Here is a 72089-nt window from a genome sequence, read left to right on the forward strand (position 1 = left end):
CGGCTGAGGAGCCAGCTTTCCAGGGAATGCCGAAGGCCTATCTGCTCACACAGGCTTGTGCTTCTCAGGTTGTCAGAAAGACACTGGACTTAACCTTCGCTGTTGTCTTGACCTTTTAAAGCCTAGTTCCAAGCACTGCTCCTCCCCACCTGAAATGAGGGATCTGATCAAGCTTCTGAAGCTTGAGAACCTCCCTTGGTGCCTGAGCTCTGTCCCTCACCCCAGCCTGGGGATAAGTGAGGAAGCTGCAGAGCTCATCTATGTTCAAAGGCATCCAGGATGGGGGACTTGGCTCAGAAGACAGTTTTTAAGGTTGAATATTTGGTTTTTTCTCCTTCTTGTTGTCATTAATAGTTTGTCACACACAGTTATGTGTGCAGGACTGGATGTGTCTTTTTAGTAGTTGTAATTTTTCAAAGACAACTAGTGATAGGACAAGGGGCGATAGTTTTAAGCTAAAACATGTTTATATTGGACATTAAAAGAAAACCTTTTACTCAAAGGGTTGTGACGCCCTGCCACAGGCTGTCCAGAGAATTTGTGGATGCCCCATCCCTGGAAATCTTCAAGGCCAGGTTGGGTGGGACTCTGAACAACCTGGTTAGTGTAAACTGTTCTTGCCCATGGAAGGGGGGTGAAACTTTACGATTTTTAAGGTCTCTTCTACAATTCTATGGACACCTGGAGCTCCAGGAAAGACTCTAAAAATGACCATTCAGTTTTGATTGTTTGTTCTTAATTTTCCATCCCTGGAGAGATCTGAAATAATAAATATTTGCTCTTAGTCAATCAAGGTAGACAAACGGAAGGAAGATACACCTCACAGTAACCAACAACATTAAACATTTTTAAATAGCTTGCCTTGTGCTATTTTTTAAATATCTACATTATATATCTCAATTTAGCTTGCAACTTGTTTGATGTGTCCCTTCTGATTGTTCAAGTGCTCAGACACTGAGTGATGCTGGAAGCCAAACGAACAGGAGCCATATCCTGTACACTGTCCTTGGAGAAATAGAAAGAGAACAGAAAAGTTCATCATTGAAAACAGTCCCTTACGGATTTAGGTGACCCTGCAAAATTATGCCATTCATAAATCTATTAAACTTCATTTTCAAACCTGTTGGTATAAACAACAAAAATCAGGTCTTGCTGTGCGCCTTTACAGCATGCAAGGAAATATCTCATTGTTTAGGCAGCAAGATGGATGAAGTCTAAATTCAGAATAACTACAGAGATAAATTAGCTAAAGTATATGGCACTGAACACAATTATAAAATGCAAGGAGGTTTTGTGTAATTTCTGTTTCTAAACAGTGTGGTCTGACTCTTTCCATTATTGCCAGCTCAAATATCAACAGAGTATGAACAGGTTTCTAAATTCCAGCAAAGACTTACAACTAAAGCCCCTGGTTGTGCCTTCTGAAGCATGTCTAAAACTGTAGTCAGGTAAAATTTCCTACTGATCCATGAAATGCTAAAGTATAACAGTACCATTTGGCTGCAAACACCTGTTTCAATTAATTCTCTTACATGTTTCATGCCTTGAAAGCTTTTGTCTTTCTCTTTAAGTCTCTCTGTCAAGGACCACAGATGTTTTGTTTTTGCTGAAGCCCTACTATGCTTTCAGTAACAAGAGGTGAATGAAATAAATTTACAAAACATACTGTTCATGGGCATTCATCATTTACAATGTATGTAGGCATAGTTGTCAAGTAAGAGAAGCAATCCTAAAGGTCTTGGCAAGACAACAGCCAGCCTTGTGCTGTACTTGGTGGATATCTCATTCTATTACACACTCAGAGAAAAAAATATTCTCATAAGTGAGGGAACAGAGCTCCTTGCTCTCCTGCTGGCCTGGCAGGCAGTGCTGTACCTTCCAAACCATCTTGTGAATTTATGCTGAGATCTCTCTTTGCTTAACGTGGGGCATCACCTTTGGCAAGAGCCCCTCAGTGTAACACTGAGATGGACAATTATCTGACACCAGAAAATCATACACAATTTTCCACATTCTTTAGAAAACTGGAGGCACTGTATTGAGTGCTGTGTGACTCACAACATGTGTCATGGAAATAAGATACCTAGCTGAAATGCAATGCAGATGCAATGAAATTTTGTCTCAAATACTTTCAAAATCCTCAATTAGCAGTTATTTCCCACCTATGGCTCTTACACAATATGAAGGCGTCCAGGTTTTGCCAGTTAACCACCACCCTCCCTGCACCATTTGGTCTGTCACACATATCCTGTGATTCTTTAAGCAGCTCCTTGAATTTCCAAACAGAGAGAAGGACAATTTTATATCTTTAGAAGTGGACTAACAGGATCATTTGTCTCACTTTGAATTGTTTTTCAGGGGGACCATAGTGGTGCACTGAAGAACTGGATCTGCCTCCTTACGTTATCCACAGGATGTCTTTGGATTATCTTTCGAGTTGTTCTGTACCCAAACCTGATACACACCACAGACAGCCCAGAGGCCATTTATCCAGGAGAGCTTTTCCATAGAGCATCCTGATAATCCTTAAATTTATCATTTACAAAGCTGCAAAGAATTATCTCTGCCACTGTCACCTTCAGTCACAACACCCACAACCATTTCACCTCCCTCAGAATTTCAGCCCACAGCAGTTGCACATCCTGCCTTCCCCTTTACACTAATATAACTTCAAAATGCCTGTTCCTTTTGCTCCAGCAGGAAAATCTGGAAAGAAGTCTCCTGCACCTCATTTTATAAAAGCAGCATGAATAAAATCATCATTCAACAAAAATCACCTAAAAGTAACACCTATGTGAGAAGATATCTTTGTCTGATTTTGCCTGCTTGGTTTCAGTTTCAAGTAGAACAGTGATTTTCTTCGGTCTAGTCAAAGGCAATGTAGTTCCATTGGTTGTAAAAAATTTTATAATTCTGTGCTTAAACTGTTGTAGAAAAGAAATTTTTTTTCTCCATGACACTGTAAGAGAGAAGCGTCTGCACTTCAGCTTTTAAAAATGTTCCAACTGGAATAGATATTTTCCATTCACAATGAAAAGGCTAAGGGGGGAGATCTTAGTTAAGACTTTGATGTTTGTTTGTATGATTATTTGGATTTTCTTAATGCTGAGAGTTTTTGTGGGACACTTGAAACAAATATTTTATGACTGAATGTCATATTTAATTCCAATGATAGTTTTAAAGGGTTTCAAGTAACAAAATGATAGCTTTGCACAGTTTTGGGAATGTATATGATAAGTATTGCAAATTAATTTTTCAATAGCTCCACCTTGAAATTTCCCTTTTTGTTGTGGGGGAAAAAACCACACAAAACTGTCAAAATTTCTAAACCTGTTTCCAACATGTTAGCCACTATGCAAATACATGTTTTTTATGACAGGTTTTAGAGAGAAAGAACTTTTAGGAGGGGTCTTGCTCTAATGGCAGAATTTGAGGCACAAATGCTGAAAAATAATGAAAATTATTTCAAAATATCGACAAGATTATTTGAAACATGAAAAATAATATTTGAAAAAAATAGCAGGGACTAATCAAGTGTAGTAAACCCTGAGACACTGATATTTTCTTATCAAATTTTTAGACTTAAGACCTCTGTGCAGAAAACATTTCCTGAAACTGCTCAGTAACACATCAAGGTTTCAATTATTCTACTTCCTATCCTGCATCAATGTGCTGGAATTATAATATATATATATATATATTCTTATATTTTTAATTCAGCATGAGATGTTTTTTTAGAATTAGTCAAATTCAGCTCAAGTTCAAATATGAGAGAGCTTTGGCATTGTTTTTGCTACAAAAAGAAAGGCCAATGGCTCATAATATTTTGCTCCAAGTGGGCAGTGACAGGATGAATTGCTGAGTCCAAAACCCTCTTGGCTTTAGCATGATACTGGACTAAAGCTGAGTATTAGATTTCCTTGAGCATTATTAACTTTTCCTTCCCTGCTGAAATCTGAGGGTCTGGGAGAAGGTTTTTGCTTTGTTGCAATCCATAAATCTCTAGGAAAGTATTTTGCAGATACTAAAAGGTATTTTGTTTAAAACATGCTCAGACCCCAGTGAAGTGATATTGTTTGCCTAGAAAATATTAATTCTGGACCCAAAAATTTTTATAAAGAATTAGCTCTTTGTATTGTAAATGGGCAGAAGATGCTGCTTTATTGACTTCTAATATGACTGAAGAATTTAGCAAGATCAAGGAAATAAATCTTTTTTCCAGGTCCTGCAGCTGAAGAAGGAACTATCACAGTGCTACAGAAGCCACCACTAGTATCACAAGACCAATTATAATAATAGAATTTTTTAGGTTGGATACAACTTTTAAGGTCATCAAGTCCAAACATTGACCCAGCACTGCCAAGTCCACCACTAACCCATGTAAATAACTCTAGAGGTCAAGAGAGAGAAATAGAGAGAATAGAGGTAAATACACTTTGAGGATTCAGTTCAACTGATCTTAGCACTTTCCACCAAAATTATACACACCTGTGGAGTTCAAGGATGGCTTAGAGGTAGATTTCAGTTACTCACTTTAAACACCAGTCTTTATTTATTGCTTTTACACTTACTTTTCCACACATTTCTCCCTGACTCCAGCCAACCATGAAAGCAGCTAGCCTTGTAGAAACAGATATGTGGAACTTAATATAGGAAGAAACCAACAGGTATCCAAGCAAATAATTCTGCCTTTTGATGCATGTGCTTCTCTCTCCATTGTAATCTGGAGGTGGGTGGCTCTTATGGGTAGATGTATTCAAATTGACATCATTCCACTGTGTCTCCTTCACAGCCAGGACTTCATGTGAGGTGACAGTCCTGGTAGATATGGGGTGTGTAAGCTGGGGGAGCTGTGCCTCCTGAGTCCCACAGTCTCACACCAAATCTCACTTGGAGATGTCATCATCATGACAGTTCTGTGTGTGTTTTTCTCTTGTTGAACATTTTTGAAAGACATAACTTTTAAATGACAATTCAAATCTATGCAGATTGGTGAGGGAATAAAATCTGAGGTGTTTATCTATCTGGAAGGAAAAAACCAAAACAGGGCAGCATTTATCAGTTCTGATTTTCAAGCAGGATCTTTGTGGACACACATGCATGTGACTGCAGGCCTGATCAAAATAGCTAATTTCTAAAGAGATCATTCTTTTATTCAGTACTTTCCTGTGGATGGGTTTGATTGTTACATGGCTTATGTATCTAACTCCAAATTTTGGGGTTTGCTTTGCAAACCAGTTAAATCAAAATATAGATTCTGCAGCACTTTGAAATGCAGGCAGCAGCATTTTATTCTTCCTACATCTCAGACCCTAAAGAGTCCCCATGCTGCTCATCCTCAAAAGAGGATAGAGGTATTTCATTGTATTCTATGGAATGTCTCTTCTCTATTTTGAACTCACACAGCATTAATTCATATCTGGCCTCCAACAAGCTGCAACCTGACTAGAAAGAGTGAGATTAGCTTTCAGAAAACTTTCCAGGCTAAGGATAATATAGATATTTCATGTGTCACTCTCTTATCCTTATCACAGAGATCTATATAAATGACTTTCTAGCATTCCTCTACTTATCTGTTACACAGCATTACAGATCTGTAAGATTACACCTTCTGTGGGCTCTGAGATTCTCTCTTGAATCCAGATATTCAGCATTGTTTTCACCACACTTGGACTTTGTTCCACTTTTAGTAGCAGCATGAAGTCAGTCACATTTAAATCAGATGAATACCTGAATTTTTCATATTAATTAAAGTTCAATAGATTCCTTATAAAGAATAGATGAAAGGAGCAGCAGTGACACGGGAGTCATGTAGGCCGGATTTTCTGCAGATTAGCTAAAGCTGGTATGAACTTCCTCCCCAGCTTTCTTAAATATTTCCTGCTTTTTTGAAGAGATTGACAAATAAGGTTTTGCATAATAGCACAGAAGCAATTTCCTCATCATTTCCACAATGTAAAGATGAGAGAGAATTAAAAAAAAAAAAGAAGACTGACATGAAAAGAACCCCAGGGCTGCCTCTCCAACATGTAGTTTCTTGAAATACTGTTAAGTGCACAGGACCCTGATCACCCTTCAGTGTAATTCTTCCAGTCACACTGGGTTACAATGGTGATAAATTTAGCTTTGGCATGTTTAGAGATAGATTCCTGAAAAAAAGAACTAGAAGAGTCTCTTCAAACTGTGCATTTTTGGAAACTGATCAAATTGATTATTTATGAAAGAAAACTCCCACATTCCTGTAAGGTAATGGACTATATTATCATAGACTCACAGAATAACTGGGGTTGGAAGGGACCATTAAAGGCACACCTTCCACTATCCCAGGTTGCTCAAAGCCCTGTCCAGCCTGGCCTTGGACACTTCCAGGGATGGGGCAGCCACAGCTTCTCACAGACCTGTGCCTGTGTGTTATCACCCTCATTGTAAACAATTTCCTCCCTATGTCTAGTCTGAATCTACCTTCTTTTAGTTTAATGCCATTATCCCTTGTCCTTTCACTACAGACCATGCTAAAAGATTTGTCACCATCTCTCTTAGAAGGCCCCTTGAAGTGCTGAAAGGCTGCAACAAAATCTTATGTAATTCTCTTTTCTCCAGGCTGAGCAACCCCAGCTTTTTCAGCTTTTCCTCATGGGAGAGATGGTCTAGCCAGATTATTATTGTGTCCCTCCTCTGGTCCTGCACCAACCAAGCTACTCTTACCACAAATGTTGCAGATTCTTGTATTGCTTTTTTTTGCTGGTGAAGAACCTGTTGCTAAAACATGTCTCATTTGTTCTCAGTATCCTTGAGTATTCAGAAGAGACTTAGTTATGTATACAGAAATAAGTCAAAATGAGTGTTTAGAGTAGTTTAAAAGTGGAAATTGTGAAACCAATTTTAATTTAATTTAGAAAATAGGTAAATTAACAAATAGGTTAACAGGTATATGACAGATTTTTCAGGCCACCTTTTAATAAGTTCTATTTTAAACAAACCACTCATTATTTAAGGAAATTTTGCTTGTGGACATTACCACTCTTTTCTAATTAATATTTGTAAAACTACTGGTAGTATAGTAGCAATTCTATATTTTTCTGAGAGAGATCAGTAAGTTAACATTTTTTTCATTGGGTTTGTTTGGGTTTCCCCCTTGGTACAAAGTCTGTAAGCTATTAGTGTAAGGCTTGATTTGGCTTCATTTTGGATGACAGTCACTAAAGGGGTCAGCCCAAGACAGGCATACCCTAAAAGCCTTTGACTTGGAATTCACTTGTAGCCAGGGCAACAGCAAGAGTGCCCACTATGAAATTCCTAATATGAGTAGGGAAATTCCTTCTGACTTTCTCCTTTGAAAGGGGAGAGGTGGGATTTAGGATGTGATTCAGTTCTGAGCAGGAGAAAGGACGTGCTTCATTGTGTATCCTGTATTTCTGACACATATAGGAAAATATTTCCATATTCTAGGAGGAGCACCATTGCTCCCCTCACTCACAGAGGCTGTGAACAGTGAACTTGCTGTTTCCTCAGCCAGCACTCAGAGAACAGCAACTCCACTCTTATGCCCTTGAGTCACCTAGAAGCCTCCCAAGGCTCCTCTAGCTGCAAAGTTTCCTCAGTTATCCACAATGGCTCTGAAACACAGAGACCCACATTTGGGGTACCAGGGCACTGAACTTCTCCAGCTGCCTCACAGATCCATCAAGTCAAGCCATGGATTGGTGGTGTCCCTGAACGAGACAGGAGATGAAGCTCCTCCAACTGCAACATCTACAGCCATGTAGAGATTACTTCTTTAGTCTATACAGGCACCAGATACACATCCCAATGTGACATTAAAATGTAATCCTGACTATTAGCCAGGCAGCCAGTAGCACAGGGAAGTTTCTAAGTAGATTAACTGCTTTCTCCATCTCTGCAAGAGCCACCTGCACTCTGACTTTTCAAAAATAGCAAGGCTGAAGTTGATGCTACAGTGACTCTAAACTTGTATTCCTGCACAGAGATCAGTGAGATAACATCCATTAGACAGTGGATTTAGCATTTATTATCTCCCTTCCACTAAAGGGACTGCTCTTGAGGGAGTCAGCAGCACGGTCCAGCTGGTATAGCATTATGGGGAGCATGAAGAGGAGTTCTCAGCAGGGGGCTGATCCCATGGGCTATTGGCCCTCCCTGTCCCCAACAAAACAACCTTTCAGATCAAAGCTCTGTTTTGAGAGAGAGGCTTCTTGTTTCACACTGACTTAAGCGTCTAAAAATTTTAAGCCAGACTAAGCTGTGGTAAAGACTGAGGCTCACCTTTCATCCTCTTGGTGACAGAAATCTGAACATTCCAGACCAAGCCAATACAATGGTTTTGTACCATTTCCAAAGTTGTTTTCTATGTGGGACCCATGGACTGAAAGCATCCCTGAGCCATTCTGTCTTGCTGCAGTGTCCTGAAAGTGCAACACAAGGGTGTGCTGAGAAGCAAGAGATTTCTGGAAAGCTGGAAGGTAACCTTCAGCAGCAGCAAGCTTCCAGAACATGCTGGTCTGATCTAGAGCTGTAGGTAACCCACCTTGCCTGGGATTTGTCCCTGGTGTAAGAGTAATGTGTGTATACTCTTGGTCCTTGTGTCTGAGCATCTATAAACTTCCTAAAATGGAAGAGTTTGGCCTCCCAGTAATTTTGGGGAATGCACAGACACACAGGAGCACAGGACCACTGGAAAGACTTATGGAAATTTTGGGGATTCCTTTGAGGACTTCACATTACACTGCACCATAGCTCAGCTGCTTCCTGCATGCCTCACTCCTTCTCAGGGCAATCAAGACTTTGCGTGTTCAGCCAAAGGCAATAGAACATGGACCACTGGCAATTTCTGACCCTGCCTCCTGCAGGAAGGCCTCAAGAAGCAATCAGCAACCCCCTTCTAACTGAAGTTCTTTCAAAGATGGAGGTCCAGGTACTCCCAGACCTCATTCTACAACAGCAAAAGGCAAATGAGCCTTCAACTATTATTATATACTAAAATAATATTTACAAATACTGTAAATAAGCAGGAGTGTATGACATTTCAGAGGAATTTCATAAGAACTGTGCTGAGTTTGGCTAAGGTACAATTAGGTTTTTTTCACAGCAGCTAATATGGGAATATGATTTGGATTTGTGCTGGAAATGGTGTTGGTAATTCAGGGATGTTTTTGTTAATGCTAGGCAGGGCTTACACGGAGTCAAGGCCTTGGCTGTTTCTCCACCCACTCATCTTGTCACTTACATTGAAATCTGTCTACAGGGTTCTAAATGATGGGTAGTGAAAAACAAAGTTGAAAGTTGCTGGGAGGTATCTAACAGATACTGCAGGAGTCAGGTCAGGCCTCAATGTCTTCATTTTGGTCCAGGGGAAAAGAGCTAACAGAATACTAATGAAAGTTGCAGATGGTACTAGAATCAGTAAAGGTTATCAACCCCAGTGAAATAATGCAATAGGACCTGAATAGGTTAGGAATCTGGGCTTAAAGCAAAATTGTGTTTAGCCTAGAAAATTGCAAACTAATCCCACCAGAGAAAAAATAATTAATGTTGAGTAGCAAAGGGAGGAAGGCAAAAAGAGCCTGAAATGCAGAGTTATTGAAAGAGATCTGAGGTGAGAGAAAACTTTTAAGTTAGAGATAAATTTGCAGTGTGAAGCAGAAAGAAAAAAAATATTGTTGAGTTAAAGACTTAGGCAAAATTCATGAGTGTCATAAGACAAGATGAAACACTGGAGTTTTGTGCGTGGCAATATCTGGCAGAGCATCTCTAAATGAAAGCAACTCAGTACCAGAGGGCAAAGTACAAGGAGATAAAACTTTTTTTTTTTTCCTGCCCTTCTGGGATAATTGTTTTCTAAGGACACAATAAAAAAGTTGTTGAATAGGTCCTTTAAAAGAGAGCTTGAATAAGTGATGTGAAAGTGGGCACGTCCCTCCAGAAACAAATATTTTCCTCTTTTACTAATACTTCCATTGTAGCTGTCCAAAGAGAATAAGATGAATTTAGAAAGATCAGAATCAAGATCTAGTAGTCAGTGTAGCAGCCACATGTAGAGAAAACATTATCTTTAGCACTTCAGGCATTTGAAGGAAAGAGCAGGCAATTTTAGAGCTGTGCAGTAATAAACTTTGGTAAAATTGGAAAGAAAACTACATAGTACACCAAATCTTCCTCACTTGTCTCTTGTGCTATTTCCCACTGACTTGAGCTTTCCCATTAGATAAAACATGATTTATAGGAAAGTTTTGTTTAAAACTCATCCAGTGTCCTGAAGGGAATCCCTCCAAAGTTTTCATTCAGATAGGGAGTTATTAGTCACATCACATTAGTCTAATTAATATTAGTGATCACTGCATATGACAGAAGATCAGGCCAGGTTGATGACTTTATTACTTATAGCTCCACCTGTACAGCTTTGGAAAGAAAACAGTAGTAATGCATTCCAAGGAAATGTGTTCAGAGATTGATCCTTTTTCCTGTCCCTGACTTTCTTTGCCTCTATAGAAAAGATATTTAATATCTGTAAGACTTTTCTTACATGTTGACAACATGGACATAGTACTATACATTTACAAAAACTGCTGTCAATGTGTGAAATCTTCTGTATCCAAAAGAGATTTTATATAATGAAATATTATATACATACTGATGTTGCATTTTAAATTTATATATTATTTTGTTTAGTTGAACAACTTGTATTTGTTTCCAAATTATTTTAATTCTGAATTGATAGTTTTTTATTAAATATTTCGCAGTCCAGAAGACTTTCCCAGAAAATTAAAATTTTCAGATTGATCAAAATTTACACCTAATTTACGCACATTCTTTTTTCCCCCTCCGTCAAATCCAGGTTCTACCATTTCAGTGAGGGTTTCCTATTTTATGTACAACACTTAAGAATGATTACTGACTTTCATTTGTAAAGACAAATCTTAAAAAACAAAGTCTATCCTCAATGCTTAATAACTAATTGAATTATCTAATCTCAACAATTTAATTGAAACAAATACAGTGAAAACAAAAATCACTTGCAGCTTTTAAAACCAAAGCAGGTTGGGTTAAAACCCAAGTCCATGTGCTTCATTACTTATGTTAAATGCAGTGCAGAAATCCCTAATCTTGCACAGGTAACAAAAAAAATGAACTATAGGTCAGTAGCACCTGGAAATGTCTGTGCTGAAGGTCTTTGTTCTTTCTGTTTCATGGCAAATGGTCATTTAAAGTTGCATAAAAGGGGCAGGAATTTCTGATGGTACAGGCATGAGGCAAATTGGTCACTGGTTCTCACACTTGCCATCAGGAAAATCCCATTCTGCCTCTGCCTCGTCAGACAGCGAAAGGATCTGGGATGGGAGCTAGGCTGGAACCTTGTGAGGTTTGAAAATACAAGTTGTTCAGACAGGCAAACCCAAACTTGGGGTTTGGCACATATTTTGTCCCCCTGTGTGTCTCCCGAGCCCCGAGCAGGAGACCACAGGAGCACCTCTGGAAGAGAATTCCTGCAGGGAGCCCCACGCGTGAGCTCTGGCCCGGGAAGGTGCCTCTGGCACGGCAGCACAGCAGAGACACACTGCAGCCTGTGAAGTGACAGCTAGGGTGCACTGATACACAAGTGCCTGGCAACTGCTCTAATTTATTGCAGTAGCTGTTATGGCTCTCTGTGAAGCCTAAAATAATCTATGAGCATTTCACATTTTAATGGTATTCATGTTGAGGGCCTCTGTGTGACTGCAGCTATATGATAACATATGCCCCAATCGGATCTGCCCTTTGTGTATGAGATGACACAATTTGTGCACAGTTAGCCATGAGGGAGATGGAGATTATCCATTTCCAGCACAGGCAATGCTGGGTCTTCCAGCCTCTCTTATACACCAAAGAGACAAATATTTTCCTTTTTAAGAGCATTTACACCCTCAGAGCTCAACAGATGGAATGTTCTTGCCCTTCAAGGCAAAGCTTTGCTGTCAGAAGAGACACAGAGGACCAAGTAAGTAGCAGGCGCAGAAACTAGTTGAGTTTAATGGGATTTGGCTTATTATTATGTTTTCTTTTATTATAATTAACTTGTCTTTTCAATAACACCAAGGACCTCAAACAAGTGACAACATTAGGAATCTGTGAAGTTCCTAGCAAAGAAAAATGCTGTCCAAGAACATAACTGCTTATAGAAACTGAGTGCTTCAAAAAGTTAGGAGAAACTATAGTTAAGATCACTGTAGTGATTCATTCCTTCCTCCGAAACTGAGTCCAGTGCTACAGAATCACGTGTCCTTCATTGCACAACTTCTCTTTATCCATCCAACCTTTCTGACAGTGCAGCTCCATGTCTGAACCAATCCCTCTGACTGACTGCTCATGCCTTACTTCCAGGCAAGAAGTCCTACATAGCCAACCTATTCTCCTCTGCAAAAGCATCAGTTTTAGTTCTCTTTTCCCAGGAATTTTTTCCTCCTGTCTCCTTCTGCCCTGAATACACTTCCAGATTTGCTCTCCTAATATATTGTCTCCATTCCATCCTTGATCTTTTTTAGTTTCAGATTTTTTCTAAGAAGAGTTTAAGAGCTCATGGCCATATCTGTGGTGGTGAATGATATGGGTGTGAGTCATGAGACCAAGAGGCATTGCAAAAATCCATATCAGAATAATACAACAGTTTGGATTGGAGGTGACCTTAAAGATCATCCAATTCCAACCCCCTGCAGCAGTCAGAGATACTTTCCACCACAGCAGGTTGCTCAAAGCCCTGCCCAACCTGGCCTTGAACACTTTCAGGGATGGGCCACCCACAGTTTCTCTGGGCCTAAACCTTCTTTCTTGAAGTCCCCAAATTAGGGGACATCCAGTAATTCCAGTCATGCTGTACCATCACCTAAACCATATGCGATATAGCTTGTCCATCCTGTTGCTACCGTCTTCAGAAGAGCCCTCATTTATATAGTTTTATGGATGCACTTTTTTTGTTGTCCCTGACATAATTGTCACCCCATGGACAAATTTCAAGTCCCTGCTTGAATCTTGTCAGAAACACGATCTTTACAGACCTCCTGAAAGAAAATGCAGCTGTCATCTCAGGATGCTTTTGCCCTGACCTGGTTCTGCACTAAAACTAGGCTGATTTGACCAAAGATTTCCAGCAATCAAAGGAAGACCTAAAGCAGAGAAAAATTTAATCCTGGAAAGCAGTGTGATAAAAAGTCATAAGCAGCTGAAAACAGGGCTATATAAAAGGAAACATCATGAAGCTTTGACAAGCACTGTTTCTAGCCCTGCAAATAATACCTCTTTGACTGGTCTGATATTCCTTGATCCTCTTGTAAAGATTGCAAAAGATAAAGAAGATTTTACAGGCAGCTCAACAAATACCAAATCTTGTCTTTGTCTGCATACTTGCATATTTCTCACCTCTTAAGTTTTAAGCTCAAAAGCTAAAAGGTGTTCATTCAGGAGCTCTTCCTGAATTCCTCTTGGATTGCTCCCAGATCCTTTCAATAAGGTGCAGACACACAAGTCAGACGTGAGGGTCAGCGCTGCACACACGGGTGCCTTTCGGTGGAGCAGACACTCCTACATGTCAGGATTTGCTGAGCACATTTAGGGAAGCTGCCAAAGCATTTGGAGTGCTTTGGCAGCAGAAGAAACAGCTGGTCCCATCAAAGTGATCACATTCTTGGACATTAATTTAGCGGCTGAGAGGATGGAGTGATGCTTGCCAGGGAATAAGCTTCATAATCCTAAAGGGTTAGAGACCCCGAGATTACAGCCTAGTAAAGGTGTGGTTAAAGCAGGTTCAACTGCTTTGTTAGCAGGTTGGTTGAACCTTGGAGAAAAGTGTATTTGGGCAACATGTAGTGCCTGAACTGACAAGTTCTTTCAGTTGGAGGAGCTATAGATAGATTGGCATCAGAAGGCATCGGACTCTGAACACTGGGAGCTATTTTATGCAGTCTCAGTAAATAACAACAGGTCAGTGCTGGTGCAAGAATGAATTATTAATCAGTGTGTATTGTGGACATACACTTGAATGAGTCTGGAAGCTGTTCTTCTGGGGAGAACATGCTGGAGGTATATGGAGATACATATCAGAAGAAAAATTAAAATATGCATTTATGGTGACCTCTGTTAAAAAGTTTAGGGCCCATTTCTGTCTGATTAATTGTGGCACTTCCTAAAACAAGACAAGCAGTTCCTGTAAAGTTTTGGTGTTGACCACCTCAGTATGGCCCTAGCATATTCCTTTTCCTTTAGTTTTTTACCCATTCTGTAACAATGAAAAATATCCAAATAACTCCTGAGCCCTTTAATGAGTCCCTTTCTGCTCAGAGGCTGTAAAGAAGAAAATAAAGGAATCAGTTATGAACACCTGAACTTAATGTTGGTAATGAGAGTGTGGTTATCTCTTCTCCTTTTCCTATTTACACCACCGTGGAAAACATCCCCTTTCACCTTGGAGCCAAGGCTGTTATTGCAACATTATAAAATTGCTGAGCAATTTTCTTTCTCTGCTTAGCTATTATTTCCATTGAATCATCAGTTACCACCCATTGAATGAAACCAAACATCAAAGTAAACCCCAAACCACATTATAAATAAGTTGGCACCCTTATTTTCCACATTATTTCTTCTGTGAAAAGAGCAGGAATTTATACACTGCATCTGTCTGTCTTTCTTGTCTTAGGGCTCCACTTTCACACCACAAACTATTCTAAAGAAATGAACATTTTGAAGGCTAACACACAAGGATGGATTAATTTATCAAAGCATTAAACTCCACAGAGATTTATTTTTTAAATCAGCCGCCATTGATTGGAAGACAGCAGGATGTACCGAGGGGACAGAAACCCAGGTATGAAAAATGGATTCAACCCAAGGCAAGGCAACAGGGAAGGACTAAGATGTGTAACTGTCATTTATTAAATCACATAAACTGCAGAATCTTTTCTTCCTGAAGAAGAAATTTTGGTAAGCAAAACTATGTGCTAGAAAATCATGATCTTGTAATGGACATTGTAGCCAGCTTTTTTTTCAGCTGGGAAAAAAAAAATAAAATTGAGTGATAGTGATCCACAAAGCAATCAGAAGTTTAAAACCGTAGTTTCTACTTTACCAAATCATTTTTATGGGCTGGATTTGTCTGGGGAAGGGAGAAGTCTCCTTTTTTCTCTTTCCCCAGAATCAGTGATTAACATATATAGGTCACCACATCAGATGTAGAAATCCTCCAACAACACACTGCCTCTGAAATAATGCACTGCATTCAAAGACCCCACAGAACTGTACACAAAGTACTCCATTAACAGCAGGTGCTGTACAGAAAAGCTCTCTTTAAAAGAGCTTTTAATTACAGTATATCTTTGTTTAGAAGCCACCTTCAACTACCTTTTCCTTGCGAGCTGCAGAGGAAAGCAATTAAGTGTATGAGAAAATCACCCTCAATTTAAAGCTGCAGGAGAAAGCAAAGTGTAAAAGAGGACTATGCCTGTACACAAAGAAATACGGTACATGAAGTCAGTGGAGGCTGGGAATTACTTTGACTTAATTAATACATGTTGTAAATCTTAAGATGTGCAACTACCCCAAGCTGAAAGTCATAGCTGGCTGTATGGTCCATGTTTATTCCTCTAACAATGGGATTTACACAAAATTACATTTACCTCTCTCGGCAATATAATTCACACCTTTGCAAAATTCCCTTTACAGAGGTGAAGGGTTTCAGTGGAGCTGAGTGAGCAGGAAGGCACAGGGTTTATTTATTTAAGCGAGGCCACTTGTATGGATCTGACTACAAAGAAAAGCTTTACTAGAGGAGGAAAAGGATCTTTTTGGTCTCGTTTGGTATTTTTCATTTACAAGCCTTGTTTTTAATAATGGAGCTAATCTCATACTAAAACCTCTTCCTCAACCCTTTTCCCATCACAGTATAGCAGCGTCCTTTTAGCCACAGTGCAAAAAGGAGTTCAAAGGTTTGGTGAATTGTTTGGTTTTGGATGTTGGGTGTTTTTAAATAACTGAAATTTACAAAATGGTTTCTGTGTTTTTAGGAGCTAATCTTTGATGATCAAAACTTGTGGGGAAAAACAAAAAAACAAACAACAAAACAAAACAAGAAAACAAACCATCAATAACTCCACTGAAGTTAAAGGCAAAAATGTTCCTTACTAAAACAACACCAGAAAATTCTTCATTTGAAGGCATTTTGTAGAGGATACAAAGGTTAATTAGATACTTTCCATTGCATTATATAGCAGGAAACCTCTGTTAATTACTGCTTCTCTAACATGACTGATTCGTTAAAAACTCACTATGGAACCACAAATAAAAAAAAAATAATTATCTTTCCCATTCCAACGCAAACTATTCAGGTTCTAAGAACTGTGCCCTCTGGGTGCCTGTTTTTTCGCATAATACCTAATTTATTTCTACAGTCCAAAACTTATGACCCTTTATCAAAATTAGATATTAACAGAGATACTGATGGGTTAATTTTAACATACAGCATTACTAAAACCCTAAAATGAATGAAAATTCCACCAACTTCTAAACACTTCAGCATTTGTTCCTGTGTTTTCTCATGTCCTACAGTACAGGAGAAAAGATTGATATTAATGGCTTATTTTACCACTATTTTTATTTCAACTTAATATCATAAACGAGGTGTTTCTATAAATGTTTGAATTTATGAGCTTTTGTGAGTTTTCTCAACCAATTAGTCAAATTTCTGCCTTGAAGGCATCTCCTTGCTAAATCAATCTCTTTTTTTGGTTTTTGTTATTTAGTGCACTACTGTATTCCTTTAAAGGCGAAGTTCAATTATTTCTCTTTTGAAGGTCTGAGTGCCTTGCTTAAAATGCCAAGTGCATTAAAAACAGTCCTCCCTTGACTTTTGCAGGGATATAGAAGGATGATACATTACTTGGATTTAATGGAATTTTGAAATTGATCATGTGTGTGTGTACATGTGCATGAAGATACCAAAATAAGGATTAAATGCTGTCAAACCATCAAGAACACTTGTTTTTTTAGCCTTCTGACATTTTTATTTCTTAACAAGGAACAAAAAGTAGGAATGTTTTGTGGTTGAAACAAAGGGAGGTAGGACACACCGAACTTGGATGAAAACTTGTACTAACATAGTTTACAAACACAGAAATAAGTCTTTAAAGCCACACAAGTGTAAAGTAGATCAAATTATAGTGGAAAAAAGCTGCATATTTGCTCTTACTACTGGGGGAATCTACTCATGCCCCTCTTCTGAATTGCATTCACTGTCCTTATGTATTTTTATTTAAACTTTGAAGATAACTCTCTGTGTTTTTTCCTCTGTGCTGATACTGAATCCACAGGGGATGGCAAAAGTTTTTGCAGGCAACCCAAGTCTGCTATGGGATCTTGGTGAACTTTGCAAATAGATGGTTCTTGGCCATGACAGTTTATTCTTCATGTCTGGAATGGCAGGAGATTTCTGCCAGCAGTGGAAATGGCTTCAGGTCATCCCCTGTTGAAAGGCTCTGGAGGCTTTAAAAGAGAAGAAAAACAACTTTAAATTTGACTGTGGCACCTGTTTATCGTGGCTGGATGCCTTAGAAGGCTGCAGGGCAGACCCTACACCTTGAGCCCTGGTCATAGGAATCACTTCATGGGATCTACTTTGACTAGTAAAGGCTGCAGGGGGATGTTTCTGCTGGGTTCTTAAAAATAAGTTTAGGAGCCAATTGTCTATGGCAGGCATGTTCAGCATGCATGTATCTCTTCCAGTGCAAACTTTGAGTGAAAACTGAGATTAATTCAATTAAGTTTAAACACTTCAGCTTTTTTATTTTATGGTTACACACATAAGTAGAGCAATAACAGAATATAAATGTTGCATATTTACTGTGGCATGATCCAAGCAATTACTACTAAAGTATTAAGGAAAACCATAATTTTATTTTAATTTTATTTTATAATTAGGTGGGAATCATATTTTGGTGAATACATTTATATTTAGAGGTTGTATATTATGCTTATCTTTGTTTTGAGAGGACTGTTTTACTACAAGCCTGTCAATAACAATTAAATAGCTATTAAAATGGCATTTATTGATTTTGTATTTGTTTTTCTTGTTAGTTTTCATCAAATAGTTCACACTCCTATGCAGTCTGCTAGTAGTCAGGAGCACAGACTGTCAAAAAATGGTTTCAAACATCTGGTTAAAGCCAGCTTTTTATGTACTGGGGTTATTTGTCCTTTTCACACAAGTGTTGTGCTGGTTGCTCATTATGCCTCTGACTTCTCATACTTTTTGTTTTCAAAAATGATTTGAAAAAGTTTAGAAGGAAAACTTAAAAGCAGAGCAAAAACAATGCTGGCAACTTTTTTGAGTGCCAGAGTTTTAACTGCTTTCTGTTGAAATATTTTCCTGACTTTCCATTCAAATAAGAATTTTTGTGCAAGGTGTTACAGGGAGGGTTGCATCCCTGCAAAATGCAACATAGTAAACGTCTGTGTATGTTCTTCATATACCATACTATTAAAATCAATCTGTTCAGGTTACTTTCCATTCTGAGGAGAGCTGAGAAACACAACCATCAGTTTCCATCACGTGCCGCACCGCATCAATTAAAAATAAATTAAATTTCATGCAAAGAACCTAACTTAAAAATCTCAGCAAACAACAACAGAACCTTTTCACTAATGATTTTCAGTCATCAGAAGTGGAGAGAGACTCAGACAGCAGACAGCATGGTCCCAGCATGCTTTTTGCCTTTTTTTTTGTTTGCACAGTAGCTGTCAGTTGCAGCCCTGCAGGTAGTAGAACCCAGTGGGAAGAGGGGCGGGACAGAGCGATGCTGCCTGAACTGACAGCAAATTTAAATTACTGAGCTTTCTTTTGCTTTTTTTCTTTCTTTGAGTGCCCTTTCCTTTTTTTTCCTCTCTTTTTTTTTTTTTTTTTTGGTATTTTTCTACTCTGCGACAAACTGAAAAGATTCGAGCACACACTAATTTAACAACCCTGCTTCGTCGTCTTCTTTTTTTCCCCCTTCTGCTTCCAGGATAATTAAAAGAGAAACCTGTAAAGGCAACGTTCCTTCAAGCAAGTTGGTGCTGTAACGTGCTGGTAAGATGAATTTAATTTATTTTTTTTTTCCTTTCCTCATCTTTTCTTTTCCTTTTTTGGAGCTGAAAGCTTTTGTATATCTAACGCAGTCATAAGTGTGGTTCCCCTGCTGTGGAGGGTTAGGATGTAATGAAAAGGTGTAACGGCTTGATATGTGACCTTCTCCTATTACTTAAAATGGGTAATAACAGCTTTCGTGTCTGTCCTCATGATGCTTTTCTCTCTATGAATTGACTATTTGCTCAACAGAAGAGATGCTGTGATTGTCGCACTATGACAATGAGGACTTGATTGTTTTTTGGTTACTGTTCCATGCTCCTATCAGAACAGATACTTGAGTTGGGGGGTTTGTGTTTGCGATTTTTTTTTTCCCTCTGAACGTTGCCTGAAGCACTGATACGACAGGGGGGTGGAGATGGGGGTGGAGGAGATGGTCTTGGGTATCATCCTGCCTGTTCAGCTGTTTACTAGGTAGGGAAGAGCAGCACTGAAACTTTTCTTAAAAATAAATAAATATTTTTCCGCTTGCATCAAGTGGGGTCAGTGTATCCAGGATTTATTGTTGTCTGATGCTGGATAAAGTTCTTGCTGTCCCTTGCATTTTTCCTCTGGAGAAGGGGGGAAGGGGTATTCCACTCCATACCTTGTCATGCCATTGTAGTAGCTGCAAGAAGCTGACAAACTTTGAGAGGAAACACCAGGCGTTGCTTTTGTAAGGAATGAGTTTGAGGCTGTGGATCACCTCCTATGAATAACAGCCTGCCAGATACAATCAGATCTGTATTATCCATGTTACATTCCTGACTTGCAAGTCCCCTGATTTCCAAGGTCTCTTTTCTAGCCTTTTTCTGGTACTAGCACATTATAATTTTATTTTTTTAGCAAATGAGATGTGGTTTGCATTTGCTTTGTGTTTAAGGTCACAAAACTTATAAGATGATGTGTTTTTCTCAGGTTTTCTGAATGTAGTTCTGCCAAGTATTAAATGCTACAACATCTATTGAAATCAACAGGAAGGCTGAGCTTGTCCTGTATTTAAGAGGAAATTGCTGAGTACTGGCAGGACTGGATCTTATGATTGCTGAACTATCTCTGTTTTCTCAACTGCATTTAATTCTTGTTGCACTTTAGGCTGGATCCTGTAGCTTTTACTGTAGTATTCAGAATACTATTCTTACACTCAGTTGCTGTTTTGTGATAATGCTGATAAAAACTTTTTGGATATAGGATGGAGGTTTTAGGAGAAATTGAATAGAGTTAGAAAACCAGTGGAATTTAGTCCTCTATCTCCTTGAAAGCTCTTTTCCTTATTTTTTTTTTTTAATAGGTATCCTGAAACTAATAATCTGCATATTGATAAATAAGATTTTCCAGACTCAAAGGTCTGCTTTGTCAAATGCATAATGTGATGTCCTGAGGGAAGCTGTGCAAGGAGAGTGGAGAAGAGGAGCAGTGGGTTTGAATGCAAAGTCCTTTCCGTGTCAGTGGAAAGTGGGAGAGGATGTTCCAGTGCCATATGGAAAATCACATCCTTACACAGAAACTTTGTTAGGGCAGAGGGTTAAGGGCGCTGCACTTGCAGAAGTTCATCACTCCCTTTTGCAGTCTCAGTTTTAAGCACTGCAGTACTATTCTGAAGGTTTACTTTGCTTGTGCAGAAAATGCTGTTGGCTTGTGAAATGAGGTTGTTGGAGCTCCCACATCTTGCTTTTGCCCTGAAAACTTGCCTTCCCCCACACCAACACCAAGGTCTGCGAGGCCCAGAAAATTAGGCTTTGTCCCTTGTAATCCTAAACTCCCTTCCATTTATAACCAGAGAAGAAAAGGGTTGAATTCACTGTTCTTGTTATGGAAATAAGTTTTTATTCACCCAGTATCAACTGACAGTTAGAAGCGTATCTGATGTAATATGAATAAACTGTAGGCTGTTGTCAGTAAATTATGCATTTATAGTCTCACATTCTCCTAGAAACAGTGCTTTTACAAGGCTCAAGTGGCCTAATGGGGTGAAACAACTACCAATACTCTCATTTGAGCTTCCTAATCAGCCAAAGTCATGCGAAGTCCATGGTGGTTGGTTCCCAGTGTCCATGGTGGGCATCTCAGCCATGGGTGAGGCTGCAGGGAGGAGAGCCTGAGTTTAGCCATGGTTCTGTGGTCACAGAGGTGATGACAAAATTACTGTGATGAGGCAATATGAAAACACACTACAGCTGAGTTTAGATGCTGAGTTTTGTGGCAAGAATGGATTCCTAAATTCTCAAACTACAAAAAAGCTGATATCTGTACATTTAACTAAAAAAACAACCACCCTATCCCAACCCACCAGTCTACATCCTCTTTGAATGTAGTCTTTAAATAGAGGGGTTTTTTTTAATTAATCTGTGCACTTTAAATTGCTGTTGGCTTCTAGCAATACTGTCCTCTATTCAGTGTTTGGAAATTTCTAGTTGAATGCAACTGCTTTCATTGTAACAAAAAAAAGAAAACCAAGCCAAAAAACTTGCTTTAATTTCCTGTCAGTAACAGAGAAATAAGAAAACACTAGGCTAATAAAAATGATAATCTGAGTTTACAACTGTTAACAAGATTCCTGAATAGAAATGGTGCTATTATGCACAAAGAATTTCTATCATCACTGAAGGGATGTAGTATAAAATTATGAGGCTTATTATTAGGGTCCTGTCAACCAATCAGAAATCAACCCATAATCTTACTTGTGAAATACTATAAGTTTTAGCATCTTCCCTCCCCTCCTACTAATAAAATATTAGAGAAATTTTATAATTAGAAACTTTGATGACATAAATGTGAATTTCCTTTACAGAAAAAAGCTGGCACAATTCTGTATTTCTTCCACATCTCTAATGTTCCACATAAAGTCACTGCAAGTCTGAGTTGCACACAGCAGGTAAAATTAAGGTAAATCACAGACTTGCCATGGGCAATAATGATGGGATTTCATCAGTTGCTTTCTCCTGGGAGAAGCCAGATTCCCAGATTTTTCTCAGAACTCTGAAGAATTACTAAAGAATGTCATAGCACCTCCTTCCCTGAATGAGATTATTTATTAGCAATGCATGTCTGGTCAGCTCAATTCAAGTGTGATAGAATTTTGGTAAAATTCTTAGATTTTTACCACTGCATATTATTGCATTTCATTCTAGGAGTAAAAGGCTCTTAGATTTCTCTTCTAACTGCAAATGATTTATGTCATGGTAAGGGGCTTGCTGTGTTTCCATTTGATTTAACATATTAGTCATGGTCTTCTTTCAGCAAGAGCCATTGTTGCAAGAACACTGTACACAGGCTCAGAGCGACCCCAAGTCTCTCCCCACTACCTGATTGATAACATTTTGGGCTACCACTTGCCTAAACACACTTCTCCCACAAATCTGGCAGCCAGTCACATATCCTTCATCTCCTTGTGATATGCACGTGGCTCACCGCAGAGTCCTTTGGGTTCCTAACCCAGTGGAGAGTACAGAGAACCCTAAAAATAATCTAAAACTCCTAATGACTCTCATCACTCCCAAGGCAATAGAGCTCACAGTATTTATCAGATCACTACATAGGAATTAAGAATGTAAATATATGTATTTTCTATTAAGGTAAACAGTAAAATAATAGCAAGAAGGAAACAAAGTGAAAAGAGAATTAGAAGTCCAGAGAGCTCATTTCTTGACTATAATTATCATCACACAAAGCCTTCCTTGGGTTGCTTTGCATGTCCCACGGCCTGATAACTCAGTTCCTGTGCTCTAAGAGTCCTTGAAGCCACATCTTTCCTATTCACATTGTTAAAGACACATATTGTCATCTTCCTTGGGAATGGTAACAAAGTGCCAGCACCCCTAAAGCTCTGCAGAGCTTTGTTTGTTGTTTTTTTTTTAATTTTCCTTCTCAGTTTAGAACCTCCAACTGCTCTCTGTCCATGGCACCAGAAATAGGATTCATCTCATCCAAGTTGAGATGCCTATAATGTAGACACCTACATGTGAGTTAGCCACCTGTGGCTCTCATTACAGTCAAACAATCAGGTGCTTTTTTAAACATCTGTTTTCTTACAATCCCATGGAAAGGCATCGTATTCAAAACTCAGACCATTTAACTTTCTCTCCTCCTCAAATTTTCTCAACTGTTGCCTTACTTTAGAAATCTCTTGTAACTACTTCATGAAGACAGAGGGCTTAAAACTCCATAAATTGCATACATCGAAAAATTATTGACTTATCAAGCCTCATATACTTGCAGTGGGCTTCTAACAAGGCTGATCCTAGTGAAGTTAGGACTGGATTGCATAGGCACATCCATATATCACTGACATAATGCCACTCATATATATCATTAGTCCTCCAGGGCTGCTGGAGGGAAGCTGCCACAAGTGCATTCCAGGCAATGTGTTTAACGTCTAATTAATCTTGTTCCTCATGGTTAATTTTATTAGGCTGAACTGATATACTGAAAGGAGATGCTGTGATTGGTTTATTTTTTCCACTTAGTAGACCAGTGGCATTTAAAAGTCATGCTGCAATGCAATAAAAAATCCCAAACCCAGGAAACTCCATGAATGTGATGAAGTCCACCTATTTTAGGCACCAGTATTACAAGGAGTTGATGCTCCTGATGTAAATTCCCTTATACAGAGGAGACTTTGTGCATTTGAAAGCTTTCAGACTGATACTTTGTCTTCCTAAATTTTTAAAGCTAAAGCTGTGTTAAGAGTGCAAAATTTGTGTTCTGCTGAGTGACCCCCGTCTCCCAAAGGTACCTCACACCTGCAGCCCACCTGGCCATCTGTGGAGGGGCTGTTTGTGTCCTCTTGGCCCTGTGCTGGTCCCATGCAATTGTTTTCATCTCCAAGTCCTTGGTAGGTGGCATGAAGGGCTGTGGGTGATGCTGATGGGTCACAGCTCACCTGAGCAGAGGGTTAAAAGAGTCTGAGGGAGGCAGCATCAAAGCAGCCTTGCTTGCAAGGTCTAGCAGAAATTATACCCAAGGATGAACATAACCAGCATCAGTCAGGTTTATATTCAAGGAAAATCTGGTTATTTTCCAAGGCAAATGTGTCAGGACATAAATATATATTAATATGTATATTAGAGCATGGTGTTAATAATGCCAAGGTTGTGGGTGTAATCCCTTTATGAACCATAAACTTATGAGTTGGACTTGATGATCTTTGTGGGTCCCTTCCAACCCAGAGTATTCTGTGATTCTGTGATATTATGATATAAACACATAGTAAGGCTGTTGGACACATAAAACCCCACTAGACAGGTGAGACATTCAGCAACAGGAACACATGCTACCACCAGGCAAACATTGTCCCCCTTTAGGATTCATTCCATTCCTCTCTTCACTTAGGTAACCTTCAGCACCTTAAAGATAAAATGTAGGTTTGTTTTAAATCAGAGAAACTGGATTTTACCATTCATTTAAGCATAAAAGGGTTGACTGTCCACTCAGTTGTTGATCCACTTCTTAATATGGTGCTATTCAGTCAAGGTAGGTTGGGCTTGATGAGCATGGAGATGTTTTCCAACTTTAATGATCCTATGATCATCACACATGATTGAGCTCTATTCTGAACCTGAGCCTGAAATATTTTGCAGAAATAATCTTCATTCAGACAGAGAGAGTGGCCAGATCTTGAAGCCATCAGAAAAGGTGTTATGATGCACTTGGACTGCTCACATAATAACTGCTCTGAACACAGGACTGGGTCTCTTATACATTTGCTGTTTTCCAGTGATTAAAGTATAAACTCTGTACCAGCCACTAACACAGTGAGCAGTTCAGAAAGGCCTGTGGACTGCATTTTGGATAACAAGAGACAGAAGTATCGATTAATAGTGGCTCTTAATCAATCTGATGCAGTCGATGTTTTCCATAGGCGCTCCATTAACAAGCAGCTCCTGGCTCTACCAATACCTTTCTTTTCCTGCACTCTAAGTCCCTGAATTATGAAGGACATGTGCATACTAAATGAAGCTTTTGCACTCAAGAGCAAAGGCTGCCTTTCCAGTGTCACAAAGAGAGACCACATTCACAGGACATTAAAGGCTGGGTACTCTTGCTGAACAGGTTTACACATTTAAGTCCTTGATCCTGCAAGGACTTACACACATGCTTAACCTTACACACTGAGAATGAAATCCTGGGCCTCTCAAAATCAATGACAAAAGTCCACTGACTTCAAAGGGCCACTCTCTGAATAGCCTTTTTGGTTTCAGTGCAGCCACACAGCGTGCAGAAGCGTGTGAGCTGATCTCCCCAACCCTGCGTGCTTGTGTGAAGTCTTAAGAGACTGAGTGAGCTGCTAAGTGTATCTTTCAGAGCACTTCTGTCTCACAACAAACTATAGGCATTCAAAGATGTTTTCTTGTTTGATCTGTGCTCTTTACGAGTTTTGCCCAAACCCTGTGGTAAAACCTGCTGAAGAACTCTGTGAGCAATCCATAATGCAATTCCCTCCCTGGCTAGTATTGCATTCTGAGCAGTTTCTGTTCTTTACTTTCCAAGAGATCCATCCCCTGGAGTGAGGTGATTATGCTGGAATCACATCTTTCTTTTTTAAAGGAAAAAAATCCATAGCTCACATGATTTTATAGGAAATCTGGGAAATATCTGCTGAAATAACTTTCCGGTTAGAAAAAAAAAATAGTGTATGAATTTGTGCAAGATTCAACTGCTGGTTTCCATTTGCTTTCTGCTGATAATTGAGATATGTTCTTGCAAAATCTAACATCCGTCTCAGAAACTTAGTCCTGGGTCTGTCTCAGTGTATAAAACTCTCCTCTGGCACTGGTATCCCTCAGACTCAGTGTGGGGTCCTGAGGAGTTGGGAGAAATGTTCAGGAGAACGGAAAGTGGCATTAGCCCCATTTTTCAGCACAGATCCCTTTCCAAAGCAGGTCAAGTCAATGGTCCAGTGATACTGCACAGACCCTCTGGTTCTGGGGGTGGTAAATTATGCTCCCAGCCCTCACAGTGGCTGAGGTGCTGGAGCTGGGGGGTCTTGGGCTGCCCTGAGCAGGACCAAGGTGTCTCAGCTCCAATAACAGAGCTCATGCTGGATAGTGCAGATCCTGTGAGTGACACAGCTGCACTGGTGTATGGATGCTAAATCTGAACCAGAGTGCCTGTAGTTATTACAGGCCACATAGCTCTCAGGCCCTACTGAGAACTAGCCTGAGAAATTCATGGGAGGATTTCAAAACAATCCTCAGGGACACAAAACAGCCTTGCAGGTGCTGTTTGTCTGTCCTCTTGTTTTCCTTGCAGGAGAAAGTCAGGAGGTGGTGTACACCACTGACCAATGATGGTGATGTAGCGGTTGACTAACCAATAAGAGTTTCCTTTCTGTACTTTCCACGGAACGAGTCTATAAGACAAGCCTAGAGTAATAAACCAGTGGGATTCTCCTGTTCTGACTCCACGAGAGTCTGTGTCGTCTCTTTCCGGCCGTTCCTTAATAGAGCGACACTGGTGGGCAGATGCCCCACTGCACCCTGCACGGGCTTGGGACTAGGGAGATTTTGGCTATCATCTCCCTAAGCCTGCATAAACATTTGTGAAGACAATATGTATACTGTAACAGGGAGCAAGGGTTTGGAAAAGATATTTCTAAAGTTTTGCATCCCGGCTATGCTTTAGGATAAGCCTGTGTTAGCATTTGTGTAAACCAAATTACCTCTTCTCACCTAAATTGGTGGCAGTCATTTGAGAAGGAGAGTAGGCTGTGAGCTCAGTGAAGCTACTTTTTCTCTCCTTCAGCATTTCCCTCTGACACGTTTCATTGCTCTAGCAGCAAAAAAAGAAAAATCCCCAGACTTCGCTCTTTTTTGGCTTTTACTGTAAAGGTATTTTAATTTTTATCTTCATCATGCTCCTGTACTAATGGGCTTTACACATTCCCAGCAAAGTCCTGTGTGAAATTCTTAACCACAGAGATTACAGAAATTTACTGCTTCACTGGTGTGGTCAAGTTGCCACAAAATTGCATTTGTTAATGTAGCTGTGAAAACACATGGCACCTGCCATCTCTGAGCATAAGGATTTTAAATATGGCTTGGAAGAATTTAAGAATGCCTATAAAATGGGGCTTGGCCGTGTCAGTTTAGCTTTAGGAAGGAGACTGTGCTATAAAATACTCAGCCATAATTGGACACAAGTGACAGCTTTACTTAACTAGTGTTCACAAATGAACAAGCAATGAAAATGTTCTGCCTTTCTCACCCCAGAAGAATGACCATGGCAGATGTTAATACTGTTGAGAACAGCTTTGTTGTAGCTACAGGTGAGACAAATGGAGGATTTATGAGTCTGGGGATTGAGGGAAGGGGAGGAAGGATGAAAGTCCAGCGTTCCAAAGAAATGCAATGTCCATTCACAGACACATTGCATGGCACACACAGTGCACTATAGCAGAGGCTATTCTGTGTCCATGAATTCATGAGCATGCCTGATTTTTTGTTTGTTTTTAAGTACCTAATACCCAGAATCACAAACTGAACATGATTCTGCTGTTTATTTCCTTATGCTCTACCCTGTACCCATTTAAGTTGATGGCAAATCTCTAACTTAATTGATAATACGATGTAATCAATGGCTCAGAGTCTGGGAACTCAGTGACCTGTGAAAGTGTAAACAAGAGACAATGTTGTTTCTCTGATGAAAGTCCTGAGACAAGGCTTGGCCCAGCATCTGCTGAATCCTTTCTGTTCATTTTAATGAGCTTACAAATGGTCCCTAACATAATGTGCATTCAATAGAAATCAGCATTGGTTTTTCAGGCACTGATCCAGTAAAGCCCTTAATTATGTGCTTAAGATTATGGTATGGGAATAGTCCCATAGAAGCCACAGCAACCACAGAAATGTTTTAAGCTCAGCAAGTAAGAAAATGTTTTGTTGCTTGAATATCATCACATTTTTTCCAGTCAGTTACCTCTGCCAAGAAAACTACCAAATACAATTTCTAGAAATCAAACACCATGAGATGGCATAAATGCAGTGATATTCAGATTTTTACCCTTTTTTGTTTTTTTAATATTCCTTTATGTCCAGATATAGCAAAGCACTTAACTTCAGTTGTGACATGAATAGGAGTACTTGCATCTTGAAACTTGAAGCTCCCTCCCCTTTAAGATTCAGGATACTCTCACACATGGTGCTACTGGCTGCTGTCAGCCCCATTTCTAGGTAGGATGATACTTTTAAATTTATAAAAAGTAAAGCTGCAGTATAAGTAGGAAAACGTTCTTCCCTGTGTTTAAATCAAGTTCTGGTGGTTTATCCCAAACTCTTTAACCAGGTGCTTTTTTAGAAGAGCTGCTTAAATGCAGTTTAAGCTTTTGTGCCATGTGGAGCACATTTTGTTTGACTGCTTCACTTCAGCTCATCCTAGCTCACTAGAGGGGACTGCATTTCTGCATCCTCTTGTTTTCATGAAAACTCTTGATAATCACCAGGATTTTTTCAGGTAATGTTGTTTACAGTAAACACAGCCTGTGGTGTTTCCAAAACTTTCCTGCTGTCAGAAGCATGAGGGACAAATTGAAAATATTGGTTTGGGGGAATGTAATCTTTTCAGCACAGGCTCTGGTCAGCGTGGCTGTATGCAGTGCAAGTGCCCAATTGCAATGATGTCCAGGCACAGGGCCAAATGCTAAAACTGCCCCCAGAGTGAATATACTCACACTCTGTGAGAGAAGCAGTAAAGTATTCTCGTTTTCTGGCCAGCAACACGACTTCCCAGGAGGATAACTTTTGCCAGGAGTATGAATAAGCTGCATTGAGGCAATGCCTTATGGCAACTGCTGCATCAGGGACCGCTAAGTAACTCATAAATAAGCAGTCCCTGCTGCCCCCCAATTCCAGTTTCCAGCTTCAGAAGGTACTTATGTAGGTCCAAGTATAAAGGCTTGCACAGTGGCCTCAGTGGGCTCTGAGAAGTGCCAAAGCAGAGGTGGCTACTTTCCATCCCCTGCTCCTTTGACTGGCCATAATTTTTCTGGCAGGCACAAATATGCAGAGCCTAGAAGGATTTGGCTTCTATTCTTCAGCTCATATTCATCATGTGGGCTGCTCCAGTGAAGTTATGAAGCCAGGAGCTCCTGTTATGGTAGGATAAAGACTCCACCACAGCTGAAATCTTTATTAGCAAATTAATTATGAATAAACAGAGGAAAAATAGGCACACTTTAATAAACACAGCAACTATCTTGTTTTGGGCACACAAGTCACAACAGAACTACATTATAATGTAGGGGGTTTTACATTCGTGCTCATTTTCAGTTTTCTTGAGAACAACTTCAGTTCCACTCACATAAGCATGCCAAACCTTCTGCTGATATAAATCAGAGTGATTCCTTGACGCCTGCTGAGCATCTGCCCCAGAATGACAAATAATAGCCTCTAGAGCCCCACTAATCTTTAAGGATGATAGAAGCTACTGATCCAACACGTACAACTTTTTAACACCATACAGACAAAAAAAAATCAGGCAGGAATTCCTACACTAGGGATAACCATATTCCATAAGGATGTAGTAGAGGTTAACTGCATTCTTGCAGCAAAGCACCCTGTTTTGGTTTAAAAGGTTTAAAACCTGCTTACAAGGATACAGAGGTTCAAAGTTTTGTGCAGAAAGTTAGTAACAGATATAATAAAGAATATGAGCATTTAGACATCTATAATGTTCTATTCTGTGCCTCCCCATTTCTAGGTGCTGACATACAATGATACAGCTGCTGCTTTTTTGCAGCAGAATTGAGAACTTTGATTTCAAATAAGCCAATAAAGTGATTTTCTGGAAGGCAATACTCTGTCCTTGTACTCCTTTTCTTCAGCTACATATTTTTTGCCTTTCAGGACATTTCCTAATTTACTGCACAGATACCTTCTTTTGCAAAAGATAAAAATATCATCAGTTGATGTGTTTATCTAAGAAAAATCTGTATAATTTAGACAAAGATAATCAACCCCTTCTGTATATGAAGACAATCTGCGCACCATAAGCCAGGAAAACATTGTCATAGTTTAAATTTCTTCATGTTCTTCTCTCTCATCAGTATAAGAATATAATTTTGAGATGTAGCTACTTATTTTTGGTTGAATACAAGAGTGAGCATACAGGAGCCGTTCTTTTTTCTGGTATTTCCAGTCAGCTTCATACCTCAAATTATTAAAAACCTCTGGGAAGTCTTTCCCATGAGGTGTGATTCACAAATTGTATGAGTTAGTCTTCAAAGATTTTATTAAAATAAAAATGTAATCTATGACCCTTACTAGTGGTTTGTCTTATATAAATGTATTTCTCTGCTTGACTTTCATAAAATACTTTAGGACAGAATAAATGACATTGAAGCAGGACAGGAAACACTTCAAAAGGAACAATTTTCACATGCTGCAAAACTAGTTGGGGGACCATCTTGAAATATCCTCCATGCCTTCACTTTTCTTTATGCAGCTTCATTTATTGTCTTAAAATTAATTTTCCAGAGCGAGAAAACTTGTTCTTGGGAGGGTGATAAAACTGGTTTTGAAAGTCCTGGTGATAGCAATGGTTCATGTTGCTGCTGGTGAATATGTTGTGGACAAGTCTCTAGGGTTCTGTCAGTCCTAGCAGGAAAACAGCCAAGGACCACCCTGTAGCCCCAAGTGGTGTTGAGCTGGTGCAGCTCGTGTCCATCTGCACACACTCCTCCAGCCCCAGGCAGAACTGCCAGCATCCAGCCTGCCTGGGGTACCTGCTGTCCCCCAGCCCAAAACCTGCAATGTTTTAGAGAGCGACATTTGGCACAACCCAAAGCTCTGCAGGGGAGCAGGCTTTTGACTAAAGGTCTATGAATGGTCAGGAAATTGTCCTTAGGCCATGTTCCTGGTCTGGATCTTTATATCAGAGTAGACATAACTAGTAGAAACACATATCAAAGGGAAAGTGCTCCCCAGAATACTCACAGGCTCTGATTTGAACTTCAGCCAAGTTCAATTTCAGACTTTACCCACCCTGTTAGAGGGGACCTGAAAATAAGAGGTGGGAATAATTTCTGGCAGGTGTCTGTACAGATTAAGTCAGATACTTTCAAGTACAAAAGCATATCCTAAACTGCATAATAAAAGCTCAGTGTGTTGATATAGCTAAAGAGCATCCCTGAGCCAGGAATTTTGGGAAGATGGGAAAGTACTGTAAGCTTGGTTTGCTCTTTCAGCCTGCTCTAGACATGCATTAAGTTCCACTAATGAGCACAGGACAGTGACTTGGACAAACACCTGATCCAACATGGTGCAGAATCCTCCTGCTACCTGAAAGACTGTGGGCTGAGGCAAGAATTATGCCTTCCTTAGAGGAAAGGCTAAAGGCTAAAGGTTGGTACAGAGCTATTGAGAATGGATAAGGGCTGCTAGAGTGGAGCTGGCTTTCAGACCAAGCACGTCCATCCGAATAAACACTCCAGGTACTCATCAATACGTCCTTGTCCAGGAGCAAACTGGATTCTGAACAAGCATCCAAAGATATAAAAGTGTAAATATACTGATGCTGTCCTTTTGTTAAAGTCCAAAAGGGGGTGAGGGACTGGGGATTGTTTTATTCTCACTTTAAATGCTAGTTTTGATAATTTTTTCTAAGCGAGTCTTTATGTTTCATTGCTTCCTGTATTTCCCAAAATTATTATTATTTAAATTAAATTACAGATCTTTCTTAGCTATCTCTGAAACAATAATGGCAAAGGCTTTGTTGCATGTGCAGGAACTCCAAATTAGGTGAAATTTGCTTCTGGCAATGGAGTAATGGCACCATGCAGACACATGTACTAATAATGTTACTTCTTTTGGTGTATGTTGTGCAAGCAGCTATCACAGAGTATGTTCCAAACCTCATTTTATTAAATGAACAATACAGACCACCAGTAATTGTTATATCAGTGGGGAAAAAAACCACAAAATATGCATATGATATGATGATGTGAAAATGCACATAGAAGAGCACACCAACGTGCTTTCCTTCTGCAGGGTTTTGGCAGGCTTTCCAAAATGTCCTGTCCAGTTTAGAATTAGCAGGGTCAGAGGAGATGTCCCAAAATTTAGTATAATTTGGATTTATCAATACCAGACTCTTTTCAAAGGATAGATAAGTCTTCTCAGAATATTTCCCCAGACAGATTCTCTTCTGCACATCTCTTTGCCAACTGGAACCTTTTGATCTCAACATCCTCAGTGCCAAATTCTTTAATGGTGTAAATGAGTGAAACTCCACCTAAGGCAGTGGAGCAGATCCCATTTGCACCTGCAGAGAACTTGGATTTGATTTTGTAGCCAAGGAGAGATTAAAACCATTGGTTCTAGTAGATTTGTTAGCCTGTAAAAATGCTCCTCATCTCCGGTTGCAGATAGCTCTGTTATCCAGTCCAAATGTGAGAAGGAAAAGCAGCAGAAAATGCCTTTGAGGGCATGAATCCTGGAAAGGGAGGGTGATACACTGGAGGGTTTAAGAGGATTTTGTGATCTCTGTCTTATGATCAAGGATACATTACCATCATTTTGATTCTGGTAGCTTCACTTGCTCCCTGTGCAGCTTTTTTCCAGATCTCCTAATGTGAACCACTTATTCCAGATTGCTCTTTGAAGAAGGCATCCATTGATACATCAGAGATTAAATGAGTCACTCATGATGGATTGTGGTTCATGGCTTTATATACAACAGAAAATTATGCATTTTACACTACCTTGTAAAATAACCATTTATCTGGGTAAACATATTGACTCCTTTTGGGTTCATATGAAAACTATCCTGGGCTGTGAATCTTAATTTAGCAAGCTCTTGACAGGCAGGAAAAAAGACAGCTAACAATGATGGAGAAGAATCAGTTACTTAAATGTCAATAGAGGGAGGCTAAAAAATGAGCTCAAAGTAACAGATCAATTTGTTCTCCAGTGCCCAGCCAGAGATACAGACTTGGCACTTCTACTACCTTTTCCCCCCTCTTTCAAAAAATTAAGAAAAAGAAAAGGTTTAGAATTTTTGGCAGTTGGTGCTGTTGTATCAGTTGTATGCTGCTATGATGTCAATTCCAACATGAAAACAGCACATGCTGGACAAAGAAATGAGGCCAAATGGTTAGAACAAAGGGAAATGGTTGAGTATCATTTTCCAGAAATTCTACCTCTTATTTCTCTACATGAATTGTAGGTACCAAATCAAAGTATCTCTTTTCCAAGCACCATAGTTTGCACATCTGTAATAAGGAAATTATTCTTCTGATCCAGATTCTCCCCAGGGCCTTTCCATGTGGGTCACTGTAATATTTGAACATCTGACACTGGTAAAATTGGATCAGCATAAATGTGCACCAATTCTTCTTCTGAGTTGAAAGCATCAGAAGGCATAAGAACTGTGAAAGAATGCAGTTTAGGAATGGAGGTAAAATGGCCTCATCCCAGGTCCTTTGGGAAGCTCTGTATTTGTCTGTCTAGTGGAACAGGAATACAGGTCAGCACTTGCTCAGCTTTCAAAAAACAGCAGATTAAATTTTCAAACAACAGGTTAAATTTTCTAGTATCTGACCATTTCTGCTTGTTAGCTCAGATTGCATTTAATTGGTGCACCTGCCTGATTCTTGGCCTCTCCGCATCCTTTTCCTGATAAATATTTACACCCCTCTCACTCACAAAAGAGTCCAAGGTGCTGAGTACATCATTGATTTCAGCCAGCTTTGGATCAGACCTGTAATCACTGTGAGCTTCTGACTTGCTGGCTCTAAGTATTTTGGATGGATCATCTCAGAGACAAAGCAGACTATCAGAGCCAAGTATATATTTCAGCTTTCCCAAAGGTTTACTCTCAAAAAAATTCATTGTCCTATATGTAATATAAAATAATTCCCTGTGGAGAAAAATACTGTATCATGATACAGATCTGGGCAGTGATTGAAATAATAACAGACTGTTTAATTGCTAAATTACAGTAGTGATATTATGAAATAACATATTATATCCGCATTTCTAATAAATTAATCCATCATGATTAAAGGTCTCTCAATGAATACCAAATGAATTAATACATGATTGGCCTTTATAAGTAAAAGCCTTTAAAATTATGCAGTTTTCTGCAAGCAGCTAGCAGCCCACAGAATATAGTGGCAAAGAGAAAATCTGTCACAAGAAAACTTTTCTACATTTCTACACGCAGAACACCTTTTCTTTCAGAACATTTTTGCATGGAACTCGTTACCAATTATGACAGATAGCTTTTTAACAGGAGACAATATGCCCATAATCTCACAATGTTTGGGGGAGAGGGGAAAATTACCACAATATGACTAATTTTATGAAAGACATCTGTCATTTTCTACTGTTGTAATACAAGCTGTTTAGGAAGTAAATTTAATTAACCAGATTTCTCATTTTAAAAAGAGGAAAAGAAGTCTTTTACAGCATGCCAGGAGCATATCCCTTGAATATAGTTTGTTTAATGCACCCAATTAGACTGAATCATCAAATTTTCTGAACCTTAAATATCTCAAATTAATTTTTTCCACATTGTTTTTCTATGTACCATTTTGCAGCCATTTGTGCTGTGTAGTGGATGTTGTTTATCATTGATATTCCTTTTTTAAAGTTTCTGCTTAAAGCCAGGGCTTTCTGGTGCTTGGTGTTGCACATAAAGAAAGAAATCTCTGCCTAAACAGGTCCCATTGAAAAAGAGTGACATACAAAGAGTGAGAAGTGAGAAAGGCAGGGAGAGCAGGTGTATCTGTCCCAGGTCATAAATAATTCAGTGAAACATCTGAGTCTTGGTCTGGTGTCATCTCAAATACTAGACCACACTATAAAAGGATATAATTGTGAGTCAATGGCAAGCTCCTGCATAGGGGTGTGAAATTTCCTCTCTTACTCAAATAATTGCAGACCTGAAAGGTTGGTCCTTTTTTAAAAAAAGAATATGGTTCATTTTTGCAAAGTCCTGATTTCACATCTTTTAGACAACTTATACCATAAAGAAAGAAGTTCTGTAAAGATGGGTTGTTGGGGTTTTTTGTAATGTATGAAAGATTATATTATAACACTGTTCTCCATGAAAGCTGCCACCATTTATGTAGAGTTTTCCAATGTCCAGAAAAAACCCCAACCAAACAAGTGAAAACTTATTTATGGATATCAGTGGGAATCTGGGGTAGTTCCACTGACTTCATTTCAAGGTACCTAAGATCAAAACCTGACTAGAAATCTCAAATCAACCTCAGTAAAAACAAATATTCATATAATATTAAATGAGCTGATTGCAACTTAATATAATGTGTTTTCCATTTGCTTAAACTATTCTTAAGAATACTTAGGTTAATAGAAGATCACCTTCTAAACAAAACTCTTGGTGAATTTCTGATGTCAGTGCACCTTCCGAATTCTGTTCTTAAATACAGCATCATCCAAAAATTAATATCTTCTCCTTTTGTACACAAGGGAAAGCTTCATCTCTATTCAGAAAAAAAAGAAAGAAATTAATGCAAAAAATACCCACTACCTGGTAGTGTATTGAACTGTACAGAATGTCACTGAAGAATGAAAGCATCTTCTTTTTATTTTCTTTTTTAATTTGATTTAATTTAGAAACATTTACATAGGTTATGTGTGGAGAGCACAGCATTAATTTTGGCAAGTCTTTGTTACTCTAACAGATTTAGGAAGTTAATTGTACATAATATATGTCTGGTATTTAGAGAGCATCATTCACTTAGTAGCATGAATAGAGTTACTAAATGTGGGGAATAAGTCAGTCCAGCAGATAATAGATTGCTTACTGGGGTGGAATAATCATGCAGAGAAGTGGATAGGGAAAACTGAAGGGCTTTGGTTATCCTTATGTACATGCACACATTGTAAATCTTCCAGAATATCTGCAAGCTTAAACATTGCATCCAGTCCTTTAGACCAAGGTTTTCCTCCAACTTGAAGGATGAGTTGACACCTCCAGTAAATGCCCCCCCGCTCTCCTGCACTGGGCCTTTGGATGAGTTCGGGTGGAGAAAGGTCATAGAGGTGGTAGAAAAGTACCAGGCTGAGAGCTGAAATGTGAATTTAAGCATATCTTTATTTTCTTTTTTTGTTTGGTTGGGTTTTTTATTATTTTTGGTTTTTGTTTGTTTGTTTGTTTGTCACAGACTTGCTCTGCCCCATTTATCAAGGCTGTATTCAGGCAGCATGAAGTGTCCATGTCTGGTCAGAGGAGAAAGTTGGTTTTAGTGATGCTTCATACAGGGGCTGGCTATAGCAACCACGTGAAAAATATAAATCCAAAGACTTGTTTATAACCCAGGTCACTTGAATACAGCTTTCAGATTCTCTTTGCTCTAATTGCCTTTCTAAATGTCTAGCACAGATTAAAGCAAACACCGTTTAGTATTAGAGGACATATGGTTATCTATATTCATATCTGTGCCATACAGAGAGAAGAAATATATGGTTCAGCATGTGAAGCATGCAGACATGAAACAAACTCACCCCTGAGGGGTCAGCAGCAGAAAAGGTGTTAGAAGCTTGAGGGAATTTTATCTGAGCACAGGCAACATGATAACTTCTGAGACAGAACAGCTTTTAAGTGAACACAGGCAATCCTGCAATTAATGGAGACATATCTACTCAGTATTACAGTACAGCCAACCTGCATCCTTGGCTTATTAATTTCTCCCACTAGTACAAGTAGGTTGACGTCTTCTAAATTAAAAACAGTTCCGCCTTAGGAAGAATTGCCAAAGAATTTGTACATTAGAAGTCTCAGGAGATGAAACTCTTGCATTCCGCCTTCACTGGGGAAGAGTACAAGCTTATCCTTCAGGAAGTGTCATCTGCCAGTTATGACAGCTACACATTTGTATTCATTTATGAATTCACCATTTACAACTGTGGCTATTTAACACAACAATTCCCTGGAAAATCTTTGGACTCTGTGTTTGCATAATAAGAAAAAACTTTCAAGAACAGCTCATCTCCTTCTGCCTTTTCTACTATTCCTGTTTTGTACCCAATGAATTTTACACAAGAATAATTTAGGACAGCATTTGGCAGGGTTGTTCTGGTCTCTGTGCACGTAGGAGGCTTGTGAATCTCTTGCAATCTTGCTACAGGGGACAACATTTCTAACAGGGTGTATTCAGGAGAGTTGATTTTGTTATTCTGTGGAGTGAAAGTGTAGTCTGTCACCTGGGCAGATACAACTGTTAACTGGAACAGGGCTCCAGGTACTGAAGCTCTGTTTCTGATTCAACTAGAGATGTTCTGAGTGACCCTAAATAAATCACTTCATCTAGCTGGTTCTTTATCTTTGTGTAACATCAAAATGCAGCTATGATTTCTTCTTCTCCCAGGCATGCTGTGGGAATGCAGTGATGAGGTGCTTAGAGAGATGTGTCTGCTCTCCTCTGTATTTGGTCTATAATTGCAATGCTGCCTGAAGTTCAAGCACATGAGATTCCACCTGGGCTGTCAGCTCTACCTCTTATGGGAGCTTTCCCTTTGACAGCTGAGGTGGTGGTGACCATCTGTGACGTTACCTCGTGGACTTCTTTAGAGCAAGAGATCAAGAATGAAAAATCAGTGAATCTATCCCTCCCAAGACAACAACGTGAAAATTAAGTACAAAACTTACCAGTGAGAGAGAAGCAAAAAAGAAACGTTAATTTTGTACCATTTTAGTTGATTTCAACAGTGTATTTAAATAGCTGTACTCTCAGGAGTTGATCCTTAAATCTATTTTTTTTTTCCTTTTTGGACTCTTTTTGTACATTAATGGTGGTGAGGTGTTCCCAGAGGAGAAGAGGATATCAGATGGGAGAGGTGTAGGTATTATTTAAGTTGGGTATTGACCTTTGGGAGGTTCAGGGAAGCAAATGAAAGAGATCTGTTGGCAGACTTGTGTCACAGAGAAGGTGAAGCAACACGCTGCTTAGTGCGTACGTAATAATGGGAGATTTATGAGTAGGGGAGCAGGTTATAAGAATAGACCACATTAATCTTCTGCTTCAAACTCTTCTCATTAATCTCCCACTAACAAACTGAAATGGTCAAAAATGTCGACTATTCCTTTATTCTGATTTTACCATGATTTTACAAAGTCCTTAAAGAGATTCCCAGCAAAAAGATTCTCCTCTTCTGTTTCTCTCATCTTCCCATATTATCCTAGAGGGAATGCAGAAAATTTCTATCCAAGATATAGCTTTGCAAAAACATGTCTCATCACCATTTCTTTTCACTTCTAGCTGTAAGTCAGTGTCCATCCATTTCTTCATTCCCTTCTCTATTGCTAATGAGAAGGAAGATTACCTTGTGACTGCTTTGTGCTGATTAGCCTGAGCCTGAGCTCTGTGAGTAGATAAATTTGCTTTCAGAACATTCAAATAAAGCCAGATACCTGAATAAGCAGTAATAGCAAAATTAAAAGCAAAACAACAAACAAACAACAACAACAAAAACTGACAAGATAAGATTTTCCTTTAAAAACCATATGAAGCAAAATTAAGCAAAAAAGCTGAATTTCATATGAATCCACTGGAAACTCTGTCTACTACAAGTGTTGCAGGATTGAGGAATGCTGCTGAAACTATCCAGCTAACTTGGCAGTATCTCACTAAAATAGGTTGGGATAATCACTTGCCATTGAATTCTATTGTGTATCTGAATTTCTTGGCTTTGGTGCAGTGCAAATATTCTTTATGATTTCCAATTATCTTTAAAAATATCTTGTGAGGAGTGGAGGCTCTGACCAGCTAGGGATCATAGACTCCATGGAGTCATTTTTCTTCAGAGAGTAGTAGAACACTGTCACAACAGCAAAATTGTATTCTATCCAGGGAGTAAATATATTGATTGCTTACTTAGCAGAACTGGCGAACAACACACGTTACTCCAATTCACTGCAGCTTGCACTGACTTCCAATTTGCTTTTGGATGTAGGACTTGATGGATAAAGCCATGGGCTTTGTGTCTGTGACTGCTTTTCTGCTTCTTCTCTGCTTCCTGTGTCCTACCAGTAGAGATTAGTTGGGATCCATCTGCTAACAGTCTCCTTTAACTCCGAGGGACCAAAGTCATACAAAGTACTTCTGCTGCCCCAGAAATTTTAACCCATTTAGTGCCTGGTAGAGTCTATTTATTCAGACAACTGCCTGAGGACGGAATACTGGCTTAGTTGAGATCATCTGTAGGAAGTCACTATTTGACATTTTCCAGTTTGTTTTTTTATCATAAATCTTGTTAGCCCTCTGCCTGAGACCAGAGGTTTGTACCCATGGTAGAATCACAGAATCAGATTATCCTGAGCTGGAAGGGATCCATGAGGATCATCAGTCCAGCTCCTGGCCCTGCACAGGACAAGCCCAAGAAACACCATGTGTCTGAGAGCTTTGTCAAAGTACTCCTTGCACACTGGGAAGCTTGGTGCTATGACCATTAGAAACTTTTTTGGTTTCCCAAGATTAAATTAGTATGGCAGGACTTTACATCTTCAGATCAACTGGAGCTCAATTCAGCAGTGATTACATCCTGTCTAGACACATGTCACAGGTTGCTCAGTTGATGTGGTGAAAAGATTGAGGTTCTCAACATAAAAGCAATATCAGTGGACATCATCTATATGGTGGTTGAGCAAGGAGCTTCCAGGTTTGAATTCAAGCGAAAGCTCTAATTTAAACTGTCTTTACACCAAGGTATTGCCCAGCTCCTTTGGTGAACCCTTCTACTAATATTGCTTTTGGGGGAAATGTAGAACTTTGGGTGTTCTGGGTACTGGTTACACACCTCCCCAACACACACTCATTTTAAATGCAGTTGAGTGGATCAGCAAGTGAATTTCTGACTAAGCAACAAGCACTTGATTTTTAATTTGTTTTGTTCTGCCTTTGGTAGTTTTGTTCATTCTAGCCATTGTTTCCCTCATAAACATAAATGTCTGTGATGTAGGATTGCTAATATGTGTCTCCCTTTGGTTCAGTATATGTGGATAGAATCCTAGAACAGTTTGGTTTGGAAGGGACCTCAAATGTCATTTATCTCCAACTCACCTGTCATGGGCAGGAACAACTTCCACTAGACAAGACTGCTCAAAAATAGAGAAATCCTACTTGACTACAAGGTGTGATTCAGGACTTTTGGTAATCCACTGAGCAGGAGATGTTGGGCAGCACCAGCACAGCATCCATCCATCTCTACCCACTTGTCTGTGGCTGACCAGCTCACAACCACACTACACCAATGCATGTGCAGACTTTAGCCTGTTCACTTCAAAGCCATTTCAGATGTTTTATTTGCCTAATGTGTAGGTTGCTCCTAGATGCACCCAGCTTGTGCATCCATGGCTCCTCCTGAAGTCACAGTAACTCTGTGTGCTTGTGCCTGCACAGGCTGTACCCATTCAGAACAAATGCTGTGTGAACTTACTGTCAGCCCACAACATTGCTGGAAGTTTCTCAGCAGTGTGAGTTTGCATTGCCAAAGAAGACTTTTTTTATTGATTTCAACAGAAATGATAACTGTAAATATCTCTTTCGGGTAAAAAGCAGATCATCCCAAAGTAAAAATGTGGCTGGTTGCTATGGTAGTCTACTAGATTGTGGGAAATATGTGGGATTCAGTGCAGGAAATGAGTTCATGTCTCCTCAGGCAAGAAAAGCTTGGACTGGCCATAGCTTCATCCTAGGGTCAATGATTTTAATCCCCCACATTCTCTGAAATGGGCACGCTCTTTTTTATCCAGCTACTTGACTGATTGCAGATATTTGTGTCAACTCAAATCTGAAAACTTTACCACTGAGCCAAATCCTGCAAGAAAAAGTTTGTATTTTTGTCTTGCAGACAGAGATAACCTTTATCTTGGTCTTCTTAGAATACAAGGTTTATATGATAGCTGTCCTTGTCCTCCAGGCCACCAATAACTCCTGAGCCTATGAGAGACTCCAGCCCAGATTGACAGCCACTCTATATTTTACACCAGCAACTGGTTTTGCACACACAAAAGGCAGGACTAATCACAGTGTCTCTTGCCTGCCAAGATTTCACAGGGAGGACCAGCCCATGCATTAGCTGGAACAAGCCCAGGGCACAACACGGACGCAAAATCTGCAGGAAGTTTGGATTTATAAATTCTGCAGGTCACACAGCAGCTTGTGAGGGGGGAGGGAGATGTGGATGGGCAAGGAGGGATTAAATATTCTGCTTTTGGAGAACCCCTCGAAACAGCATGTAAAGCAAATCCTCTGCTCTGCAGAGCTTCCTGGGAAATGACTGTCCCAACATTTATCACAGCTTATCTCTGGCGCAGTGTCCTTTCAGCGCGCGCACTGCGCTGCCCAATCAGCCCACCAAGCTGTGCCTTATCGCAGCCCTAATCCCTCTCCTCCTCACTCTGGAGGAGCAGATAAATGGGAGGCAGGTGTGCTGCATCCAGCATGTTAACTGAGCGAGTGCTCCCCAAATCTGCTTCTTCAGCTCTGCCTTTTATCTTGTCTTTAACACCAAGCAGCCACCGCCGATAACAAGCAGATTAAAAACACTATCAGATTAACATTTTTATGTAATAAATGGTCAAGAACCTCACATTAAAAGAGTATCTTTCCTGGCATTAAACATCCTTCACTCACCCAGGAAGCCTTTATCAGCTTGAACCTGCTCTGCTCGTTGCATAATAAATCTCCGAACCCTGATTTCATCGTAAGGAAATTCTTCATGAGGACAGCAGGGAACTAAATGGATGACTGTGTTTGAAGGGGAAATCAAGCAAAAAGATTAAAGTGCTGGTCTTCTTTAGTTTAAAACTAACTTTGTGCTAAACCTTTTATCTGAGGGATTGCTTAGTTTGGATGTTCCACGGTGTGGCACAGATTTTTGCTTTCTCCAGGGCAGTTCAAATTTAGCTCAGGTCAAATTTACGCCAGATAAAATATTTTTCTTAATGAAAAGTTTATTAATTTTTCTTCAAAAACACATCTCTGATCCATTCTTACTTTCCAAAATGTTAATATTACTAACAGCACTTTTTCTGCATGTGTTTATCTTGCACATTTTACCTCTGACAGTTTCTGGTGTCTTTTGTTTACTAACAAAGTATTTCTCCGGCCAAACACTGGACTTCAAAAAAGTGGAAAATCTGAAAAAAACTACTTTGATAAACATGGCTACGGTAAATGTTCCACAGAAAATCCTGTGGAAAATGAGCAAAGGTCATTCCAAACCCTGTCAAATGGAAACACACTTGCAATTTCACTTGGCCAGCAGCAGCCTTACCAAGAAAATGTACTAACAACATGAATCTATTTTTTTCAGGGTAAACCCTGAAAGATGGTCATAGCACTTGCCACTAACTCACATTATTCTGGTTTTAAGAGAAGCAAGACTAGGGAGGAAAGAGGCATAAGAGAAAAGGACTCCTTTTATCTTAGCACACTCCCAAATAATGAGGGCAAGGAAGGATGTTCAAGGACTGACATTTGCACCACAAGTGCTGCACCTCTGATAGACAAATATGCTCCTGAAGTTCTGGGATCCCTAGATAAGCCTTAAAGACAATCAATGAATAAAAAAGAAGATATTTTTAAAGATTTTGCAGTCTATGACAGCCTGAACAAATTTAAAATTTTCTTACAGGGAAACACTGAGGGTTTTCTCCTGTAGTACATCCATGTTAAAATATGAGGTTTTCAACAATAACTGTCCCAGAAAGAGTTTTGTATTCATTCCATGCTTTTTTGGTCTTCAAGACCATCCTTGAAGATAATTTTCATCTTACTTTAGTCAGACTGGCTGGCAAGTTGCTTGACTAGTGCTGCCTGATAGATTTGATTTTCAACCCTAAGATTTTTTTTTTATTTTTTTTTTTAATATAGTACCTGAAGGAATCTGACTTATACCTCCTCTATAGGATACTGGACAGCCTCCACCCTTTACTTTACATCTGTAAAGCACTCAGACTCACTCATTAGTAATTTTCTTATTCAGTTCTTAAAACTGTTTGTAAACTGTAGTAGATTGCCATTAATTTTTTTTTTTTTTTTTTTTAAATTCAGATTTCACAGACACTCTTGGGAGAAGAATAAATCATCATTACTGAATCACAGAAGAACAGAATCACAGAATGGTTTGGGTTTGGGTCTGGTAGAAGGTGTCCCTGCCCATGGAAGGGAGATTGGAACTCATTGATCTCTAGGGCCCCTTCCAACCCAAATCATTCTATGATTCGATGATTAATAAACAAATTAGAAAACTTTTCATATGCATGTCCATATAAAATGTATATGGACCCAAGCAAAAGGTTGTTTTGGTATTTTTAACAAAATATACACTGCATTCAGTTATTTGTGAGTAAATCTTACAAAATGCTCCAAGGGTTGGTTTTGCAGCCCACATTCACACTGATTAAAACCTCTCAGAGAAACTGCAGTGGAACATATTTCCCGCTGACTAACATCATTTTGGGGAAGCAAGAAATTCCCAGGTAATAATTGATAACACCTGCTAGAAGCTCATTTTTTAGTAGAGCAATGATATCAGACCCACTTGATGGTATTTTAACCCCTATCATTTCAGAATGAAATTGAAAGGAGCCAGGCTTTTGTGTGCAGAGCACCTTTCATCCACCCAGATCCTGCAGTATTGTGCAAACGTAAGTGATTGCACGAACAATGCAACGATTCAGCGCAGCCAACAGCAAAGTTCAGCAACAGCCGAGGCCAAACAAAGAGGCCACGCACAGAAAATCCAAACAAAGGCCATGAGGCACTAATGATTCTACAGAGGAGGCGCTTTTATTTTTAGCGTGAAAGGATACTGGGGAAGGAATAGAAAGGTTAGGCATGGAGATTCCAGCAAGTAGGAGCACAAGGGGCTACATGGCCAGGCAGAAAGTGATGATTGGGCAGGAAGACCAAACAATAGAAGTGCTCTCAGCAGCAGATGCCAATTTCCAATAAATTCAAGCATCACATAGGGTTTTAGCCACATGACTCCTATTGACTTTAATAGGAGTCATGCAGCTAAAAAACCCTCATTGCTTGGAAAGTTACTTATTAAAAAGTGAATACGAAAAATTAATTTGAGACAGGCGGGTTATTCTGAAAGATCTGGCTTGGAAATACTGTGAGTTATGCCAGCAGAGAATTTGGCCCGATAGTTGCAGCATTACCCTGGACACCTTTTTCCACTTGATATTTTACATGTGCCTTCTCCAGTATTAGTTACCGGATAAAGAGGAATGTGAGCTCAGTTGACACTTTGGTTGACTGCCAAATAGAACTTAATAGAGTTAATAGACACTAATCCTGATTTAGAATTTTTCAGGGTTTGCTCCATAAATTACTGTGGCCACTGTGTGTTTAAATACTGCTTTTAAACAGGAAAAGTGTAATACAGACGGCTGAGTGCACCCAAGCTTACACTATTCCTTGCAAATAGCATTTCTGGAATCTGTTTAAGACGTTGTTATGTAAAGGGATGTTCTGTATTTTCGAGCTCTTGTAATAGCAGTTGTCATTCACCAAAAAGTTCTGCCCCAAAGGAAAGATAGCCTAAAAACAAAGTTGCAGGGATTTTTATCTCCATTTTCATTCCCACTACACCGAGCCAGACAAGAAAATGGAAAGATATGAGCACAGAATCAGTTAAATGTTTTCAAATGGGATATTAGATTAAAATAATCATGAACAACAATTAGAAGGACATCAACTCGTTAAAGATCCAATAAAGAATATATAAATTTCTATCAGGCTACCCTCAAAATTCCTGGTTTGAAAGATCCTCAAGGTGAAAATGAGCTCAGTTCATTCTTTAGCATTTTATGTCATATATGCATCTATCATTTCCAAAGTTTGTTGCTGATAAGCTGAGAAGAAGAGAATAGTTAGGTTCAAATATATTTTGTTTCATGGGCTGGACAGTCTCTGGATAAAAAAAAAATTCCCAAAATTTGTATCTAAGCCCTTTTGACAACAAGCAACTCTGCAAAGATACACCAGTCCAATGCAATCTCAGCTGTTTAACAGGCAGATTTCTTACCTGAACTATGATAAGGAGCCTAATAATTTTATTGGGGAGGATCTTATAAGTCAGGTATTAAAAGCAGCTGGAATAACGAGTATCCTCACACTCATGTCATGGCAGCCACAGCAGATTTTTTTACAATATAGGACTTCTGCAAAATGTTGCCCAACTTTTTTTTTTTTTTTAACAAATCGGGTTCAACATAAGAATAATGAATTCTAACATCTATGGCTCATCCATGCCTTGTTTGATTTGTATGCAACCTAAAATATAAAAAGTTTCTCTATTTAAAAAAAAAGTGTTAAAATTTTCTTCTGTTTAACTGTTTTCTCCTACTTACCACCTCAGCAATAACAGTAATGGTCGAGGCAAATTTAGACCTTAGAAGCTTCAGCACTGAAATCAGCTTACAGTTAGGAGATGGAAAAAGACTAGAGTGTTTCAGAAAGGGGTTGCTCATAATTTCTCCTGCAAGTTTCAGTTTGTTTAATATTTTAAGGAAGATCTAGGATTACACAGGGTAAGGAAATGGCCTGAGAGTGAAAACAGGAGGACAATTTGTATGAGTCCCTTCCTTGGTGATAGAAATTAATTCAGCTGAATGGCAAAAGAATTAAAGGATATGTACACACACAAGAGCATGTGCAATGCAGTCCCACATTTATAGATCAAACTGATATTAAAAATCTAAGGCAGGCACCTTCAAAAGGAAGCCATGTGAAGAGCACAGAAATGAGCCCTGCTGATATTATCATGTCCAAGAAATGGATGATGCATCCTTTTACTGTACTGACATTTCCACTGGCATAAACAGCATAGGATGTAGAAAGTCTGTGAGATAACACTGAATCCTGAAAAAATGTCTTCACTCACCCATGGCACCTATCCATATCTCTCTGTTTCCATGTTTTTTGGTTAGTACATTGGCTCCTGTAAATGTAACTTGCTTCCCCCCCTCTCCCCAGGATTTTGGATGACTAACTTCCCCCTCTGAGTAGGAGCACTAGCTTCTGAACATGAAAATGCTAAGCATGACAACTACCTCCTTTCAAATACCAGCACAAGGGTTGCCAATGTGCAAAAGGAGTTTCTCATCTGGATTTCTGGCCAGGCTGAGGCCATAAAGAATGACCTATGGTAACTGCCCAGACATCAGCTTTTCTCAACAGCCACTCCCATGAGGACAAGAAATTGGAGTCCTTCACAGAAGATGTTTTTTTAAGCTGCTTTTCTCTGGTTCTTAACCTTGCAAGTCAGGACAGAAGCCCCACCAGAATAATATTGCTCACTCATTTTTTGCAACACAGCAGAGGTGGCCAAGAGGCGAGGAGGAGGCAACAGAAGGCAGGAGGCAAGAGGGAGGAGGTGCAGTCAGAGATTTTCTGAAACTTTGCCATACTGGATTCTCTTGGGATGGCTGCAGTAGTTCAGTTCCCCATAATGCACCTCATTACTTAACATACAAATATAAAAACCTGCTGCATTTCATCATTAAATACAAGCTCTGGAAAGTGTATCAGTGAACATGGTGTGTGCTTATTTTTCAATTCACAGTTGTGATGAGAAGCCTGAATTGTTTTGATTCCTTATTTAAGATGGTCTTCCCAAGGGATTTCAAGGTCTTCAGCATTAAGACAACTATGTGATTTAAAAAAAAAAAAAAAAAAAAAAAAAAGCAGGGAAGAAGCAACTATCCTAATATACCATCCTGTGGCAGGTGGATGCAGAAGGATATTTTCTGCCCTCAGATATCTTTCTTTGTGTCAGTAAAAATGTAATACTTAAAAAGCAAAAATAAAAGGGAAGAAAGAAATCAAACCACACAAAATGAGCGGTGGTACCCCAGGGACAGCAGGCAAAACATGTCTGAAGTCCTGAAATATGTTAATTGCAAATCAAAGAAGAAAGCACAAACCAATGAAGCAGTGATCCTCTGCAGGTTTCAGCTGACACCTGCATTTAGCTTCCTTATTTTTTTCCACCTTAATGAACATATGGAGACTGCTCTATAAAGGGAGCAACATGTCATACACCCTGTAAGGAGTTTTGCACAGTTGCTGAAATGAAACCGAATAAGTGGTGCTATAAACACCTTTCATTAATCACCCAAACACTGCTATGACACTTAAGTTAGCAGTTTGATTATTAAAAGCCCATGTTCGTGGATTTCTTGTTCGTGCAAATGTTACCCTATTTCAATAAAACATTAGGCAAACAATGTGTCAAAAGAAAATTAATCAGTCACCAGTGCCTGGCTTGCTTTTCCTTTTTTTTTTTTTGTTTTTTTTTTTCTTCATTACTTTAAGGAGAAATATCCTTAAAAACTAAGCATAGGCTTTGTATATATTTGGATAAAATCAAACAAAGGACTAGAAACAGGGGAGTTCAGGGCTTCTTGCACAACCATATCGAGAATCTGAGGATTCTGGATTCTGTGAGCCTGAGATATCCCAGAGCTGTGGGCCTTGAGGCTCACTTTTGTATTCCCAGAACTCCAGAAAAGCTGAAAGGTACCACTCAGTGTTGTAATATACAAAATAGAGAAAATTCAGAGCTTTCCAGCTGAGGATGAGACAAGTCCATGAATCCTGTCTTGTCTGGGTCAGATGAAATCTCTGACCCTCCTCAATCCTTTACTACCTTCCTTCTTCTCATCTTCTATCCCACAGTCCTTATGCTGTTTGGGGAGTATTTCTAGGTTGTATCCCATTTACTGGGAAATGCAGATCATTTTAAAACCTGGAGTTACTCCACGTTCCCTGTTGCTAAAGCAGTCCTTGTGCCCAAAGTGTGCTGAAGCAGAGGATGCCAAAAGTCCGAACATCTCGGTGAGCTGAGGTTTCCCAGGGCCACAGATGACCTGAGCTTCTCTCAGATAATCTGGCAGGAGGCCAGGCTCGTTTCTGATGGAAACCTGCCTTAGTATAATTTCTAAGAAGAGAGAGAAAAGGAGCTATTTTCTCACAATGCCATATTCAAGAGGAATTGGCGTTTTTCCACCAGAGCCTGCTTTTCCTGGAAATTCATAGCTTCAAAAACCTACTTGAAAAACTGGGTGAAATCAAAATGTCAGGGCACAATTAGTAGTCTATCTGTCTAATAGAAATCTCCATTTACTGGGATAACTACCAAAAAAAAAAAAAAATATACACAGAAACTCACAGATATTTAGTTTGCATTAAATTATTAGTTTATAATAAATTTATTCAAAATGAGACATCTAATAAACATCTACATAAAATATTATTTTAAAACTTCTTATCACAGTTGTGTCTATTTGTATTCCTCAGGAAAAGCTGGATAAGCTCAGAGCTCTGGATGTTACTGTGGTCATATAAATTGTTCTTGGTTTTCCTGCACCTGTGATTTTTTTTGGTCATTTTTAATGTATTTTAAACAACAAAATATCCCAGTTTGCAGGGTTATCTAGGCAGCTAAGAGAAGTGATGGCCATAGCTCAAAACTGGATTACTGCTTTGTGAGGTTTCCCTAAAGAAAATGGAATCTTCAGTGTGGCAGTAATAGGAAATATCTGATTTCAGCAGATCTGTGTAGTTACCAAGGAATTGTACTTCTTCCTTCTTAACAATTGTCAAAAGGGAAAAGATTGCTCTGGATTAGCACCTAGAAGCATTTTTAATGGATGCATCACTGTAAGAGCTGATTGCATGCAGTAGGATGGAATTTGTCTTACAAGCCAAGGTGGATCATGTCCATGAGTCTGACTGCTGCATGTAAGCAGCTGGGGAATATTCTAGAAAATCTAGAATATCTGACCATCTTATTACACAACAGAGGATCTGCACATTTATTCTTGGATAAAGTCTCAATGTTATTTGCTTATACAAAATATGAATGCACAGTTTCACAGGCAATCTGTGTGTTCTTCCTTGTTTCTTAAGCTCAGAACTTGTTGGGTTTTTGTTGGGTTTTGGTTTTTTTTGTTTGGGTTTTTTTAATTATCTATGTGTTTGGATATATATCATATCCAAGGAGCCCACGTTTACAGAATGCGGCCTCACACTGGGGACTTCCTTGCCTCCCTGCACAGCTCAGTGGCAAACCAGTCCTTCTGGGGCAGCCTGGAGAGGACATCCTGGAGAAGACTTCCTGGAAAGCCTCATTAGTATCACTACCCTAATATATTGAGTCTGAGACAAAGATTTTGATGGCAAGAAACAGCAAGGTCTTCCTCAGTGTCAGTGAAAGCCAGGGAAGACAAATAATTTTTCCTTGCCCCAAGTCTTTTGCCTTTCAGATCACGCTATAATTGTATTTCTGTGTTTAGCTCTGCTAGTTTAAGCATCTTGGGGAAGCTAAATTAGCACACATGAGGGACCTTTTGCTACTTTTGTTTTGTGAACCCTACAGCAGTCAAGCAACTTTGACTTTCAGAAACATTTTTCACTTTAACTCCTGGTCAAACAATGTGTAGACTGAAGTGCTCAGTGTGTCAACCTATCAGACCTAAAGTGTTAATGAATGGGTCTTGTGGACTTCTTTGAGGATGTTCACCAAAATGTACATAAGATCATACACAGAATCTTAAGAAGAAACAGACACAGCACTTTCAAATCTGTGACTGATGGTACAAGACCGTTCTTCCATACCTCAAGGACTGAGAGGTCTTTTGGCCATAATCTATGTAATTCAGTGTGACAGTTCAGGCTTCTAAGAGAAGGTAAATTATTTACTTTCATGAGAATTTTACCAATATTCTATATTCCCAATAATACCAAAACATATACACTTGAGAAAATATATACCTATAAATTCAATGCTTTAAAATGCTGCCTTCTATCCACCTATATAATTTGTCTTTAATTTATAGGGAAAAAAATAGAAGTGCAAACATAGCCAGGAATGATTTATGCCACCTAGAGTGCTTGCAACAATATATGAAAAAATGGTATGACATTCAGCAGACACTGTTTGGGTGTCAATTTTTCTGCGTTAATATGATTAACTTTTAATTTACAAATTACTGACTTTGTAGATGCAGTGCTTAGTGGTTTAGAGGTGACTTGGCAGTGTTGGGTTAATGGTTGGACTTGATGATCTCAAAAACCTGTTTCAACCTAAATGGTTCTGTGATTCTCTGATTCCATAACTCCCACACAATTCCTGGTAACACTCTCATTAACCCTATCCAAACAAGGAGAATAATATAAGTTGCTCCTGCCCATCCTCTGTCTTTAGTAAAACCCTGAGATATACTGGCAACCATTTAAAATCAACCCTAAAGCCATCCATTCCTAATGATTCAAAACTGACAGATTTATTCATATACTTCACCAGACACACTTAGCCCCGGAGGGCCTCGGAACATTTTCTTCATAGATCTTCAGGGAATTTATGCAAATGCTGAGTTCTCTACTTAAGAGAGTTTCAGGAGTGCAATAACAAGGATGGTATAGCTCAGGAACTGTGATGCAGAGAAAGATTTCATTACACCTGCCAATATTAAAACTGGATCTTGCCTGTATAATGAGCACCCATTTTCATGGCAGTAAATTTGCACTGGAGAGTTTTTGGGATTAGGTTATGTCAGTCCTTTTCAGAATCACTTCTGAAGGCAGGAGAGCAAGGCCTGCTGTTGACAACAGAGATGGACACATTGTGTTCTGAAAATAGTATATTCACTATAGAATTTTACCCTGATTTTTTTCTAAAAGCCTAAATATTTCATGTTGATGTCTTGTGGGTGTCTTACTCTAAATCTATCTGATTTAAAGCAGAATTCTGTGAAAAATTAAATTAAATCAAGACCAATCTACTGATGACAGCAAATTTGTACTCCAGTTTACTTCAGTTTTCTTCTTTACTTATGAACTGAATGTTCATCTAAAAGCAGTACTTTGAGAAGCTTTTCCCATGAAAAAGATTGGTTGGAAAATGTAACTGAAGGATGTGCATTTCTGTTGCTATAGGTACAGGCTGCCAATTAACAGAGCTCTTTTCAGAGAAGGATCTGAAAACTTGACTACAAAGTTGAGGTTACCATGACATCATAAAACTCATTTTTCCCAAATATTCACAGACAAGAAATTTTTTAAAAAATATTAATCAGAAAATTTCTTACTGATCCCTTCTATATAAGTGATACACAGAACTCAAGGGAAGGAGGTAAATTTTTAAAATACATTTTAAAAGAAGAAGGAGATGCAGTACAATTAAGCAGTTGAAGATTTGAGAAAGGCTGAGTATGATGACCCAGACCATGTATTTTATATGGAGTTTTTTAATAAAGTGCTCCAGAAATGGCTCCTGACTAAAGCTGACATTCACTTCTGTCTGAGCAGAGGTGTGTAATGCTAGAGATGTGGTAAAAAATGAGCTCCCCAAAAACCTCTTTGATTCATATAATCTTTGAATAGTTTGCCCATTAAACAGTCTTTGTTCATTTCTAATATTCCTGATAAAAATTCAAACAAATGTAGCTTGTCATTTCCTTATCAAGAAGGGTGAACAAAGTTATTGGGGTAAAGTGACCCGTCCTCAAATCCTGCTGCACTGGAGACTCAATTTATCACTTCCATGGAAATCTCACACTTCTGGCAGGTGACTAAATTATAATAAACAAAATCACGTCCCACTTTCAAAAGGAAATCTGACACTCTTTTTCCTCAGTTTCAATTGCCCTGAACCAAAAATGTACGAAAAAATTATTTAAAATATGCAAAATTATTTTATTAAATGGGCTTTTTATGCAAAACCACTTGTTTGTTTCCAGACCCCTCTAATTGAAAAGTTTGAAATTAATAAGAAAAATACAAATCAAAGAGAGGGACTTTTCCCCAGATACATTCTTGTGTGAAAAACATTACTGCATAAAACCCTCTGTATTATTAAATAGAAGGATTTTAACCTCTAATTTCTCTTAAAATTAGAGCTAATGTTTAACTTCTAATTCAACAAGTTTTAATGCATGAAAACTAATTACATCTAAAATGCTTTTCTTCACCACCATTCTGATTCTATGAAGACTTATATTTTTGCTGCCTCTTTACAAGAATTATCCTACTGAATCAATGAAATTGGTCCTATGTTTAAAATAATGTCAATACATGTGAATTTGGCATCTTAAAAAAAAGGATTATAACAATATTGTCAGGCATTTATTATCATGTCTTTTTGACAAGAAGTTGAAATGGAGATTAAATATTCTTAGATTTTTTTTTAATAGTGCTATTGTCTTTTTCTTTAACAGTTATTTTCCTTAGGATTTAGCTCAGCTTTTTTTTTCCTGTTGCACTCACTCAGGGCAGCTATCATATCATAGCCAGGAAAGATAATTGAATGAAGAATTGATTTTTATTGCCTGTAATAAAAAGCAGTTCTTATTACTTTTACAAATTACTCATAATTACAATTGTCTAGAGAATGCCTTATCACCCTGAGTGGAGTCGAAATAAGCTAGATGCACAATAGTACTTCCATGTCTGTGATTTAAAACTTGTGTTCTCATTAATGGCAATGTAAATTAGTACTATGGCAAATTAAGTTCGTATCATTTTACTGGACAGATTCTAATACTGCTGGGGAAGAATCTTAAACAGACATGCAATTTATTTCTGAGTGGCACCATTCCTGCTGGAGCACGTGCACAGAGTCTAAGACATTTCTTTAATTATTAAGTTGTGCAAGTTACACCTCATGAAACATTTTGATTATGTCTTTTAGAGCCCAAGTGTTGGAAACTCTGGAGTGCTATAAGCAGGTATCTGATTTGTCCCATTGCAGACATGCAAAGCTAGTTTCAGCATTCAGATTGCTCTCATTAGCTACAGCAGATACTTATTGAATGGCCTTTACTGAAGTCTCGTCTTTAAATTTCACAGAAAAGCAGCAGCAAGTTTGCACCTGGCACATCTGAGTTGTTTTTCTCTTGTTTATTAGGCAGTAAGGCAAATAGAGAACATATCTGGCTTTTTTCCTGTCCTTTTTTTTTTCTTTTTTAAGTAGAGCAGGTAATTCTGGGTCAATTTAATATACTTGGTCTGTTACAGGACAGGGATGGAAAAGTTGGAATTAAGCAGAACCTCTCTCAGCTCACTAAAGAAAAATGAATTGTTAAAAATCCCCTGGACAGTCGGTCCTCGTTAACTTCAGTCGCAGAGGTTTATGACTTGCTCAAATGTGTTATTCAGATAAATCAAGGTATTGATCTCTCTTGATTATAAAAAAATGTGTCTTCCAGGAAGAATGAGAACCAGTTTGGGAATGAGAGGTGGATATTTCTTCTTATAACCTTTTGTATGCCTGGGAAATATCTGGCCTTCCCTTGATGTTGTTGAATAGTGTGACCATAAATGCGGATTAATTTTCTGAGGATTGTTTTGATGATAATTTAGATTTGCTAGTTATTTTCATATTATACTTTATATTTTATATGTTTTAACTTTCCCACTTAAAATTTACCACCTTTAAGGTAAATTTTTATTCTTGACAGCACAGTGCAAACTTGGATTCAAGATTATTTTTTACCAATCGACAAGTCCCATTCATTCACTAGAACCTGCCTAAGGATATTATCAACAATTTAAAGAGCAGTTTATACATTAAAATAGCATACCAGATATCCAGACATATCCTAACCACACTGTTCAACACAAACATGTAACATAGGCATGTGTTGGGCATCTGCAGTTATTCAATACCAAAATTAAATTATCAAAGTCTTTATTAATGTATATGGTATTTCCAATGGTCTGTGCCTCAGGCACTGTTACCAATAAAAACATTTTCTAGTTTTGACAGTAAAAACACCAGTTTAAAACATCAAAATGAGGGAAAAAAGAAGACCAACTCAGATTCTTCTGTGGATTTGTGAATATATGATTTGTAAATCTTTTCTCATAATGTCCCACTTGAAATTTCAGGGAAGAAATGCATATGCAGATTTACTCAATAAACTCTTGAAATGTCATTCTACGCTCAACAAGAGAGGTTTTTACTGCTAATATTAATGGGAAAAAGGGAACTATAACCTTGGAGAGAAGTCCAATGAGTCCTGGGAACCTTGAGGGAAACAAACTTCTCCCTTGCTGGATTCAGCAGAGCACTGTGGACTCACCAGCTCCTTCCAAGATTTCCCTCAGTAGCCCATTGCTCTGCATCCCTGATGCATGGTACATCTGAAGAGACAGCTCTTTCTTATTCCCCATGGGCCCAACCCTCAGTTATTCCCCATGTTCACATGCCACCAGGCTGTCAAGAAACATAAATCATTTCAAAGCCATCACACACACTTAGGTTTCAGTTTGCACTGCAGTCTAGATTTCCAAGTTGCTTATTTTCCATCCTGAGCCTACAGTGTCCTAGGCAGGCAAACTGGGAGGAGAAGATCCTCATGGTGGGGTTGTTACACTCAGGTTCTGTCTTTACATGTCCTGATGATGAAACAGCATTGTCAAAACTTCTCTTGCTGTGTCAGTCCCAAGAATATTTGTTTTCAGCAGACTCCTTGTGAAGGAGTTCTGCATCCACTGTTGAAGTAACAGAAAGTCATGGGGACATGAAGTTGGCCCTTAGATGGAACCATGGAGTGGGTTTCTGTCTGAGAAGACCAATGGAAAAACTCTCTGGAAAAATAAACATTACTTTAAGAAGCCAGACTGAGACTGAGGCTTCTATCAACAGAACAGTGATCAGTTCAAAAAAGAGAAGGTGACGAATTTACCCTTAGAGAAAGGCCTGAACCAGCTAGGGCTGTGAGATGTACTTTTGATTTTTAAGATGATTTTCACAAGATGCTTGGATGGCTGATGACCATGGAATGCTTCAGTGTTCACAGACTCCTGCCAGCAGGGCAGAGCTGAGTGTCCAACAGAAGTCCTGGAGCCACCTCATCAAGTGATTCTCACACCTCTGGCTCATCCCACTTCCAAACAAAGACCTGGTGGCATCATCCAAGATGTAATCCTCCCAGACCTCTCCAGGCACAGCCAGGCCTCTTCCAAACCCCAAGAGATGGCTTTGGTGAGTACATTCTGGTGAAGGGAACAAGAAGAGGGGGCCTGTGAATGAGGGGCACATGGATCTTGCCAAAGGAACAGATGTATGTGGCACTCTGGACATGACACGTGCAGCAACAGCATGTTCCCTTTTCTCTTAAAACTTCCCATGATCATTTCAGGAACTGATGCCCACAACCAATTTGCTCAGGACCACTATCTACTGTTACCATTACCATCTACCACTAAAACTCCAGCAATCCCTCTTTCCACGTTGATGTGATATATGTGATATATCTTCTGATATATCATATGTGATATGTGATATATCTTCTGTCCTCCTAATCATGCAAATGAATTGCATGGTTGTTTTTTTTCTTTTTCTCACAGATATATAGAAAGGAGAGACATTGATCCAGGACACTTCATCATGCAAATTCCAAATAAATTTGACTTGCTCAAGTGGACCAAAAGCAAACGATCTAGCAGAGAAACTTCTACTAGAGGCCTGAAGTGAGAGCCTTAACTCAAAAGGACTATGGGAATCAACCTAATAAAGTCAGCTGACAGCAGCCTGGACCTATGAGAAGTTCTTGGCCTTTGGATATCAGACAAAAAAGCCAGAATGGAACTTTTAAGTGCTGGACAGTCCCAGAGATACTACCAGTAGCCATTGTGACAGGGAACAAAGCTCCATGATCCTGTAGGAATTTTGTCCAGTGAAACCATTCTCAGTATTTTGGACTGGCCTCCACCCAATACAAAAACGGGGATAGTTCTCCTCCTCTTCCAATGACTGTGATGTGTGGGCAAAGCACATATTTCTCTGCAACAGGCCACGTGATTGCTGCTTTTTTCCCTCAATGATGTAATACCTACACAATTATAATCATTCCATGTTCTTAATGTTCTCGTATTAGGCCAATTCACCAACATTTACTGTTTATGAGCAATAAATAAATGTGTTTAATTTTGTTGAAAGTGTGTGCAGTTCCTTAACTCTTCATGTTTTTCTGGGTCTTTCTGAATTCTCATACCATTTGAACCATTTTGCTAACTAGAAAACAGATTAGAAGCTGATCTACTCCAGTGGACAAGAGGAATTATTGTTGCTAACAATCTTTTCTGTAAATATACCCATATATCTCTACATATTTTTACACCTTACATATTTTGTTAAAAAAATTTATATTATGAGGATGGCACTAAATCACTGCAAAACTTGAGTAAAGGGGTTTCAGACAGTCAGGGGTTTGTCGTCTTTAAGTGGCCCTCAGTCTTCTACAGACAAATTTCCACCTTTTTTCTCCTTTCTTCTGCTTCCCTTCACTTTTTTCCCCAAACATTTCTGACTTCCCTATAGGGTTCCCCTGGCTCCCATTACTGCCTTCTCAAAGGACAGCTCCCTCCACTGTGTCAGCTCTGACTGTGTTGGTTAATTCATCCATGCTCTGTATTACTCATAGTGAACCTGGAATATGGCAAATTCAGCTCTTTCAGGCTTGAAGCCTACACTTTTTTCAGATTTTATGTAATGTTGGGTAAGTAGAACTACCCCAGCCCACAACTTTTAACTTGCACCAGTGATAACGCACACTGGAACTCCACGGAATGTGAGAGAAAGAGAAATTCCCACACTCTTCTCAATTATTTTATTGAAAAATGGATCTGGTAGTATAGACCAATATTTTATTGCCTGCTGCCATGAAAAGTCAGTCTTGAAAATCTTGTCATCTGCTTTCTGTATTTACAAAATTTCTTCTTCTCCACCTCCCACTTCCAGCTCCCAAGATAAGAGCAATATTGTATTTCCTTTTAAATGTAAATTATTTATTCTTGGACAATAGTCAAATAGGATGTTGCAAGTAGATACCACTTTTTTAAAATAGACTGAACCATCCAACAGCAGAAATCAAAATTAAATCATAAGAATCACTGTCAAACTGTTCATATTGTTTATTCTTCCCTTTGTCTTCACTGACCCTTTAGAGGAAAAGTTCTTCATAGAAAAGCTTATCTAATATATATCCAATTATTTTTTAAATAGTGTTCTGGAGTGTATTTCATGATCAAGTGTGATTAGTGTTTTAATTAAACTTTTGTAGGGTTTCTGCATGAAAATATAGCCAGTGAGACAGACATACTTGTTCTATGGGAGGTGATTGACAGCAGGGAACAGATTGACTTGGCGCGTTAGTAAGACTCATTAATCTTCTTCAAGTACATACTGGGAAAACACGGAGTTCTCTCAACAAGCTGTTACCAAAACAGAGTTTCTGGTTGAAGAGTAGCTAAACTAATGGTACCAGGGGAAGTTGTAAGCAAAGAGTGAGATGCTCTTGCATGATGAAGCATTGTGATCTGGGGGGGGTTTGTCGCTGTGTGTGCTTTAATATTTAGAAGAGGGTAATGGATGCTTAGAAGTCCATCCATTATCACTTAGGTTTGAAGCTTTGTGCTGTGAGTACAAAGCTGGATCTTTGACATAGGAATCTTGCTACAAGTCTTGTTTTAGAGATTATGTTATTAATTTTATAAATTTTATAAATTTATATAAATGCTTCTCAAAACATTGTCTGCTTCCTTTCTGTTGTACAAAGATGCCCTGTTGGAGAATCAAGCTAATTAGAGTGGAAGAAACTGAAGTTTCACTTAGTATTTCTGATCTGTTTCTCAGTAGACTTTTAACATCACTTATATATGATATGTATTAGAGAAGTTTTCATTTTACTTATACTGAATACTTAGCAGGAAGGATTGTTTTGTTTTGGTTTTTTTCTGGACCCTTAAATTACTTAATAGTTAATATTTTAACCACATTTGGTAATTCTCTAAAATCTACTCTTATAATTTTTATCCATGTAACTATGAGTATATAATCTGAAAAAAAACTCTCTTTATCACAGAATTCAGAAAATTATTCCAGCTGTGGTGTTCTAAAGTGAGACATATAATGAGACGTTTTAAGGGAGCTATGTACACATACACCATTATATTTATGACATGGCCCTGAAAACTATATCTAATGCAGATGCAACCAAGGCAAATACCATCATTTTGAAAAGGGCTATGAACGTGCTTTTTATTCCCTCAGCACATGACAGAATTCCTTCAAGATAGCAGAAGTGCTCAAGACAGCAGTGGCCATAGGGAGGAAATGAGGCCTAAGTTCTTTCCAAAAGTCTCTTTCCCACATAATAAATTAAATTTACCTCACAAGCCAAAAAGCTAAGATGATCTGAAGAGGTGGTTACAAGTAGTCCATGAACATTACATTTGTTTTTTAAAGTTTTTTTCTCATTGCATCTCCCTGAAAGTACCAAAGGGACTGAACTTAGAGAATTCATCGTTACCTCAAACATACAACTGAATTCTCTGGTGTTTGTTTTCATTTGTAAATTGAAGAACATTTTTTATTGATGCTGTAGATAGTACAGGCAAATTAGATGCTATCAAAAACCCCATGAAACATTCAAAGCAGCATTAGGATCTGCTTTACATACAATATATTGCAAAAAAGGAAGTTTCCTCTGCTTTCATACAGGAGGGATTTTCATATACATTCATGGTGTTTGCAGAGCTTTCTTTTCCAATGCGGTGTCAATGGAATGGTTAAACACTATAAATCTTATCAGGCCTACAGACACACAGAAGGAAATAACACAGATTGCAACACACTAAAGCGTGGGGGATGTACATTGGAGCAAAAATGGACTTTGTTAACAGAGGTTTCCTGGTAGCAGAACTGCTGTAATATGAATTTTTATTCAAATTCGGTTTAGCAGGCATGCTTGAGGTGTGATGCTCAGTTCTGAAATATAAAGCTGACAGCAAGATACAATGCACAACAGCACTGCACGTTTCCAAGGGAGAAAACATGCTCTGTTTTCTCTTTCATGTTCACAGTCTGCTGTGTCTTCCTTGGTCCTCCTTTATTATAGTTGTCTGCAGCTCTTTACATTTCCAAATTTAGGCTCATCAATACATGTCCCTTCAAGAGAAGCAGCATGGGAATTAATTTTAGAAAGGAGAAAAACAAAAGCAATTTCAGTAATGTTCATTAGTGTCTCTTTTTGGTATGCTCTGTGGGTTGTTATATCCTGCACTTTCATAGATGGACCAACAAAGTTCTTCCACCATCTGGAATCATCAGGCCTTGTGTACTCATTACTTTTGAAATTTGGGTCCATAATTTCACTTACCATGCAAACAGCAAAACTCAGATATCTGCAAAGTGCTCTTCAAGCTTTCTTGCCACTGAGTATTGGGGACAGCAAAGAAACTCAAAAATAAGTTTGCTTAGAATTTTTTTGACAATGTTTGGCAAAATGAACAGTCTAATTCATCCTAAACCTCCACAGAGATGTATACATTAAGTTTTCATTAAATAAGTTTTAGCAGTAGTAAAAAAAAAAGCAATCAGCAAGGACCAAAAATGTTCAGTTTACAGACAATGGAAGAGTAAAGTACAGTTCAAAGCTGCTCACAAGTGTCTATATGGATATTTTTAGTTTATGGCACCTTAGTAGATAACTGATCCTTGTGCTGCTGTTGTCACATCTGTGTTAAAGGGCTGGAAAAATTGTGCATTGGGGAAAAAGATCCAACTGTGAAAGGAACCTGCAAGAAAGGTGGAGAAAGGCTATTTGCAAGTGCATGGAGTGACAGGACAAGGGGGAATGTATTCAAACTGAAAGACAGTAGGTTTAGATTGGATGTTATGAAAAAATTCTTCCCTGTGAGGGTGGTGGGGCCCTGACATAGGGTGCCCAGAGAAGCTGTGGCTGCTCCATCCCTGGAAATGTTCAAGGTCTGGTTGGATGGGGCTTGGAGTAACCTGGAATAGTGAAAGGTGTCTGTGAAAGGGGGAAGTAGACAATGCTTGAGGTCCTTTCCAATCCAGACCATTCTTAAGTGATTCTTAAGTGAAAAGTCAAGTTTTGTTCTCCATTTGGACTGATCTGGAAGGATTTTTTTCTGCACCTCACACCAATGCCTAATCCTCAATGCTACACTGCATGAAAATCAGAGAAGCTGTTAAGAACCTGGCCTTTGTCATCGAGGCAGCTTTACCACAGTCAGACAGTAAAACCCTTTGTCTATACCTTCTCTGTCCAGAGCTTCATCCAGCCAAAAGTTCAGTGTTCAGCTGGCTGGGGTTTGCCCTGCACGTCTCACATCTTTTTTTGCTGTATGTTGCATCACCCCCTTCCTGCCTTCCCCTTTCACCCACATGCTCCCTTGAATCAGATTTCTCCCTTTGGCAGGTCAATGTTATGGTCTAAACCTATCCTCCAAAAAGCAGAGAGATTTAAATGCTTTGTTGGACATTGTTCCAACATCTCCAAACCTCTGACTACACCAGACAAGGTTCCTTTGAAGTAAAACATCCAGAGTTAGGCACTGAAGTATGTCCACAGATCTGAGATTTAGAATCATGGAAACTTTCCCTGAGACCCCACCATATGCACCCAAATAACAAAGGATGGTGATGGTGTTCCGACAAACAAGTTCAGTCAAGTTTGATGAAGCCTAAACTGGCGATTTAAAAAATAATTTGGAAATTTCTGTATTCATCATCCAGTGACATTTGAGAAACCGAAAATGGTCTGTGCTTCTGAAATAAGAAGCTTTATTTGAAAATGTTTAAGGAAGAATTTGTCTTGTACGTTAGATCAGCTTTTGCTACTTGCTGTTTCTTGAGAAATTTCTGTCCAAGATTTCAGACCATTCTTTGTCCTTACTCTTCTTCCTTCACCTCCCTCATCTTCTGTACACTCTGTGGAGCACAGATGGGAGCACTCAAAACAAGCCAAATGTCAGTCAGGCCCTTCACCCACATATGCACTGAATGAAGGTGAATAAAAGAACAAACAATAGCTCTAATGGGGTGCCACAATAAAAGCCTTATAAACCTAAGGGTGATGGCCATCACAGAAAGAAGCTTTTCAATGATGACTAAAAGCATTTCAGAACCTGAGATAAATGTGGATATGCCAGCAAAAGAGATGCATTATTTAGGCATCACTCCGAGAAAGGTAACTGTAAAGCTTTAGGCACAAGTATTGTGGCTTAAACCCTTCAGGATAGGGTTTGAGCTCATACCAATCAGTGAAAGAAGCATTAAAACCAATTAAAAATAATATTCTTATATAGGGCACCTGGTGCTGTTAATTGAGCCAAAATAGCTTCAGCAGCACCAAAAGTGCTTGTGCAAAAGCTGTTATCTGAGAAACTGCTGCTGAGTTCTTATACCGCTTTCATAGATAGGCAGTAGAGGCTGTTATACTCATGCAGAAAGTGCACAGTAATGGTTTAGTTATTACCAAATAACTCCTGTATTGCTAATTACATGGAGCATTTTGAATAAATTATTCATATGCAGTTTAACCTTTTTAAAACAAATGTTTTTAATCTGTTTTTAATCTGTTGTAGGCAGCCCCTATTTTGTTCAAGTGCATGCTCCCAGAGTAAATAGTACTGATGCTGGTAACTAACATGGGCTTTTTTGGGAGAGAGATAATTCAAATATCCATTTCTCCCCTCTGTGTGGGTGCCTGGCTATGCTAAATTGTAGCACAGACCATGCAGTAAGTAGGTTCAGCAATAAAACTGACTGTAAATTAATAGAATGTTGTCTTTGTCACAATGATGGATCATGTACAGTCAAAGATCTGACACCTTACAAGTTAGGAGGGACTATTTCTTCCCCTTACGTGCTCTATTTTTCAATATTCGTATGGCAATTCACCTAGAAAATCTCAAAATTGTTGGTTGGTAGACTTGGCAAGTCTGTTCTCACTTGACATTTGAATCGCAGTTGAGGTATTATGAAAAGCTGCCTAACTGTCTAGGTGCTGAGCACCTTTGCAATGCAGTGTAAATTATTTTAGTACCAATGATTTATATGTGTTTTCTCTAGTCTTCTGAGTTTTGCTAAGATTAGACTTTCAGTTATTATTTATTTTCACATCTCTGCAAATATAAAAAGTGAATTATTCATTTCTGTGTCATAGCCTCATATGGTTGGGAGGGATCTCAGAGGCTATCTCATCTATCCCCTGCCCTAAGAGGCATCAACAGCAGATGTATGAGTCCTGACAGATGCTTGTTTAAGGTCTTCTCATAGATTTCCAGAGATGGAGTCATCACAGTGCCCCAGACAGTCTGCTCAATGTTTCCCTACCCACAGCTCAAGAGAGGGTTTGTTTAGGTTTTTTTATACCCTAATGTCTTTTCTTTGATTGAAACTCATTTCTAATCCTTTCCAGCACTGGCCTGAGGTATAGAATTCTCACCTTCACACTGAAGCAGTTATTTTGATGACCATTGCTGCTCCCACAACAGGTTATTAATTTCCTTCATTTGTTTGTCATAAGCCATATTTCCAAAAGTTCTCTAGCTACACTCAGCCTGGTGAGCAAAATGTGGTATTTTATCTTCAGTGGAATTTCATTCTAGTCTCTATGACGTGGCTGTCTACAACAAAGTCACCATAGGCTCCTTTTATACCCCACCAGAGAGATCATCACCTCCTTAAAATCAGCAGCACTCCAGACACAAATTGTTTCAGAGCCCTGGCCTTGAACAGCTCCAGGGATGGGGCATCCACAGCTTCTCAGGAAACCTGTGCCTCACCACCCAGTGTAGCACTGGCTCATTTTGAGAGACAGGAAATCAGTTTATTTTCCATGGAAAAGCTACACAATCAGTTTTTCTTCATGCTAAACATACAGGTAAAGATGTCAATTATTTCTGAGGTCATTTTATGTCAATCTAAATTAATATGGTAGTCTAAATAAAGGTACTTCTAGTCCATCTGCCCTTGAACTCTGAATACATTTATTCTTCAGAACTCCAGGCCTCACTCCAGTGTCTGTGCTTCACAGTTTGGCACCATAAAACACTTCTACAAAAAAGTGGTGGTTTGCAGAAAATCCATGGGGATCAGGACACGTAAGGACCCAGCCAAGAGCATTCACTGATTTCAGTCTTAGACAAATCTCTTTCTTTGTTTCCCTTTTTATGGCTATCCTTTCAGATCTCTGGGACAAAGAAAATCTCTTTGTTTTCCAGTCTCTGCTGGCACTTCTGAGTGCTATTGGAAACCAATTAATAACAATAATATATATTAAGCTTATACTAAACCTGACATTTACAGAAAGAAAAGCTACTCATTTTTTATTTCTGAGTATGTTAGATACAAGGCCAAATATATCCTATACCAGGAATACTTTTGTATCAGAGGGAGAATTTCTGGCCTATTGAAGAAAGAAGTGAGTTTTGTAGGCACAGTTTTAACTGCAATCTATTATTAAACCCAAAAAGAGCAAGGTGTGACAGCAGGGTGCAATATACCAAGTTTTTTTATCAGATAACTGTAGAATTAGACACGGAGGGGACTCTACTTAGGTTTTAGAGGATTTTCTTATGGATTGTTCCTCTGTCTGATTTTCCAATACAGTACCCATTTCTGACAAGTTTAGAGTTCACATTGTATCATTTCTTGTGTCTACCTATGCTGGATCTACCAGCTCAGAAGCACTTTCTAATATTCTGTTTACAGTTTGCTTTATTCATAGAAATGTCCCTTTAGAGATTCATTTTAAAATCTTATCTATTTCATAGAAACTAATGCACTTCTCATTTTCTAGTATTTGGTATTAAACACAGATAGCAATCTTTGACTTTTTTTTTGTGAAAAAGGTTATTATTTTTCTTTTTATCACATGGATGTCTGTAAGTAAAATGTAAAATTATCTCTGCTCTTCTCTTGTAGAATTGCAGACACATAGTGCTTGACTGCAAAGCTCTGTAATTTTCATGTTGTTTTTTTTTAATACCCTGCATTTAAAGTTTCACATCTGCAGATCTGAAGAGGAGGATGTAAAATAAAAAAGCACACAATGTTCTCAGGAAAACAAAAGAGGAGTGGGTGGCTTTAGATAAAATGATTGCCTTGTACCTCTGACACTGATTATTTTGTTTGGTGGTGCATAAGGCTCTGAAGGAAAAGTCCATTTGGGAGAGACATCTGCACTCTACATTTGCCCAGTACAATGGGACACAGGTTAGTCTCTGGCTGAAGGAAGAATTCAGATAGATTCAGGCAGAAATGGATGTTCAGTGTTAAGCAAAGAAAGCTGAATTCTGGAATGGATGTTAAACGATGTGTCAGGCAGACCCTCTAAAGTGAAAAGATAGCATTGCCTCCATGTCCTACTTGCTTATTTGCACTGAAGCATCAGTGACAAAATATAGATTGTTTCTCTGATTCTTTCCAAAGCAAGGCTTTGATTATCCTCAGCTGCCAGGCAGACTAAGCCCCAGGTATTATCACAAGACAGACTTTAACTCAGGACATAGTTTACATTGAATTTGTGGTCAAAACATTTATAGCTGTCCTGGGCATATGCAGAATCATAAGTGGAACCCAAGATATTTTTCAAGTAAGAGGGATTTTTTTTTTTTCATATTTCTTGTTTCAACCCAAACTTTGAAAGGCACCTTTTTCTACACAAATTACAAGGATTTCTCAGAGAAGGGGAGAGTATTTGTGTGTAGAAATGAGGAATTATGAGATTTCGCTGTAGTAAGCCTAAAGGGAATAATTTTTTTTCTTACAGGTCAGTGAAAACAAGGTTAATCGAACTTCTCATTGAATAATCAAAAACCAATATACTATACGTCCATGTAAAACTTGTCTGATTCAATATTTGCTTTAATTAGGCTTGCTGCAGCAGCTAGTGATCCCTTTAGAGAGCCAGCATTTCAGGTTAGGATTCCACTGAAAGACTTGCAATGCTAATTACAAAAAATCCCTCCCCCACATTCGTCACATTTCCTTGTAAAAAAGAAAAAAAAAGGCAAATTTTAAACATTAAAATCATATTCTCAGCATTAAATACTGATGAAAAATATTTCAAAGCATGGTATTCCATACTATTGCAGAAGGCTAATCCAAAGGACAGAGAGGTTATACAATTTAATCTGGGTAATGATACATATAAGGGAGGGTCAGGACTGGAACATAAGAGGTTTGCTTTTTTTTTATCCTGGGAATAACATAATTATCATCTTATACTTAAGAATAGCGTGGTAACAATCTGAATGATATTCTTTTATTAATATTATTCTAAATGGGTGGTGTTAAGGGCAATTTAGACAAAAGTCAATGCTTCTAATTTGTGAGGAAATCCTTGTTCTTTTTGGAAAAAAAGACTGAATCTGTCTGAAAATGTTTTATGCCAGAATTTTCTGTAGAGTAGAAGCTCTCAAGAGGCATTGAAATTGGCAGCCTGGCTACATGTATTTCTACAAGGATATCGGATTTACAGGACTGCAGCAGAGATTTCATAAAGTCCCTGGTTTTAGGGCAAATCACCCAGGAAGACTCTCCCAGGAGTGAGGGCCTCGTATCTCCACAGTGTCTGGCTTTAAGTGCTACCCTGCCTCACAGCTAAACCAGCACCAGAGGTGTCTCACAGGGGCTGCATCTGGACTGACACATCTAATTTCTTTTTCTTTTTTAACTTTGTCCAAAATATTTCCAGTCACTACTAGCGTGAAGCATAGTAAAAATCCTCTTCCTCCTCTCGGTTTTGACAACTGAATAAGCATCAAAAACATCTATTAAATAACCTTACAAAGGTTCTTGTACCCTCAGAGCCTAATAAAATGGCCTTCAGGTGCTAGAGCTTTAAATGAGACAATAAACTTCACCACACTGGGGGTTTTTTTGGCTCTTTTTGGATCATTGGTACCTTAAGACTTTTAACATTCCTAGTTTCAACGCCAAGCAGCAAAGGGTAAAACCAATGGATGCAGGTTTCTAATGCTTCCAAAGCATTCCCCAGAAATTAAATATACTGCTAGGTAATTTCTAGGCTTATTTTTGGGTAAAAAAAATCTGCTTTGGAATTAAAATTCTTACTTCTCTAGGTATGCAGATATTTACAGGTCTGACACTGAAAAGTATCTTTTGGGTACACTGTTTGCATTCCACTTCCCAAACCCTCCCTGTCAGAAATGCTGAAGGAATGGACTCTCTCCTGGTGGTCTTTGCCAAAGAAAATGGCACATTGTTTACCAGTTATTTGTCATTATTGAATGACATCAGAATCCAGGCAAAACAACACAACTGGAAAAAAAAAGTGAAAAATATGAAAAAGAGAAAGTAAAAGAAAACCTGAATAAAAGCCAAAGTTGTAGAAAACACTGAATTAAAAAGACAAAAAAAAAAAAAAGGTGAAATAAGTCAATGGAAACAAACAGAGAGAACAATTCAAAACGAGAAAAGAAATAATGATGCTGCTTCTTTCAGAATATTAAAGGAATGGTAAACCTAAAGTGGAAAAGTTCAGGAAAAAAATATTGAAAGCAGAAAAAGACACCATAAAATGAGGAAGAAAAATAAAACCTATAGAAACGCTATAATAATTCCAAGTATCTTATTTACAGGGAAGTGCTTGTAAATATGCTTTCCATATGCTTATAAATATTAATGTTACATATTAAGCATACAATAAAAAGGCAAGCCAAGGAAAGAATCCAGCTTTAATGTGATTGTGATTTTCTAAGCTGTGACACTTTTTAGCACTGACATAATACACCAGGAATTTAACTGAGCATGAAACTTAAGCATATGCTGATATTTAAGCACTTCAAGGATCCCATTCACTGCTGCAGCTGATTAAAGTGAGTAGATGCTTAAATGTGTTGCTGGATTAGGATTTCTGGGGACAGGTTAACTTGCAATGCCTACAAAAGAAGATAATATTTTAAATAACATTGATTTCTCTTATTCAAAGTCTTTTTTATGACAGCATAGGTTTCTATGCAAATATTTGGGATCTCTTTCTCTCAGTTGAATCTCAGCACCACAGACAGAAAATTAATGAGTATGGGAGTTTGAATTGAAGGGATGTGGCTTGTAAAAAGTAGAGCAAAATTGCCCATGCACAGGATTATTATTTCAGTACATCCACTAATTCATCATAAAAAACAAGGTGATAGCAAATACCAGATTTCCTAGTCTGTGTTCTTGTTTGCTAGCTGTTATCTTCTTAAATCCTACTTATATTATGACTTCTTTGACACAGCACTCAGATAGGGGTAGATCAGCAGCATCAGTGCCAAATTGCATAATTAATCTAAGGTGACCTGAGTAATTCAGCTAAATGAGGCATGATCTGAATATGACAAGGTAGGAGGCATGCAGAGAAAGGGAGCAGAGCTTGAAAGGAGAGGGTCTCAGCTCAAAACATGGCACAAAGATTCAGGTTCACTATTTCCCTGCACTTTTTACATTTATTTGCATCTCTGTACAAAGTGGATGTTACATGCCACAAAGGAACAAGTAAATGAAAATGCATCTCCGTGGTGCTGTTCAATGGGAAAGTAGGACAGGGCTGTAATTTAACACATGGGACAAGGCTATGCTAAAAAGCACCAAAAACCCTGCACTTTAGCAGTATTATCTCTGCTCTCTCAGACCTCTTCACTGTAACTTCAAGCCTGACTCTCACAATTTGTATAAAGATGACAGTCAATTGAATTTCCCTTTCAACAGCCCTAATAGCTCATTATCTTTTTTTCTGTCTGATTCATTTGTGTCTTTCCATGGTACATTTTCTCCAGCTGAAAAACCTGTATAAGATTTTCTTACCTTATCATGGGCACCTCCATCCCATGTCTCACCAGAATAATTCAATATTTCAGCTCTACCTGAGCTCTTCAGTGCTGCTTTTACACCATATCTCAGATTTCTGAAGTGAGCTGAGTTTTAAAATAATAAAATAATTTTTAAAAAAGAATTACACAGAGCAGCTCTGCAGTTGTGTAAAAGGAAATGTGACACGTGGGAATGAATAAGGAGTTGGGAGCACAGCATTTCATGTAAACTGGTGAAAAAAGAGAAAAATATCTTCAAGGTCTTGTGAAACCTCAGCTAAGGAGGATGAAGTATCAGCCAAAGAGCACAAGAAAAAGAAGTGTTGAGTGACAACTAACGTTACCCAGTTATAGGCAGAGTTTAGTGAGCTGTCTAAAATCTGTAAAAAAAGCAGCGCAAGATTTAGAATGGTCTAATAAATCACAGTGTCCTAATAAAATATCATCATTTATCCTTCTACTGATGCAATGTTCAGAAGAATGAATAATTCCTCTGTTTTTTTCTATAACAGGAGCAGGCATGTGCTCAGGCAGCAACATTATATACCTTTGATGATGCTGGGACATATTTCGGGCAATTGTCTGCCTTTATACCACTGCTATTAGGATCACAGTTTAGTTCAGAGCAATTTAAATGTATCCTTATCTGTTTCTTACATCTCTCCAATAAATCTTATCTGCTGGCTTTGTAGAGGAGGGGCTGGTAGAGCAGATTGTTGTAAAAGGTGTTTGCTTTACGAGCCAAGGTAAAATTTACAAGATACATTTCCATCCAGCTGCTGGGAACGTGCCTTTTTTCATATGCAATTCAGTCAGTCCCTTTTACAATTTCTTTTTATTTTATTATTTTATGAAGAGAGCTCTTGCAGTCCATTATAGGCTGCTACCAAAATCAATTAAACATGGCATAGTAAAACTGCAGAACAAAGGACAGAAGCTTTGCAGGATACAGTATGTTCAGTTAATTACACCATTACGAATTAGTGGCAATTAAGATTGAAATCTTTTTCATTGATTTGTGCTAGTTTATCTGTGATTGAGCCAGCAGATGAATTGCATAAAATGACAAAAAAGAAGGAGGAGTGAAACAACAAGTTCAGAATCCGTACTGGATATTTCTCAAGCCCAAGAATTGAAGCAGGGTCTGGGAATGGCTGGGGCAGAGAATATGACTAGCTCTTAATTACAGATATTTGGTGTGTAGGACAGGAGCAGCTCTGGTCAGATGCTGTGTGGTTCTGGTGGAACTTTGCTCTGAAGATCATGAGGGTCATAAGACACAGAGGGAGCATCTGGGTTTTAAAGTGCACATTTCTATGTGGTATTTAAATGCCTCCAAGACAGCTGCAATGGAACCGGCTCATCTGCAATTTGAATCCAGGAATTTTTGCTTTCAAAGTGAAAATCAGATGCCTCAATTACTGAGCTGGAAAGAAGGAGACAACAAAATCTAAGTCAGAAATGTTTGTTACAGTGTGGAAGTGCCCCTTATTTCCTACCAGAAACACAGTTTCTGAGCCTAATTTTCTCTGACCGTCGTCACAAACCTGGTTTACACAGTTACACAGTTCCTGAAGAGAATTTTTCCACTATATATTTTCCTTTTGCTGGATTGCATTTTATTCAACTGTCCCAGTCCACTTCCTGAGCTGGTTCCAGAAAGCAAGGTCATGATGTTGCACTTGACAAAAGTAGGTTTACAAAGGCAGTCCTCAAGACAATTTTTGTACAATGGGTAAACATAATAAATGTCTTTATGGCATATTAGGCTTTTTGTGTACTGAGAAATGCTTTGAATGCAAAGGGAATTGCTACATTTCCAAATCCTGGAATGCCCCCAGATTTGCTGTCTCTAAAAAGGCACAGATGCCAGTGGAAGGAAAATATATATATATATATATAAGGCATTTTTTAGTCACTTATAAGATACCATCTTCATGAATGCATGAGGAACCAGGCTACTTGATAAATTGATACTTGGACCTCAAGAGCTATGAGTCAGTCAGAAGCTGTTACTGTCTATTGGCCATTTTGGAAAGCAAGTTAAATAGTCCACATCCCTGTGGGCAGAACAACATCTCAGGAACCAAGGTATAAGCTCTGTTGTTATTCCTGCTACCACTCTCAATGCTCAATGATGGAAATGACCTTAATTTTCTCCCGCTGAGGCCGTGTCTTTCTATGCAGGCTGAGCTGCTTTGACAAGCCAGCGTGGGTAACTTGGTGAGACACACGTGGCTTGCAAAGCACAGCAAGGATTTGACACACCAAAAGCCAGCAGTGTGCCTGCTTCTACCATCAGTAATGTCAGACAAAACAACAGAATCCCATTTTCTGGATTTACAGTGCATACATGTACAACTGGATGTTTGTGAAAGAGATTCCATGTAAATTCCATATGAATTATGGACTCACAGAATCACAGAATGGTTTGGGTTAGAAAAGACCTTAAAGACCATGAATTTCAACCCCCTGACATGTGCAGGGACACCTTGCACTATCCCAGGCTGCTCAAAGCCCAAACAAGCCTGGCCTTGAACACTTCCAGGGATGGGGCATCCACAGCTTCTCTGGGTAATCTGTTCCAGGGCCTCACCACCCTCACAGTAAAGTATTTCTTCTTGATATCTAACCTAAACCTGCTGTCTTTCTGTTTAAACCTATTCTCCCTCGTCCTATCCTTACATGCCCTCACAAAAAGTCTCCCCCATCTTTCTTGCACATGAAAGTAGGTTAATAAGTCTTTTCAACAGGTGTTTTGCAAACCTGATTTTTCTTCCTGTGTTTTCTGACATGTTGGCTCCACTGAAGTAGCGAGTGTGGGCATAACACAGGCTCAAGGGTAGGAAAGCACAGATAGATCTGCTGGAGCTTGAATGCACAGACCCTCCTGGAGCTGCTGAGTTATGTAACTGCCTGTTTGTGCACACATTTTTGGAGCACAGATGTAGTAAAAGCCTCGGTCTCCCGTTAACATTTTAAGCGCAAAGAGCAGAGCTGCCTCCCTGAAAAAGCAACATACAAGCACAGCAAGTTGCACTGAGCTGATTTGTTACTGCTCCATTATGCCTCTGCAGAGGTGCTTCTTTTCACATTAGTTTTTCATAACTCATAATAATTCTTGTGTGTAGTTATACCTACTACACATGCACCTCTGTGTTTTTAGATACAGAGTCACACCCCTGTATATTCATATATAGGTCAGCACAGAGATAGGTACAAGAACTAAGCAGTATGGCACCCTAGATGACAATAAATTCTTGCACATTCAATAAGGAACACTTGCTTTTATATACTTACTTTATATACTTATATATTTTTTAGAGCATAACTGCAATTGCAGAATATATTTTAGCATTAGTAAAGTGACATTTCATAGATACACTATAAAACTCAGAGTAACAGCTAGGATTTTGGACATTTTCAGCACAGACTTTTCCATGCACTGCAGGTTGCTGCCTGCTCCCAGGCTTACAATTCCCAACAGGAACATGCCAGGCTCCCACCAGACTTGCCATAGCCAAATGGAAGTGATGAACTCTTCCCCCTCCCAAAAAAACCTCAGTATTTAAAAGATGCAGATAAGCATCTCACTTCATTTGGAATTGCAGAGCTTTACAATCCTGAGAAGGCAAGCAGAATTCAGCTCAGATCAAAACTCCTAAATGTCAAGATCTACAAGTGAGACTGCAGGTGGGTGCCTCAGCTCCCACTGTAGTCATTGGAGACGTGGGATCCAGCCTCAGTGCCCACAGATAGGGCACATTTGTGGTGCTGTTTGGGAAGGATTCAGGCATCCAGAATAGCCTCCAGAAAGCTCCATGGATGATATATTTTGTGTTATATATGCCAGTCTCCTGGTGCAACTCAGATCCTCAAGGATGCATCAGGTGGCACTAGAAACCTATTTTAAGGAACTTAGACTTTGTCTACTTTCAGGTGAACTGAGTTTCTCCCCAGATTCTTTCAACCGTATTGACTAAGAGATCAAGAAATTGTAAAAAAAAAAAAAAAAAAAAATCCAAAATCAACAAATTAAAAAATTTTCTGTATATAGGAATTTCATTTCTGTATTTATTTATTTATTTTAAATGAGGAATTCCCTTATGTCAAAGTGAGTCAAGCATACTCTCCTTGGACCCACCAACCTGGGATATTCAAGCAGCTGAAAAATTGTCCCATTAGTTTACATGGAATTTAGACAGCAGGCAGCCCACAAATAACGGTGCATGGTAGTCCTGGTCTGGTTAAAAAGGAGAAATACAAGTTGTTCAGAAATCACCTCAGCAAAATAACTTTCCACGAAAAATGGCATTTAGACAGGCACTGAAATACAAC

This window comes from Poecile atricapillus, chromosome W, assembly GCF_030490865.1.
Source record: "Poecile atricapillus isolate bPoeAtr1 chromosome W, bPoeAtr1.hap1, whole genome shotgun sequence".
Classification (NCBI taxonomy): Eukaryota; Metazoa; Chordata; class Aves; order Passeriformes; family Paridae; genus Poecile; species Poecile atricapillus.